Source organism: Mustela nigripes, chromosome 3 (assembly GCF_022355385.1).
Source record: "Mustela nigripes isolate SB6536 chromosome 3, MUSNIG.SB6536, whole genome shotgun sequence".
Lineage (NCBI taxonomy): Eukaryota > Metazoa > Chordata > Mammalia > Carnivora > Mustelidae > Mustela > Mustela nigripes.
In genome coordinates, this window is record NC_081559.1 from 179719273 (window position 1) to 179791361 (window position 72089).

The window sequence follows — 72089 nt, forward strand, 5'->3', positions numbered from 1 at the left end:
CAAGAAGTTGGCAGTCTGCCACAGGAAAGAAGAGGGCTTCCATGAGAATCTACCCATGCTGGTTGGTATCCTAATCTTGGACTTCCTGCCTCCAGAATTGTGACAAATAAATTTCTGGTTTTAATAAGCCACTGAATCTCTGGAATTTTGTTGTAGCAGTCAGAGCTGATTGAAACATGAACATAGTGGGGTTGAACCCAGGAATTTTGACTCTGGAGTCTAGATTCTTACCCACTGCATTCCCTTTGGTGAATGGATGTGTTATAGGTATTCAACATTTACTCGTAGGAAGCCTGGAGCAATTTATCTTTCTCTAGGGTTGGTAAATCTGTTAAAGCCAGGATATGGGTTTTACCTGGAGTTGAAACCTTTCCATGAAGCAGAAGAAATCATTTTTGAGCCACCAGACCCATAGAGGTTTGATTACGAAACAAAGATGTTTTCAGCATGAAAACAGAAACATGAAAATGATAACAAAATTGTTATTCAACTTTGAAAGAAAATCTCCTTGGTGAGAACATCACTTAGACTTCAGGGACAGAAGAAAGTCAAAGGAAAGCTAAAGTGAAATAAATCTCAATGGACTTTCCCTTTCTTCCTCCCTCATGTTCCCCACCCCATCCCAAATTTGCCATATATACATACACTTATTAAATACTTAAATCACAGGAAATTATTTTTGCCCATTTCTGTCTTTACAAGTTAATAATTCCCTTTGGTCTATCTGATTTCTTATTTTAAAAATAATGGAACAAATACATGTAAAGGAATTACTATAAATCAGTTTCACACAAGTCCAAGATAAAGGAAAACTAGTAAATTACTGTACTAATTAGAACTTGCAGTGCTCTTCAGTCATATAAAAGATCTTTGTGAAGTCTTTCTACTCTCTTTGTTTTCTACATTGTATGAGTAGACACTTAACCACAAATGTAGAAATTTGGAGAATTGTCTAATAATGCCTCATAAAAATGCCTGCCAATCTCTATTGAGTAACTGATGGATGGATATTTAACAACTTGAAGTGTTAACATATTTTGACATCCAATATTTTATCTGGCACGAAAATGAATTCTTTGTTACTGCTACTAATTCTCTTCTTTCCATTTAGCAGTCATAAGAATGTGGTTTCATTATTATTATTTTGATATTTAGGATTAGATATTTAATGAAAAGTTCGCAAAACTGTATAAATATTAAACGTTGGATAGGAACACATGACAGATAAACTTAAAAATTGAATGTAAGTATAGAGTGCAAACCCAAGTATCCTGAGTGTGTACTATATGCCTGGCCATAGTAGATGCTCAGTAATCATGTCAAAAATCAAAGGAAATTAACACAAAAAGTACCAATAAACTGTATTTGAAAGAGTCCAAGGTGAGCTCTCACATTGAGTATTTTGTCAAAGTGTGTGATAATGTATGCATTTGAATCACCATTCTCTTCCATGTTAATTGTGCGAGTAAATAATTGAGTGTCATTGGGAAATTGCTCATGTTATCTTCACTATAAAGTGAGGCTTGTCATAATACTTCTCCATAGAGCTGTTGGAATATGCTCCAATGGCTCACACATAGTCAACAATACATAGATGCTAACCTATTTAACTTTATACTATTGCTATTTTCCTGTTTGATATTATTCCTATCTTTTGAACATGAAACATCTTGAAAACTCAAGGTAAGCCATGTTTTGAAGGGATACCTACTCCATGCATTGAATTTTTTGAAGGTGCTTAGCTCTAAATAATAATGGAAACTTAGCTAGACTTTTGTGTTCTTATGCTTGCATTTTTAAAATAGATTTTTCTGGCTTCATTTGTTTTCATTTTAAAAAATTTCCTTCTCAGCCCCAATTAATTATTTCTTCTTTTGTGACACCCAAAGCTTTTAATAAATTTTTATTATTTTTTAAAGATTTTATTTATTTATTTGATTGAGAGAGAGAGAGAAAGAGCACAAGCAGGGGGAGCAGCAGGCAGAGGGAGAAGCAGGCTCCCCACTGAGCAAGGAGCCTGATGCAGGACTCAATCCCAGGACCCTGGGATCATGACCTGAGCCAAGGCAGACACCTAACTGACTGAGCCACCCAGGTGTCCCCCTGAGTTGTTGTTATTGTTTTTAAAGGAACTAACCCTCTTGCAACCTCAGCGTGTACATTTCAGGTAAGAATCCATCCTGCCTCGGGCGCCTGGGTGGCTCAGTGGGTTAAGCCGCTGCCTTCGGCTCAGGTCATGATCTCAGGGTCCTGGGATCGAGTCCCACATCGGGCTCTCTGCTCAGCAGGGAGCCTGCTTCCTTCTCTCTCTCTCTCTGCCTGCCTCTCAGTGTACTTGTAATTTCTCTCTGTCAAATAAATAAATAAAATCTTTAAAAAAAAAAAAAAATATAAAAAAAAAAGAATCCATCCTGCCTCACACCAGGCTTCCTTTCTCTGTGACTGCTCTGTTTGTTTCATATCTGTGACTAAGGGCTAACTAACTAGAATTAAGAACAATCATTGAGACTATTTGGGGGGTCCTGGAAGGAACAACAGGCATACTTTTTTTTTCCCTGCTTTTATCGAAATTGGGGGGGGGGGGGGAAATGTGATTCCAGAGATATTGGAGACGCCTGGAAGTAAAAGATGAGGGCGAGAGACTGAGTCTCAGTCTTATATTTGAGCCGCTGGAGTCCCAGGTTCACAAACAGGTAAGACATAAATTATTAAGTTCTCTTTCCTAAAGTGAAGGTAATAATTTTTCTGTCACTTGGAACCAAGAGAAAGTAAAGAGATAATTTACCCAGAATTGGGTTACCATTACTCTTTTTTATTTTATTAGTGTCCTTGTCTCTCCCCAACAATCCTCAAAACACCCCACTAATTTGCTACTATTAATCGGCTCTCGGTTTAGAAATGAAAACCTATTTGTTCGTATTTTATCCTAACATAAATCAATAGACTCTGATGAGTCTTGACAGAGTATTTTGACATGTGTATTTAATTTCTTTGAAACATTCTATTTTTTCAAGACTTTTTTCAGAATCTTGGCTTTATTTTAGACCATTCATGCTGCTGGATCATAACTTATTGCTGTAGGATGCCTGTAGAGCCTAGCATCGAATCTCAGACTTATCACTGAGGAGTGCTGTATATCTGAAAAAGTGACGTACTATTTCGTCTTATGAGTTTCTTATTTTGCAGAGTGGGGATAAGAATACCTCACTTGGTTGAAATGAGAGTATAAGCAAAGCTCTTAGAACAAAACATGGCATATGATGGCTGCATATCAAATCTGCTACCTCCTCTTAAGTTAATCTCTAAGTTGATAGGATATTCCCAACTATTCAAATGACGATTATTGACCCAAGTATTCTGTTCATAGACTTTTTTTTTCCCCTCTTCAATGTTTATTTTAGGCTATTCCATTTTCTTCTTTTACTTCACAGGAGAGAGTCTGAAACAAAGGTGAAAATGTAAATAAATATCACTCTTTGTTGCCTAGTTGGTATCAGACATGTCAAAAAAGGCTAAAGCTTTCAGTTTGATGAAGCTTCAGAGTTTGGATTTTCAGTAGCATATTTCGTTGTTCTTGTGTGTCCCCTATGTTTAAGAGTTTATTTTCTGCAAATGCAATGTTTTTAGAAGAGCATTTTTCCAGACATTTAAATTCACGGAGGCAACTCCTGGTTTCATACCTGTTTAAACACCCCTATCATTTCAGAGGAGTTATTATATATTTCTCAGCATTCTAATTGTTTAAATGCGCCTTAAATGCATATGCTTTTCTTGTTGGTCTTCCTGTTCCACCATCTCTCTAATTCGTCCTGCTTCCCCCACATGGAAGACAGCTAAGAAACCGGCTCAGATTTCCTTTCCTCAACCTCCCTGCTGACAGCTTCCCTACTCCCCTGTATCCCAGAGGAAGCCAAGAGACTGCTCAAATTTCCTTTATGGGGGATGTGACCCACCTGGCTTCTTCCTCTCCTGTTGGGGAACAGGTGGTTACTTTTGTTCTGTCAGTGCTCCCTACCCCTGGCTGTCAGAATTCATTCCCAGTGGAAATGTAGACGTTTGAGTTTCTTCCAGACTTCAGTGGGTAAATTGCCAATTTCCATTTTATGAAAATAATTTTCTTTTGATGGAATAATCTTGTTCCAAGCCATTCCATTAAGCCAACAAACTGGATTTTAGTCATACTTAAAGGCTGAATTAGTCATTGATCTGTTTGTTGCCTCTTTTAAAAATTTCTTTCAAAAGGTCTCCACGCATGTGGATCATATCAAATTAACCAATGAGCAATGAAATCAGAATTCTGGCAGCCCCATGTTTTAGCCATGTTGTATCATGGATTTCAGCATCCTTTTCTTTACCATTGTTTTTGGGTTGGAAAAAACGAGTAAATCAGAATATCTGAGGATAGAACACAGGATTATATGCTTTAAAAATATTCAGCCCAGGTGACAGTAAATGTTCATTAGGTACGGAACCAAATGGACAAATCAATGTCTTAGCAATGGAAAATGACAATGTTTCATATGTGGACTGAGGAAGGGACTAAGAAAGGAATGCCCCCAACTCCATGCAAAAAGAGGAAATGAAGCCTGAAGGACAACATGATCAAAATGACAAATGATCTCACCAATAAACACCAGGTATGAATTTTTGACAGCAGTCTCAGGAATGTGAGAAATGACACACATTTAAAGATTGATCACACTGGATTTTACTCTGAGCTCTCATCACGTCAATCTGCCCAAAACTTCAATCTATGTTATTCCTGGGAATTATTCCCTTCCCCTTCCTCAAGAATTATGCAAAGCTTCATGTAATCTGATACAGAGTAGAATATTCTGGAAGGCCCTTCCTTTCTTGGTTCTTGTGGGTCATCATTAATGGGTTCTCCATTCTAGTCCTCATAATGACTGAGTATCAGGAAGCACTCTGGCTCCCTTGCACTTTTGGGCATTGGATTCTTGGCTTTGCCAGTAAGTCCCATGCATAAAGTGCACCAAGCCCCTCTCTGAAAGTAAGCTGCCTCAGAAAGCCTCAGTAATGGACCAGGACTTGGAGCTGCTGCTCAGTTTCTGCTGACATCTCTCAGGTAATCTCCCTATTCCATACTCGCTGATCGTTGGTGGTTCTGCCCATTGGTCGGCAATCCTTTGTCATCTATTACCCTCAAGATGGGGTATGGATTCCATGTTCAAATAAGATTAAAACAGCTTTCATCAACCTTTTCATTATTAGGGGAAGAGGAGCTTTGGGGAAACAAAGGACAGAGTGGTGTAATGGGAATAAGGTTAGCTTGAGAGCTATACATATGGGGGCTTAAAATTGGAAATGGCCATATGCATGGCACATGTCTGAGTATAATTCTCTAATTTCTGAAGTTAAGATAGTAATACTCGTCTGCTCTAGAGGTAACATTGCCACAAAGGTAATGTGTGTAATACACTTGGCCTAGAACCAGTGCTCTCTCATTATTAGGTACCTGATGGTTGACATGAGACTGGGTGGACCACTATGAACAAGGTGTGAACTTATATCGGCCTTTAGATGATACCCTCAACCAAGAGAGCTCTGTGTTTTTGAGTGTAGGAGTCCAATTTCCTCAATTCATGAGAGACCATTTTTCTGTTCTTTCATTCAACAAATGTCTATTATTTAAGATAAATCACATCCATTGCTATATTCTATGATTTTAATAATATAAGCTAATACAACCTGTCACTGAGTTTATATTGAGGCACACGCATGGTGGGGGATGCCAGCCAGTTACAATGAAGTGTGTTGGCTGCTAAGGCAGATGTTGTAAAGGGGACCTTGTATTCACAGTGACAGCAGACCAAGCCTGAGTGAGGGAGAGAAGAGATATTTAGACAAAGAGATCACCACCTTCTACTTTATTAATTCATGGTCTATTTGTTGCTTACCTTTCTTTCAAGGGACAAAATGTCCCACAGTTACTTGGGTCATGCTTTAGAACACAAGTGCTTATCCCAAAGTTCTTTTCCTTTAATTTACATTTAGTTGCATCAGGTAAAAAAGAAAAGAAAAGAAAAGAAAAGAAAAGAAAAGGCTCTGCTATCCATGTTGATAGCATCTCACACCTTTCCTTCTGTTAACTTGCCTATTAAGATTAAAGAAGTAATTTTTTCTTGTTTAAATTGGGTATATTTGTTTATATTGTTTATATATAATATTGTTTATATTGGGTATATTTTCTTGGAATATTAAATATTTAAAACAGAAAAAAAAAAACCCAAATGTGTTCCTGTTAATTAAGAGCTTCTCAAGTGTTCTCTGACCTCTCCTCATAATTCTTACCTAACACTCTAGAAATCTGCCTACAGAACCCCAGTTTTGCTAGGATAGAGTCAGATAGGTCTAGGAAGACACCAGACTGTCTACAAGAGAATTACAGTGAAGAAATGATTCTGAATTTGCCATACCTGAAATTCAGGTGTTTGGTCAAGATGATGCTTCAGATTATTTTTTGTGGTAAGAGTTTATGGAGATCTGAACACCTTTTGTTCAGAACAGTTTGTCTTGCATGTCAGTAATGTTTTTCAGGTCACGTAGATTCCAAGCATGCCAACGTCACTGGAAAAGGATATAAAACATTTCCCAACAGAATATGAAGAAAGGGTGCGATGGCATGGTCTCGCCAATCTTACTCTTGGGAAGAGCATGGAAGCTCCGTGTTTCTTCTTGCTGGTCTTTCAAAAATCAAAGTCTCTCGTTTCATATATAGGGATTTGAAAAGGTCAGTATTTGGTAAGAGGGGAAAGATTTGGCCATATTTTATGCAACTTGCGGATGAAAGAGAGCACAAGAAAGAAATTTTCCAAGTGGTTGCACGGATGAGATATTATTGTGTGGTGTACACCTTGCAGCTGGTAGTAATCACCCCTCAACATCATACAGTTATTTTCCGGTATCAAATGTGAACACATGTGAGCCTTTCCTTTCAAGGACACTTTTTATTCATGTTCTTGAACATAGGTTATCATTGTGATCCTAACCCACTTTTATTAGAGTCTGTTTTTAATCAAATGAAAGGTCTTTTACTGGAGAATATTTCTTATGGGTAAAAAAGTAAACCGACTGAAAAATTAATAACAGAACTTCTTTGATAATTCATTTAATTTTCCTTCCTTTTGAAAACATGCCTTTGGTAATGTATATATAGAGGCTACTTATTCACAAGTGCTATACTTATCTGTTTACAGTAATGCAGAGTTTGAAGCTCTAAAAAGCAGTTCTTTTGGAGAAGACTATCGTCTATCTTAATTTAAAATGATCTTAATGAGCATCAAGGTAAAGGGTATTTTGGCCTCACTTCCATTTATTTCCACAATATTTAAAAGCAGTTCTTTAAGATATACTTTGGTATGATGTCAAAATGGTCCTTCAGAGACACATTTATGGCCTAATCCCTGGAATCTGTGAATATCACTGGATATGGAAAGAAGAGTGAATGTTTCCTTAAGCGGCAAAAGATGTGATTACATTAAGAATCCCGAGAGGAAGAAAAAAAAAAAAGAATCCTGAGAGGAAGTATTTTGGCTGGATTATACAGCAAACCCTAATGGCCATCACTAGAGTCTTTATCAGAAGGAGGTAGAGGGGATCAGAGACCTACAGAGGAGAAGGTGATATAAACATGGAGCAGAGAGAGATGCAACCACAAGCCAAGGAAAGCTGACAGCCGACAGAAGCTGAAAGGGACCAGGAATGGATTCTTCCCCAAGGTCTCTGGAGAGAGCTCAGGCCTACCAAACTCCTCATTTTAGGCTTCTGTCCTCCACAGTTGTGAGAGGATAAATTTCTTCTATTCTGAAATACCAAGTCTGTGCTCATTGTTAGAGCACTCACAGGGAACAGTTACAGTTACGTTAAAAAAGTAAGCAATGGGGACGCCTGGGTGGCTGAGTTGGTTAAACAGCTGCCTTTGGTTCAGGTCATGATCCCAGCGTCCTGGGATCGAGTCCCACATCAGGCTCCTTGCTCGGCAGGGAGCCTGCTTCTCCCTCTGCCTCTGCCTGCCACTCTGTCTGCCTGTGCTCCCTCGCGCTCCCTCTCTCTCTCTGATAAATAAATAAAATCTTTAAAAAAAAAAAAGTAAGCAATGAAGCTACCAAGGAAAGTTTAAATTCTTATTCCATGTGAAATGCAAAACCACATCCAGCCTATGTGAATTGTTGATTGGCTTTTATTTTTAGGGCCTTCTATAGGTTAAATTCATACATATCTATACACAAACATAATTCTTAACTTTTTTTTGTTCTTTCACTGAAAAGACAGGAAATCTGATTATAGTAGTATGAGTCCACAACACTTCTAGTACTCTGGCATTAAATGTGCTGCCAATCATACAATATGAAGACAGAAATTAAAATTCTATTCCCTCATGCTAAACTCATCAAGTCTACCTGTGCCACCCAGAGCAACAGGGCGAGGGTAAAGCGATGCCTTAGAATTGACTTCTCGCCTTAAGTTTCAAGTACTAGCATCCTTTCTCTGTGAAATTATTCCTAACGTAGAATGTGTAGGAGAAAACCTTAATTTACTATTTCATTCCCAGGCTGTCAACAAACACATATTAGCCATTTGTCAAAGGTTGGAAAATAAAGCAAAACCAAGCGCAGAGCCTGACAAAGAAAGCTTGGTGAAGAAGATGGATATTAAAACAGACTCCTTTCTTTGTAGAGCATCTTATGAAATCACATGAGCCGTAAGAAATAGCCAATATTTAATTATTTTTGACCTACAAAAACAGTGTTTTCATATTTTTCAGTAGAATAATTAGTGGAGATTTGGCAGCTCACAGGTGTAGTGATTTGGACTTAGTATATTGTGCCAAATCTGGGAAATTTATTCAGCCGGTTTTCAGTTTGTTTCAATCATATTCACTAGAAATGAGCGGTTTTATTTTTTCCTCCTCCATATGTATAGACGAAATTGCATTTTCACAAACTCCTCTGAGAAATACTCAATTTCAATTAGGCTGCTGTTCCAGCAAAAGACGTCCTTCTCATTTAGTTAAGTTCCTTAAGACTTAGACCAGAGACTGATAGACTTTTTTTCTGTAAAAAACTAGATAGTAAATATTTCAGGTTTACAGGTCATATGGTCTCTGTGGCGATGAGTCAACGTTGCCATTGCAGTGCAGCTAAGCCATAGAAACTAGGAAAGTGAATAAGTATAGCTGGGTTCCAAGAAAGCTTCATTTATTCACACTGAAATTTCAATAGAAATATTTTGATATTTTTGATGAGTTTTCTTTGGATAATTTTTCAATTGTTCAAAAAGACAGAGTCCAGTCTTGGTTAATGGGCCTTATAGGATCTTGCAGAAGGTCATCATTAGCTGATGGGCTGTGGTTTGTTCACTCTTGTTCTGGAAACACGCTTGCCAAAATGTTTAGGAAACTCTTTGTGATATTCGTTGGGTCCATGAAGCATCAGATTTGATGGAAAAGCCAAGAGAATCCTTCAAGTTTAAATTTCCCAGAATCCTACAATTTTAAATTTCTACCTGGGAAGGCCACAACTTCCATTATTCTAATATTCCGGAAGTTCTGTTCTTAGAAAGAAGATGCCCTTTATTCTCCAGAACATATTCTCAGCAGTACTGTACACTAACTTACTGGAAAAAAGGTAACAAAATCGGAGAAGAAACTAAACCAAGGGAAATTTCATTTCCTCTCTAGCAGAGAAATACCAGGCAGTGTCAGGTTTTCCTCCTCCATTCATCAACACCTGTTCCAGATGAAGGTAGCACTTTGAGGGTCAAATATAACAGAGCACTGGGCATCCCCATTGAGATCCAAGGACTTCCTCATGAGCCGGTTTCCTCATTTTGGAAGCCCTAAAAGAGATTAACTTGCTTCTTTCTTTTCCTCTGTCGTTTTAACTATTAATATCTACTGAACGATCTTTCATTTTGCCAGCTATAATCACAAACAGCCACACGGTTGGACAGTTTATGCCCCTAACTTAACAAAGGTTTCATTGAGTGATTGATTTCATGTCTGAAAAAAAAAAAAGAGCGATTACCTACAAGGTGTAAGTAATTGGGTGTGAGCAATCCCTCTTTTTCAGGAAAATGAGCACTTCATTCTGAGCTGGAGGTTGGCCAACCCAACAGCCATCAGAGGCCATTTTTTTCTTCCTCTTCTTCCTAACTACTCTTTCCACACTAGATAACTACAGTTTTCTCTTTCATCCCTGTCTAAAAATCAAGCCATTTGCAAATCTATGCTGCTTTGAAGGGGCTGGTTAGGAAAAGAAGGGAATAGTGTTATTTCATCCTACCTCAAACAGAATAAGGTGATTTCAGTTAACAAAGACCTCTAATGCACAGTTGAATTTTTTTTTTCCTTAATATGGAAAAAGTCCAGGCAGAAATTATTGGCTTAAAAATAGTTAAAAATTATAAAATCCATTCTTAGTTAATGGGCCATTAAAAAATGCAGGAGGTCACAATTAGCCCATGGGCTATAGTTTACTGATCTCTGCTCTGTTACATGTAAAGTCCTTTGCTTTTTGCCATAGTGGTGGGTTGTAGAGCTACGATGCCTGGTTTGATTCAAAAAAGTTTCTTTACCTCCCTGTGCCTCAGTATTCTCATCTGTAGAAGGGGGTAATAAATAGCAGGCTATTCTAAAGGCAAACGAATAACTTCACATTCTTTGTATGGTTTGTTTTATTTAATTACTATTGTCCCAAATACCAGCATCTCTACTACCCAAATTCCACTCACTGAGTACATCCTCCTGGGAAGATAAGGATATTAGCCCTTGGAAAAGCTGCTTTTGCTTAACTCTTTTTGCTTTTCTACTCAAATCCTGTATTCTAGTCACAGAGAAGATCAACCTTGATCCCAAAAGGCTACTAACTCCTACTTCTGTTCCTTTATATATACATTGTTCCACCAGTTTAGAAACCCACTTCTCTTTCCCAGACCTGCCTCAAAACCAAATTTCTAGATGCTTAGATAGCTTCTCTTTGAGGAAGGCATCCCAACCTTCACTCTCTGCTCCCCATGCTAAGCCTGAGGTCTCTGGGCTATATGCAGACCTTTTCTTGAGTGCTCACGTGGCATGATCCATTGATCTGCTCCCAAGGGTCCCATACTGGTACCTCTTCACAGCAAATGGCTGGCTTTCTTTAGCTTGAGTCCCTTAACTTAACATTAGATCAGAAGTAAGAAATGAACCTTATGAGCATAACTGAACAGTCAAAAAAGATTTAAAATGACAGATCAAATTAGAGCTGTAGAGAATACTTGGAGAGGCTTTCTTTTTTCTGCTTCGTCTTAGAGACTTAATCAAGAGCAAAAGAACTATGACAGCCAGAAGAAGGTTGGCAGTACACCACGTTCTGGCCTTACAACCTGTTCAAGATTCCTGTATTTGCTTAGATTCTAGCCGCACTACATGTGGTCCTGTTCTTTCTCCTAGTACTGCATTCTTTTATGTCCCATGCTCGTGCCTGTGTCATAAGACACTCCATAAGAGCTGAGGAAATGTAGGCAGAAGATGCCCCCTGCCCCCAGGGACAGCCTGTTTTTGGAACGCCTCGATCATTTTATCAGGAGACAGCCAAGAGACAGCAAGAGTAACAGATGAGGTAAAAAGAAGATAGCATGGAACCAGCAACCCCATACTCGTTCCTAGAACACAGACAAGCCAAATTGGCAACGTGTGCTACTTGCATGAAAGTAGGAAGATCTGTGTATTATAATGAAGCATACATTGGACCAAGGGTCGTAAAACTGGGGTCTTGTCCTGGCATGGACCTCTTCCCGGCTGTTCCAAGGGTGTGTCATCCTCTTACTCCCAATTTTTGCATTTGTGCGGCAGAGTTGGTTACCCTGAGCTCTGATATGCTTTCCCAACCTAAATCCTGTGTTTCTACCCTGCCTCTCTGGGACACTGTTTGGCTTGGGAAGTTGTGAAGTAGTGATTTTTGGGGGAGAGCACCAGCAAACAGGATTGCTTCTAGTTATAAAAAGCCCATGATAGGGGCACCTGGGTGGCTCAGTGGGTTAAGCCCTTGCCTTTGGCTCAGGTCATGATCCCAGGGTCCTGGGTTCGAGCCACGCATAGGGCTCTCTGCTCAGTGAGGAGCCTGCTTCCCCCTTTCTTTCTGCCTGCCTCTCTGCCTGCTTGTGATCTCTCTCTGTCAAATAAATAAAATCTTAAAAAAAGAAAAAAAAAAAAAGCCTGTGAGAAACATAAAGAAGGCTCTGGAAGCTGGGCAGGCATTCTCCAGAACATTCTCCAAAATTTCCCTCGGATATGTTTCATTCCCTACCCAATTATAGGATGGGATCTATAGTAATCCGAAGAAAGTCCCCTAGACCTTATTTCAGGATCTGTTGGGACAACTCATTCGTTGTGAATTAGCCCACGGTGCTTCTGTAACTGGAAGACTGCTACAAAGTAGTTGTCAAGGACAATTTATATAGTGACAAGCCACTGGTGGTATTCAGATCCAGAAAATGGGCTCAAATGAGTTGAATTGAAGTTTCCCATCTTCTGATAGAGATCATCTTTCTTATGCTGAATACAGTGTTCCTTGCTCTCCACCCCTTAATCCTGGGGCCCAAAAGCCTAGGCGTGGTGGGAAAAGTTTTCATAAATTAAAGGAGATGACATTTGTGTGTCTATTCAATTGAAAATATCTTTTCTAATTAGTTTATTTCTTCTTTTAATTAAGGGATGCTCTTCCTTCCCTTCCTTCTCTTTCTCTGAATTTATACTTTCTGTTTCCTTCCAGAGTCCCACTGTGCTCATGTATCTGGCTCTCCCAGAAGTGACCGTTACATCTACCCCTACCTTCCCCGTTCCCCCGCCCCACTCTCCTCACTCCCTGACCCGGACACCCATCAAGTTCCCAGCTCTGAACCCTAACTTCTCTGGACTCTGCTCTATAAGTAATCCAGATGAGGTTAAATTGTCAATAGCAGGTAAGAGTATAAGGCTTCCATACCATTTCTTAAATATGAACAGCATTTTAATGAGAATAAATCAGAGCTATAATCTGTGGGATAGTATTTGCTAGTATCAACTGGTAGTTCCATATTCTGCCTTTGATAAATTTGGCCCCATTCCTATGTTCTGTCCTATGATTTGAGGCCTTCATTCTTCCGGAGTTCCAACTACCTCTGTAGACATTTACTTCCACGCCAGGGAAGACTTTTTTGCTAAAAAGAAGTTACATATGCATGATACCAGTTAGCCAAAGACAAGATCTTAAATTCATCCGCATCTCATCCTTGCTTTCTTCTCTGCTCTTACGCCTCGATTTCCGCAATTTCTTGGCATTGTGTTTTATGAAAACATTGCTTGTACTGAATGTGTTGAGAGGGATGAAGAGTCATTCCAGTTGCGCTCCTGATATTGTCAAGGAATAAATTGTCCCTACACCCTCATTTCTCCACTCTGTGATCATCAAAATTATTAACAAATGTCAGCGGAGAGAGCACCCTCATTCTGTTGGACAGAATCTGAGCAGTAAACAAAAATTACACTTACTGCATTTTGAGGACTCAAACTTATTTTGAAGCTTCCTAAATATGTTAATTCGTACAGGATTTTTCTTTTAAAAAACTTACTATGTTCCCTTCACCCTAAATGGTATCAAACTTACTACTCTCCTGGGGGAAAAAGGAGATAAGATTTCGAGCTCCAATTTATTCTTAAGAGATTTGAATCACCAGACAGATAGTAAAGGAATTGATTCAAGTGTGTTTGGCAGAAAAGAAAGGCTTTGTAACCCACCTCCCCCATGTGGTTGCCATTGCGAAACCACCGAAGGAATGAATGGGAGGGTGCCTCTCCTTGGGATGAGACACCATCATGGTGACGTCTGGATTGGATTAACTATTCCAACCAAATGTTCACTCCCTCGCTGAAGCAGAAGCAAGGGCATGGTCAGATCGTAAACACTTAGTACAGAAGAAATGTCCAGAGAAACCCTAGGGTCCCTAGCCAGCCTTTGAGAATTCACTATCAGGCCCCACAGGACTGGTCCGCAAAGTGGGGAAGTATATATAAGTTTCCTCATTGAGTTGAGTTCTCTTCCTCTTGCTGGCTGACTCTTGCAGAAAGAAAGAGAAAAAAATGTGTAACAACAGCAAAGGGACCACACCCTGACATTTTCTTTCACCAGAATTTCATAGCCAACTTGGGACTGGTAAAAAATAAAATTTCAAGTCAAGTTACATTCTGGGTCGTTTTGTGGCAGTTTGTTCTTATGTGGCAAATAAATAATAGGGACGTGAGAAGCAACATGTCTGTTGTTCCTGATTTTTAAGACGACACATACAAAATAAACCAACATTTTTGGTCAGCATGAACTTTGTCAGGGTCAATTACTTTTGTTTCCCAGGGGAGGCTTAAATAACACATTCACAGCTAGACCTTTAGCCTTGGGTACAGACTGTCAGGATTTCCTTAGCCTTTAAGAAAATACACGTTTCTCTATCAATCTACCTTATTTTCCTTAACATATTGATGGGACTCTGTAATTTCTGTGTAGGCTCCAGACAGCACGTTAAAACACGCTTAAGTATATAAAGTTTAAGTTTATATGTATATATATAAATTCTTCACTGTAATTGATAATCTAAAATAATTCCCATTTACACTCTCCTTGGTCTAGTTTAAATAAAAATGATAACTAAGGTAATATTCATTTGTACATATATTCCTCTAACATTCATTAACTCAGTGTCTGCTATGAGATCAAAATATTGTAGACACAAGGGTTATTGTGGTGAAATTTAAACTCTAGTAGACAGAATCCTGAAGTGGTGATGTGACAACCCGTTTGTATTCAGTGATCAAGGAAGACCTCTCTGAGATCCGAATGACAAGAATCAGAGTCCTGGGAAGAACATTCTTGCTGTAACAAATAACTATCACTTGAAGCAGAAGTGGACTTGACATATTGAAAGAACTGAAAGAAGACCATTGGTTGGGAATACATTGAAGAAGGGGAGGGGCAGTGACATGAAGGCAGAAACAGGGGCCAGGTCACTTAGACCCTTGTGAAGATAGTAATATGGGGTTTGAATTTATCCTGAAAAGCCACTGGAGGGTTTTCAATTCATAAATAAAGATTTGGTGTTGTCATCCTCATGAAGAGTTCTCTGTAAGATATTACTCCCATCTACATAGAAAGGAACAGATTGAGTATGTAAGGTTCATGACTTTGAGCTAAGAACTTTAAATTGGAAGACAGGAGGCTGTTTTTATGCTTATACCTAAGTACTGAATGAAAGGAAAAGAATTAGGGAAAATTGATGGGAATTAGAGCACATAAATGATTACTTTTCATGGAACCAGAGTGATGTTATAGAATTGCAAGTCACAACCTCAAAAAACAACAACCAACCATACTAAGACAAGGCTGCCAATGACAGAGCGACTCTCCTGAAATAACAAGATTCATGGTCATCTAGAATGTTCTGTGTTTTCATGGTATTGGGCCAAATAATTGGTCATTTTGGTTGAATGACCTCTACAGAGCAAGCTAAGTAAGTACCTGTCCCTGAGTCAAGGATAAATGGTTGGATGGAAAAAGAAAAATTCAGCTCAGTGTACAGACATTTCATCAATGGAACACCAGTCAAGCAGATACTGTGAAATAAGCAGTATTTACTCCGCAACTCGTGGAGTAGGGTCATGGAGTTGAAGACCCTAGATTTCCAGAACAGGAAATATTTTAAGATTTTATTTATTTAGTTGACAGAGAGAAATACAGCTAGAGAGGAAACACAAGCATGGGGGTGGGAGAGGGAGAAGCAGGCTTCCAGCTGAGCAGAGAACAGGAAAATTTGTAAATTAAGAGCCTTGTATAAAGAGTGGAGTAAGCTGTGGGAGGTTCAGCTACAAAGTGATCTTGCTTCTGATTCCTCTTAATAATATCAGATTTTTAAGATCGAAGTGTTTCCTGTTCAGTAGTACTTTGGCCTGCATTCACATTGCCATTATCATCATCTATTTCATTACTAATACGAGAAGTCTGTGACAGTGCGTAGTAAATGACACACAGACAGTAAATGTTAACCTCCTTCCTTTCTTGTATAAGCGTATCGTTTGGTTAATTTGGAAAGCTATTGAGCGTGATGTATACAGATTGGCCTAAACTTGTATTTTAGCACTTTAATTCAATAGGACTAACTCTGCACTCTTTGGTAACTGCCTGTTCACAAGCTACCCACGTACACATGTTATATTTGCTAGCCTGAAATTTGCTTCTTCTGTTTTTTTTTTTTTTTTAATATTTTATTTATTTGACAGACAGATCACAAGTAGGAAGAGAAGCAGGCAGAGAGAGAGGAGGAGGCAGGCTCTCCGCTGAGCGGAGAGCCTGATGCAGGGTTCGATCCCAGGACCCTGAGATCATGACCTGAGCTGAAGGCAGAGGCTTTAACCCATTGAGCCACCCAGGCGCCTCAAAATTTGCTCCTTCTGTTTTTCTTTTGAATTGAGTCCTCAATCCAAGTTTTTTCATTATCTGTGGCTATTTGTGAGCAAAACTTGAATTTATTCATTTATGACTTATTTTCTAATTTCCTGGAGGAATGACTTTCAAGACAACAAAAAAAAGAAATTGCTTCAGTTCTTAAGTTCACTTTTCTAATTTGAAAATATCTAATATATGAACAAACATTCTTTTTTTTTAAGATTTTATTTATTTATTTGACAGAGAGAGAGATCACAAGTAAGGAGAGAGTCAGGCAGAAAGAGAAGGGTAAGCAGGCTCCCTGCTGAGCAGAGAGCCCGATGCGGGGCTCGATCCCAGGATATTGAGATCATGGCCTGAGCTGAAGGCAGTGGCTTAATCCACTGAGCCACCCAGGCACCCCTGAACAAAACATATTCTTAAAGATATCTGTTGCTCTCTAGCATAGTGGGTCTTAGCCACAGCGCCATGAATTCTTCAAGATCATACTACTAAATTTCTATGACTTGATGTGTTTATTTTTGGTGTAAATAAGACCATATCCCGTTAGAGCAATACTTGTTAGATATAATGCAGAACTGAAATGAAATGGTAGATCACATTTTTATTAGATTGTGCAATAATTTGGGTTCATGAGCATATAAGAGAGTACAGTCTGCCAAATTGACACAAATTTCACTCAAGCTGGGAGGCATATTGAACAGTGATCAAGTGAACAAATGAATACTTTTATAGATATTGGGTCTTTTTGTTGATTTTCAACTCTAAATTCCTTTATGTATGTTACTCAAATCCCAGTATTTGAAAACAACCCAGGAACACACCAGAAGCGTGGTCCTTTGCTCTATCATTATACCTTAAGTGACCTACCAAAACTTTAATATTTAACTCAGAGGAACAGGTAGCAACATAGTGTTTCTTTGAAGTTAGTTACTTCATCACTTGAATAAATAATTTTATTAAAATACTACAATATTATAGCTAAGTGCAGACCTGTTACATTTATTAAGAACTTACCATCATTTTTCTGATGCATTTCTAAGTATACAATCAGATATTCTTGGAAGATTAACTTTCATACTTTCTTCTGTACACATAGACTGTACCCAAAGATATAACCAAAAGTGATCCTTATTTCTATGCTCTTCCTTTTGCCTAGATACTGCTCTTTAATAACCTTATATCTAGTTTATTTGAAAAGATACACATTCTACCAATTCCATGATACCATTTCTTTCTCTTAAAATAAAACATCTACGTTCCTACCAGGACAACAAGGTTTTCTCTTTATTATATTTATATGCTGGGAGAATGGATTTCCTAACTTAATTTTCAGGTGATGATTAGGGTTTTCAATAACAAAAACACTGGCCCAAATTGCCACTATTTATAAAGTATCTTTGTACAAGACTATGTGCAAAGCCTCTTACCTACATCCTCCCAGCACTGACAATACATATCTCCCCTCAACCTTATATAGGAGGGAGCTTTGCTCCAAGATGGGAAGTGGACTTAGCCGAGGTCAGAACAGGTAAATGGGGAGGTGGGTGAGGGATGAGTTAAATGGGTGATGGGCATTAAAGAAGGCACTTGTTATGATCAATACTAGGTGTTGTATAGAAATGATGAATGACTAAATTCTACTCCTGAAACCAATATTACGTTATATGTTAATTAACTAGAATTTAAATAAAATCTGGAAAAAAAAGTTGGTAAAGGGAATTGGAATCAAGGACTATCTTACTTCATAGTCTATAATCTTTATAGTATAGATACAGTATATAATATACGGTTTACCTGTAACCTAATATGAATAGATCACAGAGAATTATCTATTGTGTGTGAGGGCTCCACCTCCTCCTTTCTTGGATTACGGGATAATATTTGGTTTTGCCGAGTAGACTCAAACTGTACATTTTTAGGAAAGACAGTTGACGCTGCCATAAGTCTCTTCCAGTTATAAATTTTGTAATAAATAAACCAAGAAAAATTTATCAACATGTAATTCCATGTTGAAGGTTGTTATATTTTGCCCAAATATATCATTTAAGTATATTGCTTAATTTTTTTAACTTAACATTTATTTGTCACATATTCTGGCCAACAGAATCTTCAAAAGAAATATTTGAAACATATTTTATCTGATTTTCTTCCATCTCAAGCATTTTATGTATTGTGGAATAAGCAACCATTCTACACTTTTTATCTAAAGTCAAAACGGAAATCCTCCCTTAAATTTGACTGATTACATTTCAAACAGTTTCATACACGATTGTATATATTTCTGAAATCAAACAAAAATACCTTGTGCTAGCTAATTTCCCTTAGTGTACATACAGAAACCAAAATTTACAGCATACACTTACTCAAGAAAGTTAAAACAATTAATTATATAATATATAATTATTTAGTCAAAGTAAAAAAATTAAATATACAATCATTCTAGTAAAATATATAGATAAAATACATAGTCACTCCAGTATGAATTTAAAAAGTTCTCTAGTGAGAAACAAAAAAATTTAAAAAGTCAAATTTGAAGTCTGAGTCTAGTGCTTTTTTCAGGGAGGCTTCTTATTCCATCAACTGCTAAATTTGTCCTTTTATCTATGTTGGAGGTTAAATTAAAAAATTTAAATATTTTTCTTAATAAAATATTTTCTATTTTTAAGCTCAGAGTCTTCTAGTGCTAATATGTAACCCTTGGGTTATCTCTATGGCTATATGGCAGCTTTGTACAAACGATTCCTGCAGGACATGGTCTTCTGTCTTTAGTTACTCAATATTTGGAGAAGGCTTCTTCTGTTCATCTTCTAATAACAGGCCCAGTTAAGCCAGTTGGCATCATAGTGGCTTTGGGTCTAAAGTGAGCAGAGTTCCAAGCAGCTGCATAGACTATTCTCTCTTTCCTAAGGAAATAAATAATTACATTATTTAAGTAAAATTTTTCTAGATACATAGAGTTATTTTTAGGTGACATAGACAAATAATTTTTCTTGAATAATTATAAAAACAACTAAAAAGAGAACAAATAAATTTATGGGAAATCCTATCATTCCTATCAATGGTAGGATTTATAAAAGAATTTTTAAATTGTTTCTCTAGGTGATAAATAGCATATCTCATGGCCCTGAGCCAAGCTAAGGATGCATTTATGTAAAAATAAGACAAGAATCACCATGAACTCCCCTTCTAGGACTTGTCTTATGTCCAGCCTTTTTCTCTAGAGGGCCCTCTGTGTTTCAGTTTCTGGGTTCAGAACTTCTCCAAAAATAGAATTAAGATTATTCCAACTCATTGTCAATTTCTCTCCAGACTTCTAACTAGAGTACATTGTAACACAAAAGAAAATCAGTGAACACAATGAACACATGGTTCTAATAACAAAAAACCTAAAAGACATCATACAATAGCAAGAACATATATGAGTATCTCATTTTGCTAATTAACCAGGTTTCAGAAAGATTCACTATTAGGTCTTTAAATGTAGGTTTAGAGCACTACATTGACCTGTTCAAAAAAAGTAACAAGATCATATTTTTAAAAAGTAATTTTGAAACTTTAGGAACTTTTAGAAGATAGTCTAGGGGGAAAATAAAAAGAAAGCAATCATAATATAATTAAATAAATTCTAGTGTGAAATGCAATAGACTACTAGGAAATTATGAAAAGTGAGGTAGTTCTACATGTCTTGACACAGAATGATATTCATAATATATTGTGAATATCATATATTCATAGATGAGGAGGAGAATATATATGAATATCAGATATTCATATATTCAGAGGAGAGGGGTGCCTAGGAGGCTCAGTGAGTAAAAGAAGTTGTTACAGAAAAGTATGTTTTGTGTGAATGCCTCTCCTTCAATGTCCCAGACTAAGACCTTGAAATTCTCCTTGACTCTTCTTCCTTTATTTCACACTCTGCTTCCAATTCTTCAGGACATCTTTTTGGTTCTACTTTCAGAATGTGACACCATCTCTCCCATGTCCTAGGCTCACAGGAGCCTCTCCCTTTGCTCTTACCTGTGCCTCCTTTCAGTCTGTTCTCAATATAGCAGAGTAATTTTTTTTTTTTAGATTTTATATACTTATTTATTTGACAGCGAGAGAGGGAACACAAGCAGAGGGAGTGGGAGAGGAAGAAGCAGGCTCCCCGACAAGCAGGGAGCCCGATGCGGGGCTCGATCCCAGGACCCTGAGACCATGACCCGAGCCAAAGGCAGAGACTTAACCCACTGAGCCCCCCAGAGGAGAGGGGGGCCCTCTCCATGCCTTACTTCATGCCTCTTACTCCATGCCTCTTCTTTTTATTTTTTTATTTTTTATTTTTTTTAAAGATTTTATTTATTTGACAGACAGAGATCACAAGTAGGCAGAGAGGCAGGCAGATGGAGAGTGAGAGAAGGAAGCAGGCCCCCCGCTGAGCAGAGAGCCCGATGCGGGACTCGACCCCCGGACCCTGAGATCATGACCTGAGCCGAAGGCAGCGGCTTAACCCACTGAGCCACCCAGGCGCCCTCCATGCCTCTTCTGACCCATTAGTTTCCTTGCTAGTCCAGGAACATACCAGGCTTTCCACCTTAAGGCTTTCTCATGCCTCTGGAATGACTTCCTCCAGAATTTCCCATGGCTGACATACTTTCTTAAGTCTTTTCTCAAGTGTCATCTTCTCAATGAGACCTACTCTAACCACTTTGTTTAAAATTGCAAACCACATTCCCAGCTTCATCTCTAGCTCTCTCCAGTCCCCTTACCCTCTTCTTTCTGTTTTCTTTATTCTTTTTTTGGTAAGTTTTCGCATTTCCTAATATACTATTTGCTGTTTGTTATAGTTATTATTTATTGTTTGTTTCACTCTAAAAAAAGTAAGAGGATGATTCTCTCTCTGTTCCCTTTACTCCTATATTTCAAGTATCTACAACAGTGCCTGTCACATAGAATGTACTTAATAAATATTTGTGGAAAAAAGTTGTTTTTTAAAAATCACATAGAACCTAGTCTTAAGGAATGCATATCAACTGTTAGTGAAGATTATGACTCAAAAATATAGACAGTGGGTAGAATTTTTACCCTTTACCTTCTAAATACCTTAATGTTAGGATTTTTTTTTTTAACAGCACTACTTTTATAATAACAATCCATATCTAGAAACAAAAAGGGGAAAAAATCATCCTTTAATCTACTAACACATTCAGTACTGATTTTTCCTCTTCAATAAAATGGGCTTGAAATTAAATTTGGATTAAATTACCTTTGCAGGGGCACCTAGGAGGCTCAGTCAGTTAAGTGTCTGTCTTTAGCTCAGGTCATGATCTCGGGGTCCTGGGACTGAGCCCCACATCAGGCTTCTTGTTCAGCAGGGCATCTGCTTCTCCCTCTGCCTTTTCCACCTACTCTGTGTGCCTTTCTCTGTTTCTTTCTCTCACAAAAATAAAAATCCTTTTAGAAAATAAATAAAAATTAAATACCTTTGCAGTTACATCTTTTTGGGAACTTGATTCTCATATACTGTTCTAAATTTCTTTTTATTATGAAGAAAAGATTCTTAATGTATGTGTAACTATGAGTTACTCAGAGTAGTTAAAATCCAGACTGGAATTTTTAGTGTCACTCACCATTAAGACTGCATTTACTCATAATTTCTGATGACGCTATGCTTCAGAAGAAGTAGAAAAAACCCACGAAATGATACTTCTATGTGGTATGACTTGAAAGACCTGGAGGTCTGTGTGGACACAGATACATGATAGTCACATATGTATCTCTTTTTTAAAATTAAAAAAAAATTTTTTTCTATCTGTAAAACCCATCAGACTGTGGGTATTACCCATGATTCTTTTCCTAAAAGAATCTGCCTTAAATGTAGGGATAAAAAATTAATAAATTAAAGATTTCATAAGGGTCAACCTTTGGCAACGTATGTTTTTCTTGGTGGGTCGTAGTCATCATATCTCAAATAAGCCGAAGTAAGATTTTCTGCAAGACGACTGCTAGGATTTACCGCCTTTTCGAGGAAGATGAACACTGAAAAGTAACAGAACTACATTTCATTCTGATCAAATGAGAAACTGTTTTCGAGGACGGTCTTGAAACAATGGCTCAAAAAGAGATGAATTGTACAGGGTAGGGAGAAGATGCTATAGGGAATTTAACAGGGAGAGTGGAGTGGCAGAGAGGGAGAGGTAGGTGGGCGGGGCCGTGAGAGGGGCAGTCATGGGGGTTCGGAGTTGCTTGAAGGACCCAAAGCACATCTTGAATTCTGCCCCTACCGATAGCCAACAGAACTGCACCTTTTCCACGCAACCTTTTTCACTTAGCAAAATTTCATTGAGCACGTACAGTGTAACAAGCACTGTGGTTGGCCTAAGAGTACATTCATAGAAGATTAGGACCCAGCATGTGCCTTTGAAAGGGACTGCATTGGAAATTCAATGAGGTCAAGTGTCTGTTGCTTCCTGCCCCAGAGCAGCCCTTGTCAAGCTCACTTGGAGCTTTTCTTTCATTTCCTGAAGGGACTCGGCCAGTCCCAAAGCTGCCAGGAGCATACAGCAGTTTACACAATCTGACTCCGGGCTGCTGGAGCAGCTCACGTGCCCAGCTGCTTGGACGATGACATGGAAGGCAGCTGTGCAAGCCCACAGGCTTTGCCTGGCCACCCAGGAGCTCTCCCCAGAGGGGAGAAGCCGGAGCTACAGCCCACCTGGCTACTATGGGACACTGAGAGGTCAAGCTGGGAAGGGCCTGGAGTCTGCAAACCAGCGCCTTCACTGCTGAATAGTGCAGAAGAGGTTTGGGGGGGGCATCCTGGGGCCCAAATAAACTGTGTTCCATCCTTGCTTTCCATGGTTTGGCATGGGGAGGAAAGTAAGAGATGGGTTCTGGCAAATGTAAAGCTTAATTCAAGTAGAATCTATAGCTGTAGCTTAACATCTGTGTGACTCTGAGTGAGGTACTTCACTTCTCCGGAGTTCAGTGGCGTCATCTGTAAAGTAGGCAGAATAATAAAACCAACCTCAAGGTTATCATGAAGAGTGAAGGAGGAAATACATGTCAAGTAATTACTGTATTTCCTAGAATGTAGTAAAGGTCAATGTTCTTGACCTGCTTGATACTTGTTACTACCTTTTTAAAAATTTTATTTTTTTCTAATTAAAAAAAATTTTTTTTTATTTATTTGAGAGAGAGAGAGAGATGATGTGGGATTTGATTCCAAGATCCTGGGATCATGACCTGAGTCAAAAGCAGATGCTTAACTGACTGAGTCACTCAGGCTCCCTTAACTTTGTTTTTTTTTTTTTTTTTTTTTTTAATTTGCCAGTTTCTAGACCTACTTTCCTCATCCTCCTGATCTGTCCTCATATCTGTGAACCAACTCTTTCTTGCCATTTTACAGGACCCTGAAGATTATGGAGGTGGGACGGATACTGCTCCTTCACTCTAAGAGCGCTGAAAACTTCAAGGAAAGAAGAACGTCACCCAACACTCATGTGTTCCCACTGTGTGTCAGGATAGGAAAGGGCATCATATGCAAACTTACCCAATGCTCACAGCAAAATCAAACGTAGCTAAATATTATTGCCAGTTCATAGGTTAGGTACCTGAGCCCAGTGCTCAGCTAGTATGTGGTGAAGCAGTGTACAGTACAGGTTTCCAAGCCAGAAAGACCTAGAATAAAATCCCAGCTGTCCTATCAGTATTATGTTACCCAGCGTGACCTTTTGAGGTACTCAAAGCTGCTCATTATTTTACTGTAAAATGGGAATAATAGCTAGTCCATTGGGTTTTTCTAGAGATTAAATGGAATCAAATACCCAGTATTAAACCCAGTTTCCAACACACCAATGGCACTAAGTAACATTACGATTATGTTGTGAAAATTGACATTTGAATGTAGGTCTGACTCCAAAACTCTAAAACATACTCTCTTATTATAATAAGTTATAAGGAAATGAGCTAATGGAACATTTACTTAAAGAAAAGCTTTAAAAGTCAGTTTTACGTAGGAGTTCTTTCTGCAATTTAAGTGTGTCTTTGTGTGTGTGTGTGTTTAACACTCCACTGTAACTATTCTACAGTGTGTTTTTGCTTTTTAAACTCAATTTTCAATTTTGACAAGGGGGAAAAGAGATGTTTGCGTTCTCCAGGTTGGTGGAACACTGCTCCACAGGCCATCAAGAAAACCCAGGCGAAAGTTGGACCCCGCTGTAGGTTCCTCTTCTCTGTAGGAGGACTGAGAAGAGGATCAGTACAGGGGAGGCAACATCCTTTAAGTAACCGACACAGAAGTTGCTAACAACACATCCACTGACATACCGTGGCCTCTGTCAGCTGCCAAGCAGGCTGAGCAACATAATTTCTCGCTAGACAGTCATAGGCCCAGATACAACTCTTATCTATGCAGGACAGTTTGAGAAGAGAGAAGAAGTAATTATGAATGGGGAAATGTAATCCTGATTCTAAGTTCCAGATAATTTATCATGCATCACCATGGAATTTGGTTGGTTTTCCTTTTATATGCGATTGAATGAGTTGACTGTCAAGGTTACAGACTTGGCAATTGGTGACGTCTTTGGGGGCACCACTTTTAGACCCAGCTTAAATAGAATCCTCTGGAACACATCTTTTATTATTGCAGATACAATTATTTTGCCTCTCCTCTATTTTTATCCATCATTACTGTTTTATTTCATAAGATATTTATATGCCTATCTCCCTTCCTAGATGATCTTCTCCACATAGGTAAGAAGTACTGTCTTATATATCTTTATATCTCAAGGGCCAAGCAATGAATCTGCATAGATTAAAAGATTAATATTGAATCCATGAATAAGTGAGCTGAAATCTATAACATATAAATATATTTACATACATATTTATATAAAACTATGTAATATATATATTTCTTAAGTGGTGGTTGAGTTGATTCATTTACTGAGTATATTTTATGGGATGTTGTTAGATGATGATGAGTGATGACAGAAAAACAGATTACCTCCCCCCATATGTATTTTAAATATATTCAAATTTATTTATTCCCATCCTAGATATATTCTTGATTCCCTGAGGTATATAAAAGCACCAAGTTATTTAAAAAGCAAATAGGAGCGCCTGGGCAACTTCAAGGTCAAGATACATAGTTGTTTATGATATAAAATGTTTAATAAAAGGCACTTCCTCTCTTGGATCTCTGTTGCATTTGTCTTCATTCCCAGCTGAATCTTCCGAAAGGTTTGCAATTCAAGTAAAGTTTACAGGAAGCTTCTTACCTTCCTGAAGCAGTTTACGAGAACTTAAAAGAGGTTTCTCCCCACCCCCAGCAAAATAAGCTTGTCTGTTGATTTATTGCACTTTCCTCTCTTTTCCCGAAGTCTCAATCTCCTAAACACACACACACACACACACACACACACACACACACACACACAGAGCTTTGCCTGTTTTTAATTTTCATTTCCCTGGCAAGCTGTATTGCTTTTTCTTTCCTTTCATTTTTCAGAAATGCTCTCCTGCATTCCCCCTCCCCCTCCAGTCCCCACTGGTTTGAGCTTCTTTGTCCCAAAGTTCTGCCTTTGTTTCCTCAGCTACAGTGCAATGAAATGTCTTTCTCTAAACGTTCTGACCCCAAACCAAACGATTTTCAGGATGAGTTCTCATGTTCCTCTTGTGTAATATCATATTATAGATGTAGGGAAATTGATACATTGCAACTTGTTTGTAATAACTTGCATGTTTAACAAATATAGCCAAGAGTACTTAGAATGTCTTTAACGGTTTCAGAGGGGACATAGCGAGCACATAAAATCTGTTGGCTGTTTGTAAATCTAGCAAAATTCTTAGATTCGGTGAATGCTACTTATATCTATCTTAAAGTAAACTTAGTCATATTTATTCTTAACTAAACTGCTTTCCGATCCAATATAAGCCATTCAGCAAATAGTCTTCCCCAAATGAGACTGCTACATCGATAAAGTTCGGTAAAATGTTCTGTGTGTCTATATAGCACATCTCCATTTTGCTATGTGTGTGTACCCAGACATCATATGTGTCTGAACTTTCAGGTCTTTGTTGTTCCTTATTACCTGTTTATCTGTTACTGGAACCTGAAAGTTTCTGAACAACATAGATACTTGATAACTGTTTGTTGAATAAAAACATTTTTTTTACTCCCTAAATCAAGCATCTGCTCTGTACCCAGCATTGTATCAAGGACTCCCAAACAGGAGTGAATGAAGCACAGCCTTCACTCTCAAGGTGTTCACAGTCTAATTGAGAAGAGAGAGACAACTGGAATCATTGTGATAAATTGCCTGATAAGTGTGTTAAAGGAAACATATCCTAGACTTAATTGAGGTAGGCATGCATCTAGATTGGGGTAGTCAATGTTTAAAAAGACAAATAGTAGTTTTCCAGGCAAAGAAAATGAGCATAGAGTTGCAGATAAAACACATATCTGGAAGCCTAAACACTGTACAAAAATGTAAACAATGTATTTTTCAAAAGTCATTAAAATTATTATAACTATTAAATACCCATACCCTTGTGATAATTGCCGTTTACTTTATTGAAGTGACTGGCGTGTTGAAGGTGGTGTGACTCACTGGGCCACAAATTAATGCCCGGGCTGACGCCATAGTTTTTACTGCAGAAATAAAGACTTCGGTGCTTCCGATAGCCCTCAGAAGCTGTGCCCTTCCTGCAGCTGGCGTGTGAATGTACAGAATTCACATGGTGTCGGGCTACAGAATGAAGATGCTTATAAAAATCTGTGCCTGGTTATCTCCCTGTATGCAAAGGCTACCCACATCGAAGTCAGACAATCCCAGCAAAGATAATGAGCATTTATCAAGGAAGTAAGTGTGGGTAAGTACTTCAAAGTCACTGAGATTCAGGGTCCTCCAAGTTGAGAGAAGGTCAAGAGTAATTGCTTAGCACGAGGATTACATGAGATTAGACTATCTCTGTCAGAGTTCTTCAGAAAAACAGAACCAATAGAATGTGTATATATATATATACACAAAGAGATTTATTTTAAGAGGTTGGCTCACATGACCACAGAGGCTTAATGAGTTCTCACATCAGCAGGGTGAATTTACAAGGTGAAGACCAGCGAAGCTGGTGATGTAGTCCACTCTAAGTCAGAAGGCCTGAGAGCCAGAAAAACCAGTGGTGTGGTTCCAATTCAAAAGCTGGTCGTATGAGACCAAAGAAGACCCAGTGTTTCAATTCAAATCTGAAGGAAGGAAAAATTGATTGAAAAAATTGAAGTCCTTCTGCACTTCTCTCCTTCTCAGGGAGAATCATCCATTGTGCTCTGTTCAGGCCTTCAACTCGCTGGATAGGCCCAGCCACATTAGTCAGGGGAGATCTGTTTTACTCAGTCTATAGGTTTAAATGTTAATCTCCTCCAAAACACACTCAGCCAAACACCCAGAATAATGTTTGACCAAGTATCTGGGCACCCCGGGGCCCGGTAAAGTTGGCATGTAAAATTAACAATCACGATATCTAAAGCTCCTTGCACAATGATTGAAATAGGGCCTCATAAAAGTTTTAAATAAATGAAGGAATAAATGAAACCATGTGAAAAATGAGGACAAATGGCTTTCTTCATTTGTTTGGTAGGGAACAGGAAAAAATTGGCACCATATAATTGTTTCTGGAGAAGCTAAGGGTCACTTTGGGAGAACGAGATAGAAGAGTGAGGAGGAACCAATTTCAGGAATTTACTATAAAATACAGAATATTGACATAGTTTTCACAGGAGTGAATATGGCCCACAATCAACCATAGCAAACCACAGAATGAGAAAATCAGCTTGTGGCCAACCCAAAGGACAACTTTCTAACCACAAGCTGGGATGCCTCAGGAGCCATAATTCTAGTGGTAATCCAACATGGAAATGAAAGGAAAAATCTTGTGCTTGATGCTGTATCTATCAGTGGATTCTATATCCAACAACTCCTCTAAGACAACAGATAAAGGCAATGAAACCACAAAGCATGGTTATGACTTAATTTTTCCCACAGAAATAAATGAACTCCTAATGGAGTGGACTCCTAATGGGAGAGAAGCTATAGATATGAACGTGGCCTGGGGTATGTCTTTCAACAGATCCTAGCATTTGGACTTGAATATTTCTGAGTACTTTACACTTCCTCAGTGGCTGTTAGTGCCAAGCATTCGGCTGACTGCTATCACTTACGTTGCATTCATATAAAACCACGGTAAGACATATGCAGGTATCCATCTAACAAACGAGGATCCTGGACCTTCCATTAACCTTGGGAAGGTTAATGTCACATATCTGGACAACAGTGGGTCTGGGATTTCAGCTCAAGTCCTTTAATTCCAAAGTCAGACTATTTAATAATCTTGGGTATTCTTAATGATGGACCCTTTTGCTCTTGCATGAAGCATGAGAAATTAAAATTATATTTTAGAAATTCTTTGAAGATTATATAAGCTTCTGTAAGCTACAAGAAATCTGGCCTCCTAGATAGTTGGGTAGAATTAAATTTGTCAATATTTATCATTTGAATGTACAGCAAAGTAGAAAAATCTTGCATAAAGAAAGTAACACTATGCCCAGTTGTACCATCTCTCATGGCGAGAGGGGAAATTTAGTATTTGTTCAGTTATGGTAGGAAGGATGAAAAATAACTATATCCTTACTATGTCCTTAAGGTTCATTATTAAAGTTATGCTACATGTGTATGGTAGTACTCTTCGGTGGCGAAGAACATGGCCTTTGAGTACCATTCTAGAACAAGGAAGAGTAGAGAGACATGAAAACTAAATCTTTAGATCCTGGATTGAGGAAATATGTCTACAAAGACTATTACTGGAATAATTGTTTTCAACAAAAATAAAAGTCCGTACATTTTTAACAACTGATGAGCCTAGGCAAACAGTATATTCTTGCCTCACTCTTGCAATTTTTTGGTTAGTTTAAATTTTACCAAAACAAAAATTTGGGAGATAAAAGCAAAAAATAAAATAAAGTAAAATATCTCCTTTCTAAAAAAATAGCATGGGTTTTGTAGCTGGATAGACTTGGTTTGGATATCAGCTCTGCCATTCACTATTAGATATGGGGCTTTGAGAGGGGTACTCAATCCTTCCAAGCTTCAATAATTTCATCAATAAAATAGAATAAAAGAAACTAACCATGAAAACATGCTGAGAAAATTAAATAAAATATTTTATGTAACATGCTTAGTAGAATTCAGTATATACTAAAAGTAAAACATTTTATGATGATTATTGTAAAAATTACAATTTCCTTGATGAGTTCAATTTGCCTGTATAGTCAGAGCAATTGCTGTAATCTGGTCCCCCCCGCCCCCCGCCCTTGCGCCCCACCCCTGCCTCCCGCAGGATTCCTGTCTCAGAATTACTGCAAAAAGATTTTTGCTGCATCTGGTCTTCTTAAAACATCAACTTTGATCTCAGAGACTGTCAAGGTATATTATATATCACTTTTTAGATAATTGTATATCTCTTTGGGAAAAGCCACTGGGTTATTTTTATAAGGCTAATAATAAAAACTTCTAGAAAGAGTGAACAACCCTGTTTTACAGATTCCAGTCTTTTCCCTAGCAGTGTTTTGTCAAAACAAGGTCTTTTCCCACAGGAAAATCTGTCAGAAAACCCAGCGTCTCCCCAGCTACTGTTTAATACCATTTTCCTTTCAGTGGGGCCACCAAATAAACCAGAAAACCTACTGTTAACAGAAGATTATAATTGTCTAAGAAATATCCTTGGTGCAAAGAATAGCATTTAACTGTTTGTAATAAAATTACCTTAAGTAATAATAATAATAAATAGCTGACACTCCTTTAGACAATTTAAAGTTACTGTGTGATTGTATTTGTATAATATTCTTTAAATGACAAAATTATAAAGATGGAGAATAGATCAGTGGTTGCCAGGGCTTAGTGCCAGATGGAGGGGGGGGGGGGGGGGGGGACCTGGGTGCATTGTTTATTAAAGGTCAACTTTATTAAAGGTCAACATGAGGGATCCTTGTGGTGATGGTAATGGAATTGTTCTGCATCTTGAGCATGGTGGTAGATACAGGAACCCACGCCTGTGAGTGTGGGCGAAACTCAGACAATCTAAATAAATTTGGTGGATTTACCAGTGTCAGTTTTCTGATTGTGATATTGTGCTAGGTAAAGAGTATTTTGGATCTCTTTGCATTATTTGTTTCAACTGCATGTGACTTCATATTTTTCTTAAAATAAAAAAGTTTAATTGGGAAAATATTGCTTAATATCTTTTATCTATCTTGATGCGGATGGTAACCTTTTGAGGAACCGGAGAGGTATTTTCCTAGGCCATTTACATACATTTTAATAACGCTTTGATCTTTGACTTCCAGATAGAATCTTCGGCTTTTTAAAAGGCCAGCAGTTAATACAGAACTCCTGACTCCAGCATCCTGAGATAAACAAGTTAGGCAAACATGGTTGTATTAGATCTGTCATTTGATAAATGAGGAAAAACTTCTGCAGGAAGACTAGGAGTAGCTTGAGTGAGTCCAGCGTCTTGAGCGCGCCCAGAGGGAAAATGAAGTCATTGTTATCTGATGTGACACCTAGAGCAGCCTGCCTCGAAAGCCTGCCACCAACGATGACAGTCCATAAAGAGAGTCTGGGATCAATTAAGGATAAGTGAACTTCTAACCTATGGGAACTGTCACGGGTGAGTCCTGGCCTAGCTGATCTCTGAGTTTCCCGAGGTTAATCACAGCCCTCCACAGCTGACAAGGACCTCCCCTCTTTCCCTACCTTCACCGACTAAACTCTTGCCCTCTGAAACCTGGAGGGGAGAAAGTTCCCTTTTTTCCTTATTTCCAGAGGGGTTGGTGGGGGTGGTGGCGAAGAGCCAAAGATAGTCTTGCCTAAGAGTAAACCTCCCTTACCTGGAGCAGGAGCTGGCATGTAGTAGGTGCTCAATGTATTTGTAATAAATATTAATTTGAAATTAGCTTTAGGAGGAGTTCTAGCTCACAGCTCCTACCTATACACCAGAAAAAAAAGTCAATCATCTATCTGTTAAATGCTATACATCAGACATCATCTTTACATATGTAACTATTAATCATTCCTTTCAAGTATTTTATACAGTAGTTGATATTTTTAACATCCGTTTAATTGATGAGGCCATGGAGGCATAGGGAAATTGAATCCTTCCTGGGTCAAACAGCTGCTCAGTGGCAAAGCTGGATGTAAGTACAGCCAGAGCATTCCCAGTCCCTGTGGTTAGAACACCAGCTTGTCTCGCCCCTGATCATTTATGGGGATTCATTAGGCAGAAGTATGTATTCAAAAGTGAAGGCATCCATTTTGGTTTAGAACTTAACCAAAGTTCTCACATAAAATTTCTAAAAACATTCTAATGGGTTTTTAGTGTTTTTAACACTCCTATGAAGTGAAAGATATCAACCTTATTAAATGAGAAAATGGCATCCATGAGGTTAAGCGGCTTATAATGATAACCCACTTCATAAATGTTGAACTCTGTCTCCTGAGTTTTATCTTCCAAACCAGAATCTTGGGATTATCGTGTGCTATTCCTTCTTACATTTCAGGGTCAATCTACCTTGCACGAGAATTTTAATTAAGTTTTAAGGCTGGATTCTGACTAATTAGGCTCATTGAGCTTGTGGAGATACAGTATTTGTAATAATATCTGCACTTTCCGTCTTGGTCGGTTGATGTGAAGAAGAGATGAGATAATGCCATGGGAAGTCTTGGTCAGCAGTAAACTAGTAGGCACATTGAAACTGCCACTATGGTTATTACTTTTCAGAATCATTTTTAATTCTATGGCAAATGGGGATCTTATTGGATTATAATTTGGGGATATTATACACTTAAGTCTGAATTCATTCATTCATGTGCTCAACAAGTGGGCTTTGGGTTCTGAGTATCTATAATATGAGTTGCATTATACCAGAGCCTGTAGAAAATGCAAAGTTATAGTGCCTTGCATAAATATTATCTGTCAAATCGTAGGGCACAGAAACCATGTCTTACCATTTTACCCCCATGTCTAACCATAGCCAGCACTCAATAAATGTAGATTAAATGTGGAAAAAATAGAAGGCTCTGTCTTTTTCCTTTAGAAGTTAATGATACAGAAAGATCATGATACAGAAAATAGATACCTAGAGTCAAAACGGACATGTAGATATAGCCTTGAAGAATTGAATGAATAGAAACTTTGTAGGATTATAATTGTCTAGTAGAGTCTGTGAAAGAAGTGGGAATTACCCTAGATGATGAACTTGATATCCTTGGTTAGTCAGGATTTATTTAGAAGAGCGATTTTCAAACTTCGTTGTATCAGTAGACCTCTCTGTCCAGAGATTCCGTTCTGGTTCCTTGCCCTAGCCTGAGGACAGAGAAACAGTGTTTTTCAGAAGTACTGCAGGCAACATTTATGGTCAGGTAAGTTTCAGGAACACTGACGAAGAAAGATGAAAGCTTTTAAGTTGGGTAAAATCCCTGAAAAAGATGAGAAAGAAGGTTTAGAGAATTATGATGATAGTATCATCGTCCCCCCCTCCCACTGAGCAACAGTAATCTTCCAGAAACTGGCAACATTCGGCAAAGAATCTTTCAAATGTATGTAGGTTTAAGGACGCGGGTTAGTACTAGCACTCATGCTCTTCTGTTGGGTTTGACTTGGTCATTAATTAATACTTCATGCAAGTGATTATAAACTTCTGGCAGTGCTCACGTTTACCACCAGCTGTGTCTTCTGCCCCAAAAACACACACACACATGCACACACGCACACACACGCACACACATGCACACACACACCCAAACAGTGTGCCAGGCTGTAGATATTCAAAGTCTTAAGGATGTCACAGTCTCTGTGAAGTAAGACAATTAAATCAATTGCTGTCACTCCAAGTACTCTATAGGGTTATGCAGAGAAATCTGGGGCTTCACAATCTAATACTAATGCATGGCCTTATAAAATCATTTAGCCTTGGTTTTAACCACATCGGACTAGAAGAACAAATGGATCTAAGAACTAGAAAATTCTATGCAGTGAATGTTTTTAAAACTGCTAACAGGAAGAGGTTATCTCTAAACAAACTGGAATGTTGTCTCTCAATGTAACAGGTGTTACTTTATCCCTTCTCTACTGTAAACACTGGATTTCTTGGCATCTTTGAAAATAACCACCAATTCTCTGTAGGCAGAAATGTATTCTCTAGAGCTGTTTTTCCAATAACATTTATTTTAACAATAATATGCTTAGTCTGCTGTGAAAATACAACCTCACTGATTAGTCCGCCAGCCCAGTCAAACATTGTTTGGGGTTATAATTGTAGCTATTTAATTCTTGAACAATCTCATAATAGCAGCAAAAGAAGCCGGGTCTGTTTACGCGCAGCAATTTAAAACTTGTTTTCCTCTCTTCATCCTTTTTCCTCTTTAAAAGAGAACTCGGGCTAAGTCTAGCCTGAAGCCCCAGAGTACAATTAAGCCCCCTACAAAAACGAATCAGGGCTAGGAGGCTCCCTTTTGGTTAAAGTAAGGAGCTGTTGCCATGATTTGTTTTAATTTGATAAACAGAGAGAGCTGTTCCGTTCTGAGACCTCTTTCCCCCGACTCAGAAAGGGGGTGTTTCTGTACAGCTGTGGGGAATTACTCACAAGGGGTTTAAACAGTGGAAAAAGAAAACCTCCTCTTCTCTTTTTGGACCCACCCAGCCCACCAAGGTTTACAGACGTAGCTAATGGAAAGATAGATTACAGCTCACTGAAAACTCCCCTTGGAAAACGGAGACCCAGACTCCATCAGGAGAGTTAGTTACCAGATGGGAAGGGCTGGAGTTCGTGGCAGGGAGATGGCAAGGCGACATCCTTGGGAGCGGCTTTGTTCAGAGACAGCCTGTAGATTAGATACCAACGCAGACACAGCCATAGGGACGGGGGTTGTAGACAAATGTCTGGTGGAGTGAAAATATTGCACTATGGTTCCTGCAGGAACCTTTAACCTCCCTCTTGGCCAGTTGCACAAAATTTAGATTTTCTTATATCCTTATTTTGTACAAATGTTAGATAAAGGATAGAAAGGTCTCTTTCAATTTTTTCCCTCAATCATCTCTTTCTATGCATCCTATTTAATCACTTTGATCTGTGCAAAACAAGCAGAGAATTTAACTAACTGAGGAATTTGGTTAAAATACCTCAGAGTAATTTGCTCAGCAACACCTTGAAGTGAGTGGTTAAAATTTTAATAAGTCCATCACCAGCTATGCTGTCATTTTTTTTTTTTTCAAATTAAACATCAAGGGTTACTCTTTGTGGGTTATTCTTTTTTTTTTTTTTAATTAGTGTATAATGTATAATTTGTTTCAGGGGTACAAATCTGTGATTCATCAGTCTTTTTTTTTTTTTTTTTTTAGATTTTATTTATTTATTTGACAGAGAGAGATCACAAGTAGGCAGAGAGGCAGGCAGAGAGAGAGAGGAGGAAGCAGGCTCCCTGCTGAGCAGAGAGCCTGATGTGGGACTCGATCCCAGGACCTGGGATCATGACCTGAGCCGAAGGCAGCGGCTTAACCCACTGAGCCACCCAGGCGCCCTGTGATTCATCAGTCTTACACAGTTCACAGCACTCACCGTAGCACATACCCTCCCCAGTGTCCATCACCCAGCCACTCCCACCTCCCTCCCCTCCAGCAACCCTCAGTTTGTTTCCTGAGATAAGAGTCTCTTATAGTTTGTCTCCCTCTCTGGTTTCATTTTGTTTCGTTTTTCCCTCCCTTCCCCTATGATCTTCTGTCTTGTTTCTCAAATTCCTCACATCAGTGAGATCATATGATAATTGACTGACTTATTTCGCTTAGCATAACACCATCTAGTTCCATCCCGATTTGTGGGTTATTCTTAAAGATAGTGAGTGTTGACCCACTTGCTAAGACTTATAGGGAAACATATTTAACCTTATGAGAAGGATGAATTTTGAGCTCTAAAAATATGCAGTATATGCTTTTTCTATTACTTTTCCTTTCTCAGGACTTTGAGAAGTGAGTCAAGGAGTTCTGAGACTATCTAATAAATAATAAACATATTATTTTGAAAGTATAGAATCAAATTGTAATGTTTTGTAGCTTACATCTTACCTACTATAGTTTAAAAAGAAGAAAGAAAAGAGAAAAATAGAACATTTCATGCTTGTTTCTCAGACTGGAATTCACAAAATAATATCTATCATAATATCTTTATGCAGAACTGTAATGGCTATATATTTCTGGAAAAAAGCATTTACAGAAAACTTTCCTACATGCATGGCCTAGTTAAATTGAGCTTTGTTAAATCTTCCTTGAACTATTGAATATAAAAGTAATAAATGACATAACTGAGAACTCCTTAAAATATTAATATGCGTGCTTTAAATAATTTTTCCAAATTGTTGTGAAGATGTGAAAGTAAGGATAAGATTCTTAATTTGTCTCAGTATCTCTGCATCATTAGACTCTTAAAATGTCCTTTAAAAAAAAATTTATTAAGAAAACCTTACACCCAACATGGGGCTTGAACTCACAACCTCAAGATCAAAAACTGCATGTTCTATGACTAAGTCATCCAGGAACCCCGGGACTCAAAATACTCTTAAAAAATCCTCCATGTCTCACTTGCCTGTTTTTGTAGAGTGACATGAAAAAATGTTCTAAATCAATAATTCTGAATTAATTTCATCCACCATTTCTAAATTTATTTTGAATATTATGCCCAAATATGGTGATCCAATTTATTAATGGTAAACTCAGGCACTAGGTCATATACACATGTTTGCCATTTTCACCTCTAAAATGATACAAAACGAAGATTGTTAGACTGAATAGCTTTCTTGTTTGAAAATGTCTTTCATGATGAACCTGGATTTTTTTCTTTTGAAATCTAACTTCCAAGAATACCATTATGCCTATTTCACAGGGATTGGTTTTCTTCCTTAGAGTGTATACAGTTGTTAAGCAGAGATAAACTAAAATCAAACATTATCAATAATAATAATGGTAAAAACCCCATAAAGTAGTTAGGATTTTCCAGTCTTTTGTTTGTAATGTTAACAAACACTTTATTCATTTAATTCATTTTTTTAAAGGAAAAGATATCATGTATTGATTAGCATGTCTGATATTATTGGGGAAACCAAAAGTCATCATTACCATGAGATCATTCCAGAGAAAATGTTTGGTTTATGTGAATTAGCCGGTAGCTGGAGCAGAGGAATGCACCTTCAGTTTTCTATAAAAAAATCAAAACCTTAACTTTCAGTTTTGGGAGGGCTTTTGCAGTAAGAACTGAATGATTTCAAGACACTATTCTTCCTTTCCTCCACTCTTAGCTTTCTTTCTTCTTGCTTTCCTGATAAACTAGCTTTTATATTTTTAAATGTCATGATTTATTTTATTTTATTTTATTTTTAAAAGTTTTTTATTTTTTAAATTTCTTTTTGGTGTACCAAAATTCATTGTTTATGCACCACACCCAGTGCTCCATGCAATACATGCCCTCCATAATACCCACCACCAGGCTTGCCCAAGGATTAAATTTATTTTTATTCCTCTTCCTAAAACATGATGTCTAATTTTTTTTTTTAATTTCACCATTGTGTACACCGTTGTGTACGACTCTACAGTGTTGCAAGGTGGTATACCCTATCTGGTACACATCAGCTGTTCACGAATATTCGTTGAGTGAAAATGAATAAATTAAGTCATATGAATCGCAGAAAATGTAAAAAATGTCTCCCACCCTCCAGAAGAAGGATCTAGAAGAAGAAAAGTCAGATGTTTGACATGTTGGACCTTCCACCAGTTTCTCAATATTTGTGCAAAACCTGCCGTTGGGTTTGTGAGTGCCCTCAAGCCATTTTTAATCTAGTTGTGTCCCTCTTTGAAGTCCTCTGAGGAGCTGGGCACAGCTAGAAAGGGTAACAGAAGCAAGCCAGATAGAGGTAGCCTTTAAAACATAATTACCCTGGACTCCATGGCCTTAAAAAAAAAAAAAAAGTCCATTCATGGATAGAAAATGAACATTATTTATCCAAAAGGTTGCAGCTGTTACATTCTCTGGAGAAAACACGAAGACCTCTCCATGCCAGGTTTTTCTCATTGCCTAACTTCAATGATTCAGAGATAAAATCCCAAAATAGGCATTTATAAAGGCAAGGGTGAGAGGAAGAAAGGGCTCAGAACTGGGGTTGGTACTCACGGCGGCTCGTTCTCAAACTGCAAACCCATAAGCCATTTTTCTTCTAATTTTGCCAGTTTGCCTAGAGGACAGTCCTGTGCCAGCCAAAACAGTCAAAGGCATTTCCCTACAATATATTCTTCTCCGTCTACACGGGTGGTGATTTCCGAAAAACAGAACAACGGAAGCCCTGAATCAAATAACGAATCGAGAAAACTTAAGCCCTCAGATTAAAAAGAAGAAAACAAAAAAGAAAGAGGAGAAAATGTTATTTTCCCAGGAATGTCCACATTTCTGCAGACTCAGTTTTCAAAGTGGATTTTCTTTGAATAGGGCTTGGATTTGCCAACCGGCTATTAGGATATAATACACCACTCACAATTCTCCAAGAAAGGATCTGAAGTTTGTTGTAATTTCCCCACTTTCCCAGAGATGGGTAGAGCCAAGAGAAAGGGGTGAAGGCAAGTAGGCAAACGATTGTGGGAGCAGAAGAAAACTTGCTGGATCCTATCCAGTCATCTTCAAAGGATAACCTCTTCCAAACAGAGCAAACCTTCAGGGTGAGATTATGCAAAGCCCCTGCCTTCCAGCACCCCTGAAAACCTGCCACCCCCTCCATTCAGATTTGAGGATTAAGAAAACTAGGGGAATGAAAGCACCCATTTAGCTCTGGTCCATGTCAAGAATTGTTCTGGGCTGGATCCTATGGCTTTATTGGTGGTGTGATCATCCCCTTTGCTTTTTTTTTTTTTTTTTTTTTAATAGGGGCAAGGAGGGGGGAGCATCTGCCTTATTTGATAGTTCTGTGTTTATTTTTTCAACAGGGATGCTTAATTGTGTAACTCCTGACTTGATTTGTCTTGCCAAATGATAGAAATCAGAGCTGGAAAAGATCTATTAGGTCATTTTATTCTAACTCCTGCCAGCGAGAATTTCGCCTCTAATATGCAGGATGAACGTCCACCCCTTCCCTTGGGAGATTAGCTTCGACAATCCAATTACCCCACGCTGCCAACACATTTTCCCTGACATTCAATTTGCAATTAGTATCATTGTTTTTCTTAATTCCATTCTCACAAATTAAGTATTTACTTTCTCTTACTGTTTTCAAATTTTACTCCCCCGGTAAGTCCATTTCCTTATTTCTCCCCAAACACACTCATTTGTCTCACTTATTTATTTTTTTTTCCTAGAACCTTTCATTCACTTGCTCACGTTTGTTATTCTTTGCACAGCTCTGGATGTCTTTGATACCGAGATAATGAAGGCTTTTATTTTCCCAACTTGGCACATCTCATTAAGAAGCATGTATGCCGTGGAAGTAAACAGAGAATCCAGACACTTCCATTTTTTTCATAAAAGGCAGCCTTCCTCGATATGTTGTTCCTATTTTCCAGAAGTTTCTGGAGGGGCAGTTAGTGGCTTGGGATATGTCAGCAATTTCTAAGGTCTCAGCCTTTCATTTGTGTGTGTGTGTGTGTGTGTGTGATGTTTTCTGCTGTGGAAACCCTGGCTCCGATGATCAACTGGGAAAAGGCAGGCAGAGATAAGAAGGAGGAGGAAAGGACCTCAGAGGCCGAGGAAGCTCAGCCACCCACCAGGAAACCCCAGTCCCTGAGGAGAGAGACCCTTTCCAGGCTGTGGTGAACCACTGTGGGCCAAAGCCGCCCACTGCATGCATGTGGTAGACCTCTCTGCTAGGGAGGCTTTGCCCTACGGGGATTTATGTCCTTATTGCTTAAGGAACTGGCTTTGCTCCTGCTTTTGCCCGTCCCCCTCTTCTGATCCTCTGGCCTTCTTGTGGCCAGCAGATTGCATTGGCCTGTCCAGTTGACCATATAAATGCATTCTCCCCCTCATGACCTCTTTCTTCTCAGTCTGCCGGTCTAAGGGAGGAGCCCCTCTTGCTTGATCCGGCCCTCTGACTAAGTTCTCTCTTGCTGCGCCTCCCTTTCCTGATGAGCCAGTACAGACACCTGCCCCAACTCCACTTTTTCTCTACATCTCCAATTATTTAGTGGTCAGGACTGTCTGTCCACTCAAACGTGCCTCCAGCTTGCTCACAGGCGGTGGCTCTGAGGAAAGCAGCCTGCTTCTAGAGTGCTTTAAGAGATAGTTGACTTTCACAAACCTAAGGAAAAAGTTCTTAGAGAGGTCTCAAAGGCCCTGGAAAACTCCTGGCAGGCACCATAGCCCAATGTCATGCCATCTATCTTCCTCTCACTCTACACAGCCATGTTGGCTTGTCCTTAGTTCTTTTCCTGTGCTAACACGGACCTCTTCTCCACTTAGGGTCGCCCTGTGGTTCCCTCTGCGTGCCGCACGCATCATGTCACAGCTTACATGGGACTCAAGAGAGATCATCCTTAAGTACCTTCATCTGGACTGAGTTAGGTCCTACTGTTGTACTTCTGCCTTTAGTCCTATATTTGTGTTGATAGCACTTTGCTGAATGGTGAGCATATTTTTACTTAATTGCTAAGTTATTTGACATTCATGAAACTCAATGATATGTGAAGACAGGCGCATGGATTATTGTTGATTTCTGTTTGTGCCTAGTATGTCGTGGGCTCTCTGTTATTTCAACTATGTCACTTCAACCACGGAGGCAAAAAGCAGGGAGTAGAATAAAAGTTGACCAAGTCAATCAGCCCTGTATTGATAACCAATTAATTGTTGTAATTTACATCATTCTGTTATTTTTCTTCAGACTTTTAAACATATGATTTGGCTTACATGAAAAATTGGCATTGTGCAAATCTATGTCAGATATTGTGTTAGTGAAATTTTTTTTAAATTTAAGGCGAGAGAGAGAGAAATTGTACTTTTTTTTTTTTACTTAAAAAGGGGCTTTTTGGGGACGCCTGGGTGGCTCAGTTGGTTAAGCAGCTGCCTTCGGCTCAGGTCATGATCCCAGCGTCCTGGGATCGAGTCCCACATCGGGTTCCTTGCTCTGCAGGGAGCCTGCTTCTCCCTCTGACTCTGCCTTCCACTCTGTCTGCCTGTGCTTGCTCTCACTCTCTCTCTCTCTTACAAATAAATAAATAAAATCTTTAAAAAAAAAAAAGGGGGCTTTTTGGAGAAAATAGGGAGCTTGTATAATTAATGAAAAAATGGAGGATTATGCGTGGTGCCCAGATAGAAATTAAACGAGCATAGATCTAGGCAGTAGGAACAATGCTTTCATGATGCTTGTTGTCACTATACCATTGCTCCTAGACACTGTTGGAATTCCTAGCCACTGTCTTTGGCTTCCACTGGAGGACACCACATTAGCTATCATGAGTGAGGTTCAGCTGATCCACTTGTTTGCAACTGTCTCAGGCTTCAAAGCCCAGGACTAAAAGGCTGCTTGACCAAGTCCTGATCAGCTAACCCAGCCCTGTGTTCTGGATCAAAGGATACCCCACCCTCTGCACAGGCATTTTGAGATAGAGAACCTCTCATCATCTCCAACTCTTCATGCGATGAGTTATTTCCCCCAAAAAAGTACGGGAGGTGAATAATGGACATTTGTCCAGCAACAGCTCTACCAAACCAGCCAACAGAGAAACCAACAAGCAGCTGCTAAACCTTAGTTATATGCTCAGAATAGGCTGTTTGTAATGCTTTAGGCATTAATCTTGCTTCATGATCATCTCCTATGTTGCTCTCCATATTATTAATTCCAGGTTTTGTGGGTTTTTTTTTTTAATCTGCATTTTTAAAATCTCAAAGATATTAGGCTGGTAATTTTGAGGATTTTATTTATTTATTGAGAGAGGAGAGAGAGAGCACAAGCAGGGGAGAGGGAGAAGCAGGCTCCCTGCCAAGAAAGGAGCCCAATCTGGGGTTTAATCCCAGGGCCCCGGGATCGTGACCTGAACTGAAGGCAGCCATTTAACCAACTGAGCCACCCAAACACCCCTATGCTGATAACTTTGAATTATTCTGTAGGTTCCTTTGACAGCACAGGTTGTTGTAATATTGTCTTAGATAGGTTCCCTGAGAGCTAAATCAGAGACCCTAATTCTATTTATTTATTTATTTATTTGAGAGAGAGAGGAGAGAGAGAGAGAGAGAGAGACAATGAGAGAGAGAGCATGAGAAGGGGGAGGGTCAGAGAAAGAAGCAGATTCCCCACCGAGCAGGGAGCCTGATTTGGGACTCAATCCCGGGACTCCAGGATCAGGACCTGAGCCGAAGGCAGTTGCTTAACCAACCGAGCCACCCAGGTGCCCCTCGGAGACCATTATTCCTGAAGAGGGGATGTATTGGCAGAAAAGCCCATAAAGAATGGAGTGAAGCAGGGCAGAGAAAGCGGTGACCAAGAAAGTGGTCTCAGATAAAATCTAGCCTTGGCTTGGTCCATAGTGGAAAATCTTTGAATCCTTAGTCACTTAGCTGTGCTATCCTGTTGGAGCCAAGGGGTCACCCTTTGGAAACCCCACCGGTCAGTTATTTGCCTTGAGCTTCCCCCGGGGGGTGGGCATAACTCTTTAGCTGGAACAGCTGACAGTTAGGGGCACACTCTCCAGAAAAGGGGAAATTTACGAGCCATCAGCAGGTGACCCTCAGGGAAGATGGGATTGGGAGATGCCCGCAAATGAAAGGTGGTGGCGGAAGGGTAGGGGGGTTCTGAGAAAGACACCACAGTATGTACTCTAGGTCTCTTCTATCTAGCCTCTGTTGGGTTGATCAGTTTATTGTTTGTGTTTTCAAACACATCAGCCAAAAAAGAACATTATAGAACGTACAGCCCTTGCGCTTTTCTTTTTTGATTTTGCCAAGGTGTAAAAATGGCTATGGCAACATTGTCCCAAACTTCTGGATGAAACAGACTTGATTAAAACACCTGAACATTCTGCCTAAACAACCCCAAACCTATGGACACTTAGAAGAACACACATCAACAATAAACTGATGATTTTATTTTCTCATCCAGCTCTTGAGTGTTATTTTAAGGCATGAGTATGATGAGTTAGAACTGTGGTGCCTTTCTGCATAGACTCAATTAGTCCTTGCATAGAAGCCCTGAAATACTGGAATTGAGATTTATTCTTCAGGAAAAAAAATGAAATCCACGATGGTACTATTATTAATAATAACAACCTCAAAGTTTTCTTTTAAGTCCTCTGCCTACATTAACACATTTAATTGGCCAAAAATACTCTGTGAAAATCTCAACTTTATTACTATCCCGATGTAACCCTTGGACGCACAGATAGGTTCATAACTTCATTAAGGGCACACAGCTAGCAAGTGACAAAGCTGGAATGATTTTTTTCATTACTGCTGGGTGTGTCAAAATGACTTCAGCATTTCCCAAAAGATTGCAGTTCATTTTGATTCTGAATTAGCGGGTCGATAACAGAGTCCTTTGTACATGTCTCACTTTCAACTTTTCAACTCTGTGCATTGGAATCTCAAAGGGAAGCAACCCTCTACCCTTTGGAGATGAAGATGACCTACCACTGACAAAGGAAGCTCTAACCTAGTAGCAGTGCATAGTGCACTGAATCTCCTGAGGGTCCCTCTCTGCTTAACCCTCTCTGCTTACCATCGTGAACAAAGCTGAGTGGCTCATTGAACAAAATTAAGCTAATTAATTGGTCAATCTAGGAAATGAATATTAATCTTATGAATATTAGTAGCTATTGTTTTTAAGAACTTAGATGATATTATACCAGATACTCTAAATGATGAACAAGCTATTTCACTACTTAGTTTTGGTTTGACTCACACCTTCTCCTCCTTGTTTTGGTCCAAGATCACATTTTCTATATCACAGTTCTGGAAACATCACTAAAACCGGGCCAATTGTGTGATGGATTCCATTCACCAGACAATAGCTGAGTGGTCCAAAAATGAGCATGTGACATAAGTGGGAACATATCAACTTTCTTCCCCAGGATTTTTCTAACTGAAGTTGGTTGAAGATAACTTCTTTTTTATTCATTAAATTTATGAGACTATAAGCTCGTGGCTAGCTATAGTTTTGTGTTTAACCCTATGAGCATGGTTAGCTTGAAAGAACACAGCTCCTTGTAAAAAGAGGCAAATACAGAGGCAGAATAATAATAGAATGGTTTGACTCCACAGATTCCATTATGGCATTTTGTTTGTTTTGTTTTGTTTCTGTGGTTTGATTAACTGAAATAATTTTTTCTTGTCTTACTTACACTTCCTGACTCTTGCAATCCAAGTGTTGTGCATGATACACTTATATTATTACTGACTTATACAGAGACCTCCTGAATTAGGTATTACTATTGTTATTTTACAAATATGAAAAATCAAGGCCCAGGGAACTGATGTCATTGACCCAAGGTTGCACAATTAGCCAATAAGTTGCAGATGTTGGAGTCTAAATTTTCACACTTCAAAAACAGTAGTTAGATGCTAGAACTTTTAAAGAGAACCTTTAATAATAATAATAGAAAAACATAATTGTTTGTCAAACCCAAGAGGTCTTGACATGAACAACAATGTGGATTTTACACATGGGACAATGTGTATATTTTAGCTGTTGTTGGTTGGTTGGTTGGTTGGTTGTTTCATCCAGGATTTTTTGCTAGTTATTCCTTCACCCAAAATAGTTAGTGTTAGTACAAAGTTCAGGAAATGGAATAAAATGAAGTAAATATGAACATTTTAAGATTTTTGAAGGAAATTTTTTTTTACCAAGTATGTAATACCATACAATTTTGGATTTGGAGCAAATAAACAAAAATACTAAGTGAAATGCATCCTCTCACATAGTGTTGTTTGCAGATTCGAAAGACTTGGAAAATTTATGGTTTTCTACTGATTTTAATGATGTAATTAGTCAAAAATATATGTTTTCCAACTATGAAACACCTTACATGCTTTGTTGTGTGACAAAACTGTCTGATAGATATTTTTCATTCTTTTATCATATCTAGAAATGAAGAAACCTATTTTTTAGAATTATAAGATGAGAAAGTAAGAGAGTCTGTTTCATGATGACTTCACACAAATAGAATAAAATTTCTTAGTATATTTTATCTTCCATTTGTGTCTTTTATTAAAGTTTGTCTGAACAGACTTTATGAATTCTCAAAGACTGTGTCTAAGTTTCACTATCTCTCAAATGCCCTCAGGTATGAGGTTTCAAGAGTTAGGGATACTTGAAGAACTGGAAAATCAGGGAAATGTGGAGTGGGGAAATTCTAGTCCATTTCTGATCTCATTGACTTACTTTGTAGTTGATATTTCTCCCATTCATTTTTACTATTTCTTGAGCACATAATACATGCCAGATTTCCAGTCAAACATATGACATATGAAAATAACAGAACAGGAGTGACATGTATCAATGTGAGGAAATAATTTTTAGAATTTAAGTAGCTTCCATATCCATCTCTGTATGTGCAGACACACAAAATTGTGCATCTTGATGGTACCACTCTTTGTCTTCTGATTGTTCCAGATTGTCTTCTGATTGGTCTTTTAGTTATGTGAACAAATGACCATGTATAATGGGGGCTTCAGGATGTCTGTAAAAGGACGATTTGTTTGTGGGTCATAGAGTTAAGCTGAAACTGGCTCTGTGGTCCAGTGTCAGAGAAACTTCTCATGGTGGATGAGATGGGGTTCCTCGATTAAAAAGACACCATGATGTGGAGGGAGCCCCTCATGAAGCAAGGGCTATGTGTCCTGGTGGCCTAAATGCAACATGAGGTCAAGGGCAGAGAAGCAAGGTTATTTCCAGTACATAATATGTGATTGTATTTTGAGGAAATTATGAGTGAATATGACATAAAAGAGTGCCCATGAGAAAGTTCTAGGACAACAACTACAACATGGCGTGCGGACAAACATCCATTAGACTGGACAGAACTAATCCTTGGTAGCTACATCATGGGGCTGTAAAGAGGTCATGGATGTTAGTGAACGGATTGGAGTTTTTTGGTGTTTTTTTTATTGTTGTTGTTATTTCCTCTCTGCTTAGGGGACTGGTTGTCTTTGTACAGAGCAGACTATACTGCCCCAGACTTTCATGTAATTTGGAGGATAAGGATGGATTAAGGATGGAAGCCTCAAGAGGAAGAGACAAGGCATCTTACCATTAATGGCAGTGTAACCAATGATTTGCTAAAAGTGAAATAAAATAGGAAAGATAATGGATAGAGCTAGAGAGTATAACGCTAAACAAAACAAGTCAGAGAAAGACAAATACCATAAGATTTCACTCATAGGTGGAATTTAAGAAACAAAACAAATGAACAAAGGGCAAAGAGAGAGAGAAAGACAAACCAAGAAATAGACTCTTAACTCCAGAGAACACAAGGATGGCTACCAGAGAAGAGGTGGGCTGGTGATGGCTTAAATATGCGATGGGGGGGTGGTACCTGGGTGGCTCAGTGGGTTAAATATGAGATGGGGATCAAGGAGTGTTCCTGTTGTGATGAGCACCAGGTGACATGTGGAAGTGTTGAATCAAGTACATTGTATGCCTGAAACTAGTATTACATTGTATGTTAACTCCCTGGAATTAAAAACAAAAAAAAGAAGTAAAAAATAGGGTTGAGGACAACCACAAACTAATAAAATTAGGTTTTACTAGTAACATGTAAATGTCTGTTTATGTGGTTTAGCAGTTAGCTTTCACTTTGCAGTACTACGGGAACAATTTCCAAATCTCAGCGGATTAGAGCAATTAAGTTTTAGGTCTCACATTCCATTGTCCGCGCAGGTCAGCTGCAATTCTGCTTCAATCTCTGGCTCAGCACCAGGTATCTTATTCATTCTGAGATACAGGCTGAAGGAGCAGTTCCTATTTGGGCGATGGTGATCACACAAGAATTCTTAATGTTTCTGCTTATGTTGCACACAAGTCACTTCCACACACAATTCATTTATTGGACAAAAAAAGTTCAGTATGTTCAGTATGTTCTTACCATGGAGAGTCTATGTAGGTCTCCAGAGAAGGGGATGCATAATCTTCTCAAGAGAAAGGCAGCAAATAATGGAACGATGGTATAGCCTTTTGCATGTGGTTCAAGAGAAACAAATACAACCATATCTCAGTTGGATGACCTCAGAACCCTCATGCATGAGCCATCTGATGATGGTTGTCCTAGACATTCCAAATCTCCACTTGTGGCTGCCAGTGTCCACAGGGGTAAAAGAGAATGTCTATCAGTGTGCTTGCCAATGAAGATGAGGGTTAGTGGAATGAGGATTCTTTACCACTGATGGATAATAGTGATTCACAAAGGAAATACTGTGGGCTATCTTCTCTTTAGTCCATCAACACCAACCATTCCAACCAGATGATTGTTTAGAATATTGCCCATAAAGGGACATAAAAAAATTCATTGCTGTATCCCCAGCACCTAGCAAAGTACTTGGTACATTGTTCTTGGTGAACACATTTTTGTTAAAATATATTGAATTGTTCTTAACTCTAACTATCAAAGAAAGAAGGACTGTAGAAATTCAGTAACTGACATAAATGAGTATTTTATGTTTGGTGAATAAACAAATAGAGTGGGTGGAGATAAAATACCCTTAATTAGCCTACATTTGTTCTGATCATCTAGGTAGATATTCTCCTTGTATTTGTCAATGTTTCAGAGAGTAGTCGCATTATCCAAAGCTGTGACAATTATGAAGAAAAGGTGCCAAGGCTTTGAAAATCTCTAAATACTCAAAAAAACTAGCAAAAATTTTTCTTTACAAAATGCTCAGATGGGAAAAAAATTAAGAGTCCTTTATACTGTTAATTATTATATATATAATTATTATATGTAATATACAATTATATTATATGTAATATATTGTTATATGTAATATATAATAATAATATATATAATATTATATATTACATATAATATTATATATATAATAATTACATATAACCATTAACAAAAATGTTAAATTCCATTTCTTTCGAATCATATTTCCATTAAAATAGTCTCATAATCTAAGTAAATTAGCTTTTTACCTTTTGCTAATATTTAATCACTCACTGAATAAGAGGTTTTTTGCATTGGATAGAGCATTTGCTAAAATACTTTCACAAATATATTTTTTCTAATTTTGGAAAGAGCGTTTGTGACCATGTTAGATATTCTAGTTACAATCACCTTTGACACATTCTCTTTAATTTATATAATACTGCTACTTCTATTCTAAGAAAATCTGGTTAAATCCTTCTCATTTACTCTTTATGACTATAAGTACTTTGCTTGATTTTTCTTGCTTATTTACTGTCAGAGTCATTTGAGTCTCTTTTTTTACATAGAAAATGATATTTCCCCAACTTCAACAGACCTGTGGTATTAGAAATGAGAATGGAGGAAATAACACATGCAGAAGTAAAGAGCTGTGGCTCAGGGAGAGTCTAGCAAAGTGACTCATGCTTGTACATCTGCCTCCCTCCTGACTCACAACTGCTTCACAGGACACCTCATTGAAATTTGTACCCCAATAAAATACCCATTACTTCATGACATATGGGTTACTAGGCAAGAATTGTAATATTTGATGTTCATTCTAGCCAAAGATGCCCACTATATAGGTATCCTAAAATATTACTAATAATGTGATATTTTGCCTAAAGAACTTCTAGAGAAGACTTTGACATGAATTTCCCCCCCCCCTCTCTCACACACACACACACACACACACACGAAGCTATGGATCACATGAACTCTAATAGCCACCTGCTTATTCATTCATTTATCACTATTTATCCTTCAGATCTTTAGAATTAGCACCAGATCCTAAAATTCCCACTGAAATGTGCAACCAGCGAATGCCTGAAGATTCGAAACTCCTCCATAGAGCACTTCTCTGTGTCTGGGCCAAAGGAAAGGTATTTCTTCCCAACCTCACAAAAATCACATCACAGAAGTTTCTTTTTGAATGCCCAAACTGCCCTCATTATACCTCCTCTGGCCTTTTTAGTAGTCTAATTAAGACCCCTGATTCTTTGCAAACAGGACCTAGTCTAATTGCTCTCCTCCTCATGTCTTCCTGCCAAGTGTGTGTAATGTATCATTTGGTATTTCACTGGCAGTAGGAAAAGATTCAACCTTGTACCATTCATCTCAGGATACTTAACCCACCTCTTTTGTCCTCATGTATCTTAAGCCAAAGACCTTAAAGTCTAGTCAGAGCAGTAGGAAAGGTAGTTTGGTATTAAGTTCTAAAGGAGAGATTAGTCTGCAGTTGGGTTTGAACATAGGCTTGTAGGTCTAAACTTCTGGGAGGTTTCCAGGAGAAGGGAGTAAAATAGGACTACCTAGACAAGGAAACAAGAGCTAGACTGTGATAGTGAGACTTATTTGGACAGTTGAATTTATTTGAGCATGACTGACTTCTCAACAAGCGTTTTCTTCCCCCTGACCACAGGCTCTGACTCCCTGCTGCTTGTTTAGTGGTCCTAAGCTACTGGTGTGCCATCTTCTTTCTTTGTACTATCTTGCCTTGAGCTGGATGACCTGAACCCTGGACACTTTACCCTTGCCCTCTCTGAAAATTGTAGTTTCATCTATGGGACAGGCATTTTATGCTTTGTTATTGTCTGACGTTCTCCAGAAACCGGGGAGATCCAGGGAAAAGAGCATACAGACTGCTCAGACAACGAGGCATCATAAGGCAGCAGCCTTCTTCTGTTTTAAATGGTAGGATCCCCAGAGAAAAGCATCAGATATGATGGGTGGGATGGGTAGATTACAGAAGAAAGGGTGAATGAGATAAGGTTCCCTAAGGAGAGCTCAGTAATCTTAGGTATGGAGAGGCGCTGCTGATGTTGAAGATGTTGGCTGCAGGGAAAGGGTTAATAGTAAGGCAAGAGGTCTGCACTCCGGAGAGACAGTCTGGGATCTTAGACTAAAAATAATTATTCTGTAATGTCATCAATGTGAGTGCAGCATCTTTATGCGTCTGTGCTGATGGTGTTTACGGAGTAGAATTATATCATCTTCTATTGGCGATTATCTCAGAATCCATCCGGTTCAATTTCTTTCTTTCTTTCTTTCTCTTTTTTTTTAAAAGATTTTATTTATTCATTTGACAGACAGAGATCACAAGTAGCAGAGAGGCAGTCAGAGAGAGAGGGGAAAGCAGCATCCGGTTCAATTTTTGATCAATGCAGAAATCACCCCCCCCACCCCCGACACACACACAAGGGAATCTTAAGACACTCTCCTTCCTCTTTTCTTCAACATCTCTAGCGACTGACAACTTTTTGGAGTACCATTTCTCATCTCAGGTTATGCTTGGTGTGAAAATGGTCTGTTTTATGTTGTACTAAAAATGACACCTTGGAAAGCATCAACGTGGTGGCTGCCCTTGAGAAGGCTCTCTGTCTCAGTCATGCTGATTCCAAAGCTGAAGTCTTTCAACTTTGATTTTTATATTTTATGTCTTTTATTCTCAAGCTAAATGATGTGATGAGAAAGCTGGACCGTTATTATAGATCTCGAAGTTGTAATACCTTAAAAGGAACCAAAATCAAAACTTTGGTTCATTTGCTTTATATCAATTACAGCAATTAATGGGACCAGCTTACCAGTCTTATCCACCAGACTGTACCCCCAGAACTAGAGCACATGTATTTTAAAAGTTCCAGTTTCACAAGACTGTGGTTGTGTTTGCTTATAGTCGCCATATATTGCTTGTCGATAAGTCATGGTTATTAATTTGTTTATAATTTTATGAAAGAAAGCAGGAAAGATGACTTTATGTCCTGTTCAGTTTGGGATTGGATTCTTTCAAATACTGGGAGGTTCTGGGTGACAGGTGGGGCAGTTCTCTCTATGCAGATGGTTCAAATATTCAGAAGCTCCACATACTTCAGAACAAAATAGCCTTAAACATCAGTAACAACAACAAGGACAGGGACTATTCTTTCTTTTAACCAGAGATCAACTACTGAGCATCTTTGGATCTGAACCTTTTTTGGGTAACTTGCAAGCTGAAAACAATTTGGGTTTTCCTTTCCAGACTGTGTGGCATCAGCCCTCCAGCTGCTCTGTATTGATTACTAGGACGTATCTGGGAGAATCCTGGCTGTGTCCAGCCCATCGTCACCAATCCTCTGTAGGTTTGCTCTGAGAGTTTCCATGTGGGTTCCAGGGAAGGGTTGGATTGTCAAAGGATCGTAAATATGAGCCTTGGGTGGGGCCCAAGTCTTCCAGATGTGATTCGTTTCATATTTTCAATGTGAATTTAGGGACCTCCCCTCCTTTCTGACAGAGATAACAAGTGTCTTTGGTCCCATTGCATCTCCAGAAAAATGTGGTCATTCGAGCGGGAATGTCTGCAAACAGCTCTGTGGCCCTGCCCGATGGCTAATAGGCATGACGTGTTCCCTTCTCTCTGGTTAACCGGGCTTCTGTGCCATGCTGGATCACTGAATCTTTTAATATCGAGGATTTGGCTCCATCTTTACCTATCTTTTTATGAGAATAAATGAGAGACTTTTGACTGGTAAGAAAGTTATCAGAGGAAATAAATGATCAAGTGAGTCAATGTGTGTCTGACGAGAGCTTCCTCTTTCTGTTGGCTTCCCTTGCGTCTGACATGCTCAGGCTTACTAGTGGTAGGAAGTAGTTCAAACTAAATTCCTGTGGTCACTCTTTCCATTCTCAGGCAATGGGTCACTCACTGTTCATGGCAATCAGCCAGGCATTTTGCTTCTCTTTCTATGTCACTTAAGTGTAGTCCTTTTAAGGCACATTTCCGACCCAGAGGGGAAAACAGACAATATATAAAGGAATCTTTGGCCACTTGCTAATTGCTATGGTACTAAATTAGTGGGGGACTTGGTGGAATGAGGGGAAAAGTTATTAGGGGTCAGTAGAATTCTGCCTAGTCCTTTGTACAACTAGCTTTATTTCCTTCAAAATATGGTGTATTAAAACTCCAAAAAAATAGAGCACCCATGAGTGGAAACAGTAGATGAACTTATATCTTCTTCACATATTTCATGTGGAATATTGTTAATATTTGGAAGTATTTTAGTGTATTCAGTTTTTGGATCCAAAGGAATAAATCTGACTTTACTTTTAACAAGCTTTCAATATATACCTTGTAATGACAATATACTTTTTCAAAGCCTATAAGCTAGTTTCAACTATACTTCTATTGCTTAAAAAACAGAGCTCCTCTTTTTGTGTAAGTCAGTAGATTTCATCTTTTCTCCTAATCAAACCCATCTGAAGTTTATCGTGCAGTATCCCCTCTTTCCTCCACCAGCCTATGGGTCATTAAGGCCGTGAGTCTCCAATGGAGGTGGCAGCAAAGCAGATACTCCTTAGAAGGATGTGTCAGAAGCATTTGTGTTGGAGTTGGGAAAGATGTTCGTTGCCATATTTTGTATGATCTAGACTGTTCGGAGATGATCAAAATGTTCATTACTAAGGATGTGACTAAGCAGATTACAGGACATCTACAGAATTCTGTAGATTATTTGTACTACTTCTCTACCACTGAAATGATGCTTATAAAGGTGCTTTTAGTGTTCCAAAAATAAGGCTAATAATATAAGGCAGGGTATTGAAATCAATATAAATAAAGAAACTTTCATATTGTCAGTCTGATTGTCACCTAGATAAACACGAAAGAACAGGAATAAAACTGGAAAGAAATGTGCCAGAAATGTTAGCAGTAATTCCTTGTGTTCACTGGGATTATAGATGGCTTTCCACTTCTTTGTGCTTTGCTTTGTCTAATTATCTGCCGTGGGCTACCATTGTTTTGACAGTGGAATAACACTAACAATGGAATAAAACAAAACAAAAGAGTGCTTGAGGCAGAACGGGAGCTCACATATTCTGTCTAAGTTAAAACACTAGATATTGGGAGTTCTTGCCCCACTTGGGGTCAACTGGGCCATTCACTGATAACAGGCATCCTTGAGCCCTTCTAGCTTCTTGAATTGTTTCCACCACTCCTTTCTATTAAGCTTCTCCTTCAAAGTCAAGTAGGCACAGCTCTGCCTTCAGTTCAATTTACTTTCATTCCTATATATGAGAAGAGCTCTCTTGCTGGAAGGAGGTTTTCAGAAGTCTATGGGTGTCCTTCATGTTCTCACAGTCTCATCTTGAGCTGCTTTTTAGACACTGCCCATTCATTGCATGGGGCAGAATACTTAAAGATGGCTTTGTCTCCTTGTTCCCATTGGTTGGCAGATGCCTCTGAAAAAAAGACAGAAAAGCCCATCCACTCTTGGACCGTCAGCTAGCCATTCATGTATTGAAGTCACTGGAGGCTGATGTAATGATAGCAACCATTCATGTTGGCAGACAAGAGAACTCTGTATGTAGTACAGAAGACTGGGGTGATTTTAACTGGCCATTCCTCACATGGAATCATTGTTGTAGGGCTCTGATTGGCTGGGCATCGACAGATTTTGAAGGGGGTGTGAGGTGGTCTGAGCTAGCACAATGCTTTCAGAGGGTGTCTCCTTCCTCCTTTAGTCTGGTAAGTAAAACTTCAGTTTCTAATTGCATTGGCCTTTGGAAATAAGTAGCCAGAATATGTGGAATATTATGAAAATCAGTCCTAAGAAAAAATCTGTCAAGTTGTTGATGAACCATTATGATATTTTTTTTTAAGCTCTGAGGTTAATACCCCCAAACTTGTCTTTTTCCCATATAAAATTAAAACCAACATTAAAGAAAAGGCCATTGGCAAAAATGTGAGTCCTGGGCACTGTTTTGTGCCTCAGGATTAAAGGCATACAATGTGGTGATTAAAAACATGCTGACTCTAGAAATTTGGAGCTTAATTAATGAGTTAATGATGGGAATAGAGCTGTTTTTCTTTAGAATTTAAAATTCCAATTATAAGCATTTGTGGTTTTGGAAGTTCATCACAAAGGATCTCAAATAGGTTGTTATTGAATGACTGATTTATAATAACACCTGGGATCTGATGGCTGCCCTAAAAGGTGACAGGGGTTTCATGAATATTTCTATGGGAGAGCTTGTAGGCAGACACTGTTTTTTTTGGTTTTTTTTTGTTTGTTTGTTTTTAAAGATAATCTTCCAGAGTTTCATTTAGCAAATCTGTCATCAACAAAGTACAAAGGAGATTGGAATACCTATTAGACAAAGCATGAATGGTCTTGGGCAGTACCTGTCTGAGAAATTCTCTCAAAGATAGGAATTTTTTTTTTAATTTTAATTCCAAAATAGCTAACATATAGTGTATATTAGTTTTAGGTTCTACAATACAGTGATCCAACAATTCCATACATCACCCACTGCTCATCATAACAAGTGCGCTCCTTAATCCCCATCATCTATTTCACCCATCCTCCCACCCCCGCCCCTCTGATCACCATCAATTTGTTCTCTACAGTTAAAAGTTTGTTTCTTGGTTTCTCTCTCTCTCTCTCTTTTTCTCTTTCACTCTTTTTTCTTTCCTCATTTGTTTTGTTTCTTAAATTCTACATAGGAGTGAAATCATATGGAATTTGTCTTTCTCTGATGGACTTATTTCACGTAGCCTTATGCTCTATAGTCCATCCACATCATTGCAAATGGCAGGATTTCATTCTTTTCATGGCTGCGCAGTAGTCCATTGGGTATATACACCACATCTTCTTTATCCATTTGTCTGTGGATGGATGCTTAGGCTGCTTCCGTAATTTGGCTATTGTAAATACTGCTATAAACACAGGGTTACATGTATCCCTTTGAATGAGTGTTTTTGTATTTTTTGGGTAAATACCCAGTAGTGTGATTACTAGATTGTAGGGTAGCTCTATTTTTAACTTTTTGAGGAATAACATACTATTTTCCACTGTGGCTATACCATTGGCATTCCCACCAGCAGTGTACAAAGTTTCTTTTTTTCACATCCTTGCCAACACTTTTTTCTCACGTTTTTTATTTTAGCCATTCTAAGAGATGTGAGGTGAAATTTCATTATAGTTTTTATTTGTGTTTCTCTGGTGATGAGTGATGACGAACATCTTTTCATGTGTCTCTTGGTCACTGCATGTCTTAAAGATGGGGAAATTTCAACATAAATTGTCCAGATATTTTCTAATCTCTATTTGGTAGGCAGTACCTAAACTGAATTAGGACACAATTTTTTGAGATTATGTTGATATTTTAAACTTCACTAGTCTGTGTTCTTTTCTTTTCCTGAGAATTGATTTCCTTGTCTTGCCTAAATGAAGTTGATGATGGAGGTAGCAGATAACCAGGGTTGACTTAAATAACTGGGAAGTCACTTCATCTGCTTCTGCCTTCCAGTGACCTTTGGATTCCTATTTCAATCTTTCTGTGGTAAGAAGGAGCAATGGAGGCAATTAAAAAACAAAAACTGTTAAAAAAAAAAAAAAAACAGTTGGGGACGCCTGGGTGGCTCAGTGGGTTAAAGCCTCTGCCTTCAGCTCAGGATGATCCCAGGGTCCTGGGATGGAGCCCCACATCGGGCTCTCTGCTCAGCGGGGAGCCTGCTTCCCCCTCTCTCTGCCTGCCTCTCTGCCAACTTGTGATCTCTGTCTGTCAAATAAATAAATAAAATCTTTAAAAAAAAAACAGTTGAAGATAAAAAAGAGAAAGAAAATGGTAATCATTTCCCATTCATTCTTGAAATATACATGCAGAGTTGGGGGGGAGTCTCTATGTCAGGAACTCTTCTGGGTACTTGGTTATTACATGTATTCAACAAAGCCTGTTACTGCCCCCAGAATGTTTCCAACCCACCAACAAAGATGAACATTCAGATATAAATACAATGACCTAATTACAGTTTGGATAAAACACAGTACCATGAGGTACATAGTTGTACATTGGTTTTTTAGCTGAAATATACCATGAGGTACATAGTTGTACATGCTTTTTAGCTGAAAATGACAGAAACCCCATTCAAACTGGTTTAAAGGATAAAAGAAAATTCTTTGGTTTACAAACCTAGAAAATCTAAAAGCAGACTGACTGAATCCAGGAGCTCAGATTACATGGCTGGAGCTTAACCTGTATTCATCCTCTGCTGTGGTTACCTCATGGAGAAGATCCAAAACTCTCCTTCCCCAACGCTAATGCCCCAGTTCATATTCTCGCAATTCTGAAGCCCAGCAGAAAGAGGACTTCTTTGTTTCCCATACTTCCAAAATAGAGAATTAAGAATCACTGGTTCTGATTAGCCAAACCTCAGTCAAACACTCATACTTCCAAGTATGAATAGGGTCAGCCTTATCTCATCACTATAGGCTAAGAGTCAGACTATATTTTTCATCAAAGAAAATCAAGACAATATTACCAGAAATGGGAGAAATGGTCATCGTACAGGAAAACCATAACAGCTGTCACCACACAGAGGACTCAGACACATCAGTTGGGATTTTCTGCCTGTTAATGAAAAAAAAAAAAATCTAAGAAATCTTTGCTAATTGCACCTCAGATAAGGTTGCTCAAAGAAGGGGACTACCATTTTGGGCTGAAATATTAGTCATGAAGGAAGATCTGGTGGTGAGAAAATTGTGACCATTTCCCTTTGGGAAGAATCTCCCACCTCATTGTTTATTATTTCTCTAGTATCCATGGTGTCAGGCATTATATAAAGCTCCTAGATAGGATGAAAAGTAAAGTTCGAGTCAGATGTGCTATGGACCCTAGGTAATTAGATTTTAAATTTCTCAGGGAAACATTAAAAAGAGAGTGACTCTAAGGAGAAGTATGTCTCTAGACAAATGGGTGGTAAGTAAAAAAAAGTATGTTGCAGACTATCCAGTGCAAACAAGTTTAGGGTTAATCAACCACAAATTTTATTTAAAATTTAAAAAATGATACATCACAGGGAAACATATGATGAGGTCAGATCTGGTGTTAAGAGGACTGCAGAAAAGACAGAAGTCCCTAACTTGTGCAGTTAGTCACATGTTCTCAGGGATAGACTCTCTGAGGTCTACCATACACCTTTAGCTTACCTTTAATTCAGTTACCTTCCAGTTCAGGTATCAGTTATGACTAAAGCAAGTACATCATCTACATTGACATCACCATTTACAGGTTGTGATCCCTAGAAATAAAATCTGATGCACACTTGTTGGTCTTTCCTTAGTATCATTTTCTGCCATTCAAGCTCAAATTTCAAGCATCCATGAAGATGAGCCTGTGTAACATCCTGATCTTAACAAATGGACCAAATCTATAATCCGTAATCCTGAGTATCTGCCCAATTTCCCTCCTGTCAATTTCTGCCTTGTTTCTAGCCCTTTCTAAATCTAAACCATGTTCCAAATTCTAGCTGCCTCCCTGAGTAGAATCCTGTCTCTTTAGTCCACGACAGATAAGTATACAAAATGGGTTAGTGCCTGGGAATGGATTTCCCAAAATGATCTGGGTGGTAGACAGAATATGCTTTCCCCACCCCAACTGGCCAAAGATCTCCATGCCTTCATCTCCAGAAATTGGGACTCTCTTGCTTTACATGATGAAAGGAGCTGTGCAGATACAATTAAGGTTACAGACCTTAAGGGAGGAAGAGTATCCTGGATTACCCCAGTGCATACAGTCTAATCACATGAGCCCTTAAAAGCAGAGAAGTTTCTCTGGTTTGAGCAAAAAAGATGTGGCAGAAGAGGAAGGATGAAGAGATGCAGAAGATGGGGAAATCAGAGAGATTTCAAGTGTGAGAAGGCACCACTGCTGTCTCTAAGTTATAGGGGCTCATCTGTGGACTGAAGAGAAGCTTCTAGGAGCAAAAACTGAGCTCCCTCACTTACCAGTAAGTATGGAAATGGTACCTCAGTCTTATAACAGTAAGAAACTGGATTCTGCTGGCAACATGCCAGAGCATGGAGGCAGATTCTTCCTAGGGCTCCCTAACTGGAGTGAAGCAGACTGTCACTTTGATTTCAGTCTTGTGAAACCCAGAACAGAGAGATCAGCCAAGCAGACTTGGACTTCTCATTTGTAGATCTGTGAACTTATAAATTTATGTTGCTTTAAGCACTAAATTAGTTGCATTTTTTTTCCAGCAGTAGAAAATTAATACAATATAACTTCTAGATAAAGAGGAAAAGTATGAATTAGAAGGAGTTGAAATCATGGCAGTCAAAGGAACAGGTTAATTTCAAATGGAAAAGTTTTCTAGTCATGCTCTGTATGGTTCTGACTTTAGACCTATCTTGTTAAAAAACTGAGTAATTGTCCATTAAGGTCCAAGGTACAAGTCAGTATCTAAGGTCCAAGTCAGTATCTAAGATACAGGCATAGTTTGTGATGAGATAAAGAGACAATGAAAAGTAATAATTGGAAGATATAAAACTTGCCACACGAGTAATCATCAATCCTACTGGTTTGTGCCTAGTCTTTGAGTTAAAAATAAATCTTTTATAATTTGAAGACAAGTCTCAATTTTTGGAAGGTTCTCTTTAGTCAAACCTCATCGGATGTGTTGGGGGGAAAATTGGAAATAAGAATTGTTATAAATTAAATAGAAATAAAGCAATTGACAGATTTTAACATTCTTGTTAGTTGTCTTGCCTCCAAAGAAGTGAACTTCTCTGATGTTTTATGTGTCCTTATGATATGGTAGATGGCTCCCTCATCTGTACTGAGAAGGATGACATGAATAGAATCTCATGATTTTGCAAGCAGTTGTATCCCAGGATGAGCATGAAATAAGCCTGCCAAAAAAAAAAAAAAAAGATTGTTTTAACCACTCTCACAGGCACTAGACATTTCTAACTGCAAAGGATGTTTATATTCATATTGGGCTATTTCCAAGGTTTTATTTGAGCTATCTCTTTTGGATATAGGCCTTCTCCTAGAGAAAGGTATCTCTTTCCTCTTTAAGAAGGAATAAAAATTTGAGGCACCTGGGTGGCTCAGTGGGTTAAAGCCTCTGCTTTCGGCTCAGGTCATGATCCCAGGGTGCTGGGATGAAGACTCGAATTGGGCTCTCTGCTCAGCAGGGAGCCTGCTTTCCTTCCTCTCTCTCTGCCTGCCTCTCTGCCTACCTGTGATCTCTGTCTGTCAAATAAATTAAAAAAAAAAAAAAAAAGAAGAAGAAGAAGAAGAAGAAGGAATAAAAATTCTTGCAATTTGGAGAGAAGAAAACCACCCATGAGACTTCCTGCATTTTTAATGATGCATCACAGTCTTCTGCCAACCACCATATCAAGGACCGGAAATGAAAAGAGTGTGTCATATCTACGATAAATCAATGGGTAATATTAGCTTCTGGGGAATAACAACCAAAACGTCCAAATTTTGGAAGTCAAGAAAGCTCAGCTACTAAGCTCAAGAAATTTTTTTGGATATGTAGATAATACCAAAGGAGATGGAAAATTTGGAGTTTATTTGGAGTATCCTTGATCTGAAAGGGATTTCCTCAAGAGGTTATGACTACGAAGGCATACAGGCAGGCTTTTCTCTTTTCAGACTGTTGACAAATACTCTTCCTCACAGACTGAACATCTAGGAGAAGCTACTCAAGGTGTGACCTATTATCTAATCCTCTGGAAATTCATTTTTTCCCATACAAAGTTATCTTTAAAATTTTATGTACTCAGGGGCACCTGGGTGGCTCAGTTAGGTAAAGTCTCTGCCTTCAGCTCAGGTCATGATCCCGGGGTCCTGGGATTAAGGCCCACATCGGGCTCTCTGCTCCACTGGGATCTTGCTCCCCGCCCCACCCCCTGGCCTGGCTCTCTACCTACTTGTGATCTCCGCCTGTCAAATAAATAAATAAAATCTAAAAAAAAAAAAAAAAAAAGTAAGTAAATCTTATATACTCAAATTTATCAAACTTCTCTTTAGGGGAAATCTAGAGTTTGGTCATAATAGACCATTTTTCAGTTTCCTGGTTATAAAGGAAGCCATCCACATACTACTTGAGTGTTTATGTAGCTTTTAGTTTTGCATTCAAATATCTAAACCATTTTGAATTTATTCTGTTATATGGTATGAGAAATAGATACAATTTTAAGTTTGTACTTATGCATAGCCAGTTATCTCCCTGGTTTTTAAAAGTTTTATTTTTCCTTATTGCTTTGAAATATCCTCTTTATCACATACTAAATTTCCGTATGTATTTTTATTCATTCTGGATTTTATTTTCCGTTCATCGGTCTCATTCTTTATTTGTGTACCAATATCGTACTTCGTGTAGAATAAAGAGGCTTAATGAAATGTTTTAATGATCTATAAAGAACACTCTTCCCTCATCTTTTCTTATTTTTAAGGGTTTCCTAGCTAATTTTACTTTTTTTTTTTTCCTTTTAATTCTTTCAAATGATTGTTGCAGTCAATTTGTCTTGCTCTAGGGAGACAGCGGAGAGCATTATCATTGGGATCATGTTACATTAAACAATTAACACAAGGAGAATTGACATCTTTATTATACTGAGTCATCCTAAGCAAAAATATGGAATGTTTTCCCATTTATTCAATTTAGCTCTATGTTTTTAAGAGTCTGTGTGTAGGTGTTCTACTCTTCTTTTGAAGTTCAGGCATGTGTCTTATTTCAATTCCTTTTATTCTGCTTTTGGAAAATTAAGTTTGCTCCTCCCTTATGTCCTCCATCTGATTATGTTCGTATATATGTAAGTTATTTCTTTTGGCCCATTTTGTACCATACTCTGCTAAATTGTCTTGTTTATAATAGCTATTATATTACATTTTTAAGGTTTTTCCAAGTTTATAATTTTATAATCTGTAAGTAAGAATTGTTTTACCTGTCCTTTGGTCTCTGTTTGCTTTTTAGCTAAGCACATTAGCTAATTCCTCCAATACAATTTTATATAACAGAGGAGATCATGGGCATTTTTGGTTTGTTCCATGGTGTCCTGTGCTCTCACATCATGCAGTGAAATGTTGGTTTTCATCCCAACGAAGCTTTGGAGACAGCATGGTGAAACTGGGGGCACACAACCTTTGGAGTCAACCAGCAATGTCTTTGAATAATGCTTTTATCATTTCCTGGCTGTGCGACTGTAAGCAAAGAGTTTAACCTGTATGAGTTTTAGTTTTCCCACCATAAAAGAAGAATGGTTGCTTATGTCTCGCTTTCTGTTATAAACATTAATTGCAATGATCAATGTAATGACCGACGTGCGGTAAGACTCAAAATGTGGGCTCATTCGTCTTCTGTTTTTCTATTACCTGAGGATGCCTTGCAAATGCAATAAGTATTAGATCCTAGACAAAAGAAATTGCAGCGCTCACAGTCACTGAGAATGGAATACGGGGCAAGTGGAGATCAAACACCCTCCGCTGAAATTTCTGGGGAGCAGGGAGACCGTTGTTTCAAGCCTCCAGCGTGTGTATCCAGTTCAAAAGCTTAGCTCGGTCTCTGTGCAGCGCCCTCTGGTGGTTAGGATATGTTGCTGTCGTTTTGAAAGCCTGGATCATGAAGCACAATGTTAATAAAAATAGCCGATATTTAGTTATCGCTTGCCATGTTTCAGGCCCTTTGTCAAACAATTTCCATGTATTCTCTGACTTAACTCTAACAAAATCCCATGGAGATACGCATATGTTTGCTCTTTTTGCAAAGGAGGACACTGATACTTACAGAGGTTAATTAACTTAACCCAGATCACATAGCTAATTACTGGGGATGCTGGGATTCCCTATGGGATATGTTTCATTCTTATCTGCAATATCTACACTTGTAGTTATCTACACTTGTCTAGAATATGAACAAAACATTGATTTACGAGCACCTTAGAGATCACCCATATTTGACAAATAAATGAAAGCCCAGAAGGAGAAATGCAAGTTAGCTACTGAAAAATCTGAGCTGAATTCCTGGGTCTTCGGACTCTAATTTTTGTTCTTTTGTTTGCACAAAAGCTACCTGGCCTTATTTGATTGAATTTGCCTATCCTGTGATTGTTTGACATTTCCCCAGGATAGTAAGACAGTCCTACCTATCCTTATAAGAAAAAAAAAAAAGGAAGTCGTGGTGGTGGTGGTGGTGGTGGTGGTGGTGGTAGTGGATAACCTCTACCAAATTTGACAACTCATTAACTACACTTTATTAAAAAGATTTAATTGCTTGCGTTATATCCTGTTTTCAGCTTTCTTCTTCAGTAGCAAAAATCAATTAGATTCCAATAACAAAGAGTCTTACTGCAGTTGACAAATAATCCTTTTTAGGAGAATTGCCCTCAGTGACTCTCCACAGGCAAAATTTACAGTTCTTTCAGCCACAATTCTTTGCTGCTGTTTCCTCTAACATCGGATGTGACAGGCCTGCCAGGACAAGAAACAGGCTTGCCCTCTGAGGGCATTTTCCCATATAATGAGGTGGCCCTTGCAGAAATCACTCTGCCGGTAGTGACAGGCCACTCTAACTCCTGAGGGCTGACCATACAGCTGCCTATAATTCACCCAGCTGACCAGCATCAGTGCGGGAACCAATTTCCTAGGATGCTGTTCTGGTTTTGCAGAGACGTTGTTGCCAAGAGAACTGCAAAACTAGATCCCTTCACCCAAACTCTCAGGGAAATAATTTTACCTCATCTTAAGGCAGCCTTTTGTCATAACCAGAGCATATAAAAACACTGTGCACTTCTCAGAAGACACCGGCTTCCTCTAGCCGTGGTGTATATTAACGTAGAATCTGATTCACCAACCCGGTCAGGATATGGTCTAAATGACTCAAGCTCTAAGCCAACTAGATAACTGTCAAATTCTTTTCCAAGCCCTGGGGTATGTGCTTCCTTGATTTAATCATAAGTTTCCCATTAGTGACCATTGCTCTTAATTTGCTCTGAGCAATAATGTGCTGTAGCTACAGAACCAAAAATTAGACTCCAAAATTTTGACTCCAGAAATTAGAAAAGCAACAAATCAGTGTCATCAGAAGGGTGAACCAACGTAAGCCACAGATGACCACTGGTGTTGGTATATGAACTCAATGTCTTATAATTTTGAGGTTAGGTCAAGGACAGTAGTAGAGATCATAGTTCCAGGGAACTTACCTGCATGACTATTAGCCAGACCACATGAGATTCAGAGTGATATTAGAGACTCAGAATCTCATGCACAAAAAGTATGGGAAAATAATTTAGATGATTTCCAATATCTCTTCCAATTCCAGCCTTCTATGAGTCTAGAAATGACTTTGAGATCATCCATTGATCCCTAAGTGAGCAAAGGTAATAAGAAAACCCACACTAGATTAAGAGCTCAGATATCTGTGGTTATCTTGTGCTTATCCTATTCTATGTGCATATAAATTTTGCTTGGATTATATATATAATTTATTTAAATCTATATATATATATATATTTTAAGATTTTATTTATTATTTATTTGACAGACAGAGATCACAAGTAGGCAGAGAGGCAGGCAGGGGGGCGGGGGAGGGGGGGAATCAGGCTCCCCACCGAGCAGAGAGCCCGATGCAGGACTCCATCCCAGGACTCTGGGATCATTCACCTGAGCTGAAGGCAGAGGCCCCAACCCACTGAGTCACCCAGGCGCCCATATATGTATATATATATATATATATATATATTTTTTTTTTTTTTTATGTATGTTTTTATTTATTTATTTATTTATTTGACAGACAGCGTTTACAAGTAGGCAGAGAGGCAGGCAGAGAGAGAGGAAGGGAAGCAGGCTCACTGCCGAGCAGACGCCGGATGCGGGGCTTGATCCTAGGACCCTGGGATCATAACCTGAGCCAAAGGCAGAGGCTTTATCCCACTGAGCTACCCAGGTGCCCCAAATCTATATTTTTTGAGAGACCTAATTATGGCATATGAAGAATAGTGGAATCCGCTGAAAGTAGTAATCAAATGAAGAGAAGATACAAGGACTATGTAATGAGTCTTCAAATATAGAAAGGTATAAAAATCTGCCATGTCCGGGGGATCCATCTCGTTTTACATGATGCTAATAGATATGAGTTTTAAGAAAAAATAATGTCGATGTCACGAACATGCTGCCAGATTGTTGGGAGAGAGAATAGTCTACCTCCCACAGGATATTAAATAGGGAATTCAAGTATCATCCCCCTTGCCATCTTGTGATTTCGTCATTCTACAAATCCAGTCCTACAATCTCATTTATGAAGTAGGATGCGTAAGTCCTTCTGAGGCCAGCCAAATCGGTTCAGAAGAGCTCATTACTCTTCAAGGATATGTACAAGCCAAACAGATTGGTTATGGTCCTATCTTTGGTAGTTTGTAAACCCTCCTCTAGCTATTCTGCCTTGCAAAGAAAGCAATTTCCCCCAAGAAAGTCCCCCTTGCAATTAAGTTCCACAGAACATGGGACTTCACAGCCTGGGATCTTTAATTCACTCCTCCTGGGTAGAGTCAAACTTCATCATGCCGCTAAGTGAAGGGATACCTACCACAGTCAGGAAACTAACTGGGAAAGTATATCTGTCAGAACCTCTAGCCACCCAGAAGGAGCTCCAAGAATCTTAATCCTTAGTGAACCATGAAACTCTGGGGCAGGCCGGTTACAGCTGGGGATTTGTTTGCCTATGCAAATTCCCCCATAAATCACCTCATCCTCAGCTCAAAGGCTAAGGCGAAGGCCAAGGTGCTGGTGCAGCACTATCCTTGGGTCACAAAGGCTCAGGATTTATGAGCCCAAACTGGCGCCGACTGGTTCAGTCTTTCATTAAGTTGGGTACTTGAATTCCCATTTTCCAGATGAAGAAACCATGATCTCAAATATAATAGACTTTCCTCCTGCCATCTGGTGCTCTATTTCCTCTCCAACCAATCTGCCGAGATCAGTGACTTCAATTCCTGTTAATGTCTCAAAAGCTAATGATGGTGGGAAGCACCGTGACATTAGGTCAGCGGCTAACCCATCATTGCCTCTGGTCGCTGACTGTGTAGTTATGTATGGCAGTTGCTAAACAGTCAAAAGCATTCCTCCACCCACGTCATCATTTCTGCGTTTCCTTGGTGAGGAGTCACAACATGTGTTTCTTGACAAAATGCTTTCTGTTTTCAGAGGACTTAACGGTTTCTCTCTGCTGGCTCTGAGTAGTAGTAACGTTACAAGGCCAGCCGAAGGGATAGGTGATTTGAGCAGGGCTGGGTGTAGTCCAGGGCAAGGAAAAGAAGGAGAGAGAGAAAATGCAGAAGACACTTAACTATAAATCCCAATGGTAACATACAGATCTAAATTTGTCTGGATGTGAATACAAGTTTATGGGTGGATTTGGAATTGGAAGATTCGAGTTCTCTCTGTCTGTGAGACGCACACACTTGTTCAACAGGCTTGAGAACACATTCGCCCTCCTGGAGGCTGAGTCTACTTGCGGGGAGAAAATGGATAATATCCTGTGTCCCCCAACACACACACACACATATATACATACACACACGGTGCATGTGCAGACTGCATTAAACAAGATAGCATATGGAAAAGTCCTTCTGAAAATTATGAAGTAACATAGGCATAAAGAAAATTACGTGTGCAAGGCTGATATTGAGGTGGCACTAACACTTGGTTACAAGGAGTCATCTAATTGTACCAGGAGCCACCCCGGGGGCTGGCCCCACCTCCACCTAGGCCCACTGGGGTTCGAATCTTTACCCCATCATTTTCTAGTTATGTGGCACAGAATGATTTATTTAAATTCCCAAAGGCTCATTTTCACCTTCGGTAATGGAGACAATGGTCCCTTCTTGATCTCTGTCCCAGGGTTTTTGCAAGCCAAGGGATGTGAAACCAAATGCTTTGAAACCTGAAACCTATATTATGCCCACAGTTAAAGAAATCTTATTACTATGGAGCCTTAGTCTCCCAGGAAAGGCACAGGACCTCCTGGTCTTCTGGTTGGGGAACTGTGTATTGTGTTGCATGGAACACAGTAGGATGTGGTGATTAAGAGAAGGACCCCAGGGACACATTGCTTGCCTGTGCTCTCTGATCCTACCATTTGCCAGAAGCATGAACCTAAGTGAACATTTTACTACTCTTAGTAAACATTACTACTATATGCCTCCATTTTTCTGTCTATTATATTAAGATAAAATGTAAACTCATAGAATGATTTTAAAGATTAGCTGAGCTAATATGTATAAAAAGTTTAGCGACACGCTCAGCACACAGAAAATACTCTCTAAGTGCTAGCTGCAGCTTCCCTGGCTCAGCCCAATGTAGACCCCCTTTCTCAGGATCAGCCTGCAAAAAAGATTTATCTCCGGGATGAAGGCAGGGAAAGGCAGGTTCATATTTATCTCTTAGTTGGTCTGCCAGAATTTGCCTCCTTTGAGGACTCAGCTTGGTCTCAGAGACACAGAAGTTTATTGGTGCAGATTTCCCTAAGTCAGATTGGCTGTTCTCAATTCTTGCGTTCTTTTCTTAGTTTGTGGCCTTTTGGGATCCGTTAAGGTGGTAGGTCTTTTCTTCATGATTTCACTACTTTGTGAAAATGCGAACAATCAAGTATGAGACAAAACTCAGCTACACGTATCGACACCTATTGGCAAAGAGCAGAAAGTCCTGTAACTTTTTGTGAAGGTCAATGGAATCCCAGTTCTCTGTCGTTGCAAGTGTGCTAGTAGCATCTTGAGTAAAAGGGTCACCTGACTATAATCTTATTAGGATATGGCCAAATGTCTGGCCGGGGCCCCATGAATTGTCCAAGCCAGACGATAGACAGAATTTCTTAGAAATTAAGTTTATGGTTCTATTCCTACGGGAATAGACATTGGCTGAACAGACTCCTCACACATTACCTTTGCTAAAGAAGAGAGTATGTCTATGGTATTTCTATCCAATCCACATACATTCAACCCCATGAATGTTGCTAATCCTCATTTCTCATATCCATTATACTCTGGTTTCACCAATTAAAACTTCCTTTTAACAATTATGAAGTTAATATAATCTTTGGTCCTGAATAGAGATGAAAAATTGACGCCTTTGTGGTAGCTGCCTCTTAGGTAGATCAAAAGTCTAGGGTATAAATTCCCAAATCAACTAAGTAATCTACCCTAGAGTAGAAATTAGCAATGAACATCCACACATATACACACACACTCACACACACATGTCATTTAAGTTGAAGCAATTTCCTAAAATAAATTATAGGGACATGTGGATGGTTCAGTCCGTTAAGTGTCTGACTTCAGCTCAGGTCATGATCCCAATGTCCTGGAATCGAGTCCTGCATCTTGTGCTCTCTTTCTCTCTGATGAACAAATAAATAAAATCTTTAAAAAAAATCTTAAAATCTTTAAAAAAAAGTGAATTATAGACCATTGATCAATTATGTGGAACAGCTGATATATTGCGGGGATGGTAGTGCCTTTCAGTCTCTTGTCTAAGAATTTCTCAAAAAGCTTCTGAAGTTTTGGACTAATCATCATCAAAGAGACACTGTTTGTAATAGATCCAAATTCCTTAGACGACTTCCTCTAACTCAAGAATCGAACTCATTGTTTAATTAATTAATTAATTAACTTATTTATTTTTAAGATTTTATTTATTTATTCAACACACACACACACAGATTACAAGAAAGGGGTGTGGCAGAGGGAATGGGGGAAGCAGGCTCTCAGCTGAGCAGAGAGCCCCTTGTGGGGTTCCATCCCAGGTCCTTGGGATCATGACCTGATCCAAAGGCAGATGCTTAACCCACTGAGCCACCCAGGTGCCCTGAAATCATTGTCCTTTAGGCACCATTAGCTTTATCTAGACTTTTGCTCATATAAACCCGATGACTTCTCACTTTCTTAAACTTTGTCTTCGTTGGTCCTTCTTTCTTGAATGCCCCTTTCCACTTATTCAACATGATGATCTTCAGCTATAATTTTAATACATAATTCAAACCTTCCCTTTGACAAAAATTCTCAGATTTTTCCAACATAAAACTCTCATTTCTTATGATACTTACCACGCTTACTTCTGATTTAATTATGTGTTTGTTTCTACTAGACTATAGATTCTTGAGGACAGTAAATATATCTGTTCTATCTCTATGATCATCACGGTAGATATACTGCCTTTGATCATCATGGCATCATATACTGCCTTTTCTTACAATCAGTAACAACTTATGGAAAGGACTCGTTTTCAGTGGGTCGTAGAAAGAAGACCTGAATTACTGGACTACTCTCTTCCCACTTCTCAAATGTGTGACATTGGGAGACCCACTAGATTTTAATCTGTAAAATGTAAATAATTATACTAAACTGGCTTATTTCAGGTTGTTTCAAGGATCAAATAAAAATGAAGATATGGATATGAGGAATTTGGAGAGGCAGGGCAGGAGGGTCGTGGAGCGAAGGGAGGGGAAAAAATGAAACGAGATGGGACCCGGGAGGGAGAAAAACCATAAGAGACTCTTAATCTCAGGAAACAAACTGAGGTCTGTTGGGGGTGGGAGGAGAGAGATAGGGTGGCTGGGTTATGGAATGATGATTCACAGACCTGTACCGATGAAGCAAATAATACATTATATGTTAATTTTAAAAAATGAAGATATGAAAACCTTTCATTCATTCTGAAAATAAGCTATTTAGAGGATTCTCCATTTCATAGGAGAATAGCCTCAAATCAAAGGCTATTTAGTAAACCATCACCATTTTATAGATGAAAACAATGAGGTCCAGGAAAGAGAACGGACTTTGGTAAAGTCTACCATGCAGACTCCACGACTCCTCATCCAATGTTATGTCTCCTACATTTTCCTCTACTGATCGAACATTTTCAAAACTTTTTGGTATCTAGTGAGAGACCCAGAGGTTTCTAAGTGATCAACTAGACAATTTGTTTGTTTGTGTTCAATTTAAAAAAAAAAAAAAAACATGATTCCTTCAAATAAATCACAAAAGGTGGGATATTCTGCTTACTTTCCATATTATTTTGAAAGTGAAAGCAATAACATAGAGGCTTTAACATTTCTTTCCTCTCTCTTTCCCTCTAATATCAATGTTTAGGTCTCACAGATCTCTACTGGTTTTCTTGGGGAACTCTTTCCAGATCCTTGCCATCCCATTGGGTGAAGTCATAGTTTAGGACTCAAAGAAAGGCAACCCTTCCTCACAGGGTCTTTGTGAAACTAAATGATGCGTATAGTAATTTTAACAAGTATGTTGTTTGACACAACAATTTAATCAATCGCCAAGTGAAGATTTGAGAGGGCCTGGTGGGCCCTCCCACTCCAGTGGTTTTGATTTGAATCCGGTGTTCACCATTCACCAGCTGTTGGCCTTAGGCAAGGTAACTGTCCATTTCTCATTTTCTTCAATATGAAATTAAAATTGAGAAAACAGGACCTAGTACTATTGTCTTGCAGACATATGCACAGTTTCTAATACAGTTCCAGCTGTGCAGTAGAGTCTTCATGAATAGCAACTGCTTTTCAAGTGCCATATTTTTGCCAGGGTCTCTTATCGTTATGCCTGTACATCTGCCCGCTGTGAACGGGAGACAGGATTTGAGCTCCCACAGGTATTGCTGTATCTGGACAAAGCAGGACGGCGTTGACATGCTTAATAAATGTTTGGTGAATGGGGGGATGAAAAAGCAGCAGAGAGGCCTCAGAAGAGAGACCTTATCTAATTCCTAGCCTGGGCTTCACATCTGAAATACATCTGTCCTACGTGGCTTTCATGATGATAGTCTAGAGATGGAGGCCATCCAAAATGTGAGCCTCTTTCTCCCTTTTTTTTTTTTCCCCATTTGCAATGTTTTTATATAGATATTTTCTGATCTTAAATAAGCAGCCACATGAGACATGATGACCATAAAATAAACCAATATATGCCTTGATGAACAAGGAGGAGTTAGAACTCTTGTCTGAACTGGGTTGGAAATGGTAGTGGTGCTGTGGGTGTTATGAACTGATTTACACAATTCTTTTTTTTTTTTTTTTTAAGATTTTATTTATTTACTTGAGAGAGAGAGAAGAGTGAGAGGGAGAAGCAGATTCCCCACTGACCAGGGAGCCTGATACAGGGCTCGATCCCAGAACGCTGGGATCTTGATCTGAGCCAAAGGCAGACGCTTAAATTAGCCAGCTGAGCTGCCCAGGTGTCTCTGATTCACACTATTCTCATTTTTGCACATCTTAATGATGTCATCAATCTTTCTTCTATTTCCTGCTGCACTGAGTGACTCTCTTCTGTCAGCCAGTTTGATCCTGAAATATCAGCTTAACTCATCTAAAACCACCGCTACTCTGCTCACAGCTAGAGATGAAACCATCCTCCTATGCCAGTCACATTATTAATCATTCTGGATGGAGATGTCAATGATTGTATTGATAATTCTAAGGTCTAACCACTCATGGCCTCACCTAAAATAAATAACACCTTATCTGTTTTCCATAGCAAAGTTTTCATAGCTTTTACGGCAATTCTCTCATATAAGTCTGTGAAGGAGGTATAAGAGGTATTATTATGTCATTTTTTAAAAGATTTTATTTATTTATTTGACACAGAGAGAAAGAGATCACAAGTAGGCAGAGAGGGGGGCAGAGAGAGAGGGGGAAGCAGGTTCCCTGCTGAGCAGAGAGCCTGATGCAGGGCTTGATCCCAGGACCCTGAGATCATAACCTGAGCTAAAGGCAGAAGCTTAACCCACTGAGCCACCCAGGTACCCTTTATTATGTCATTATTTAAGACATAAAGAACTAAAGTTCAGGCTGGTATTACCACTTCAGAGTGGGAAACTTTATGGTCTCAGTAAAACTTGGCCCTCATTTCATCTTTGGAATGAATCTGTTGTTTGATGGTAGGCCCCTCGTGCTCTTTAAGTCTTGATTAGCTCCTCTATGAAGTGATTTTACGCTTAGGAGCTGTCTTGGTTTCTTTTCTTTAAGATCGCCCGGATTCTTAACATCATTAAGGATAAAGAATGATGGTAGCAGAACTAGAACCTGGATGCTCTGAGTCCTAACCTAGTCTTTTTATAGACCGCTGTCAATGGCCACCATGAAGACAGTCCTGGGTATGTCCTTTATACCGGGGGTTTCCAGGTCTGAATGCTCAGATTCACCTGCTTTTGTTAAAAATGCAAACTGCCTCAAAGATTCAGAGTGCATAGGTCTTTTTTTTTTTTTTTCCCAGTCTTTTTGGGACTCTTCAAATTCTATTTTTTTCCTCTAGGAAGTCTGATATCTAACTCGCAATTGTTGTCTTTCTCCCATTTAAGGCCAAGTCTTAGGATAGAGAAAATGGGGTGAATGAGCATGATATTTAAGACCCCAGAGCCATGTCCATAGAGGGAAATGATACTGAATCATCTCCCCCAAGAATATCTTTCAGTAGGAATAAGTTAATTTAATTAGCTGCTACCAAACAATTGAATTTCCGACAATGACATTTCATCTCCTCATTTCTCCCACAGAGAGAATGTGAAGATTGGCCCCATGGTTCCTGCTGTTAAGTGGGACCTAAGTGGAAGAGAAGAGGGACCTTTGTTTCTGAGCTGATAATCAGCTAAAAGAGAAAAAAAAGCACTTGACAAAGTCTAGAAGGGATCTCAGTTGGAGTTTTTATGAGACGCAAAAATGTTCTGTTACTAGGTCTTTATAGGTCATATACAATAATAAGAAAAGCTTGAGAAAATGAGAGCAATCAAAGCCGATCACATTACATATAAAATTGTGAGTCAAATTCTTTCATATATTTAAAGTTACATGTTCATGTATTCTTTTTTAATTTATATGTTCACAAAATAAGCTAAAAGTCCCAAATAGCACAAGTCTCAAAGTAACTTTCTGGCTTGGCCACACACAGAAAGGAAGTCCACAATATCCAGGAACAGTGACCTCTGGGTCACCAGGAAGTAGCAACACACAGTAGAGGAGAGTCACGCACGTTAGGTTTCAATCCTTATTCTGCCTCCACTATGAATGCGCCTTCAGGGGGAATCACTAGCCACTTGAGTGGTGGCGTTCGGGAAGCTTTTGTTGTTGCCCTTCAGTCTCTCTTGGCATAGCAGCCAAAGAGATCAGCCAAAATGCAAGCCAGATCCTGCCACACTGTGGCATGACCTCCCATTTCCCTCAGAGTCAAAACCAAAGTTCTTGGGTCCTCTACGGTTTCTCTTATAACCTCATCTTGTACCTCCCCTTCTTCACTCTCCTCCAGCCGTGCTGGTCTCCACAGCATCCCCAAACGGGCCAGGAGCCCTCCCCTCAACGAGCTTCACAACCGCTATTATTTCCTCCGAGATCGTTCTTCGTTCGGATGGCTGTGGGGGCTCACTTCTTCTGTCCTTCAGGTCTTTACCCAAATGTGGCCTTCTTGGTGAAATGTTTCTCAACAGTCTACTAAAAATCACCACCTTTCCCCACCACATGCGTTATCTCATTCCATGCTGACTTTTTCTCCTTTCCCCATTTCGCAAGCTGTGGATTACTTGTGTCATTTACTGTCTGTCTCTCTTCAGTAGAAGGCAGGCTTCATCAGGAGAGGACAGGGAGTTTTGTCCGTTCTGTTGACTGATCAATTCTTAGTATCTAGAATT